At 48.1% G+C, this 72,089-nt stretch overlaps 2 long non-coding RNA genes across 2 annotated transcripts; one reads left to right on the forward strand and one right to left on the reverse strand.

Annotated features, from left to right (window-relative positions):
* Window positions 1-16,212: 16,212 nt before the first annotated feature.
* On the forward strand, window positions 16,213-49,102 carry LOC148147212 (uncharacterized). Its single transcript, XR_015760082.1, has 3 exons — window positions 16,213-16,605; window positions 42,181-42,277; window positions 48,858-49,102. It is a non-coding gene; the product is annotated as an uncharacterized LOC148147212 (long non-coding RNA).
* On the reverse strand, window positions 33,962-42,811 carry LOC148147213 (uncharacterized). Its single transcript, XR_015760083.1, has 3 exons — window positions 42,318-42,811; window positions 40,139-40,297; window positions 33,962-34,106 (listed from the first exon to the last, which is right to left on the reverse strand). It is a non-coding gene; the product is annotated as an uncharacterized LOC148147213 (long non-coding RNA).
* Window positions 49,103-72,089: the final 22,987 nt, after the last annotated feature.

Genomic DNA, 72,089 nt, shown 5'->3' on the forward strand with positions numbered 1-72,089 from the left:
AGGGCATTGACTGTGCTGGCTGGTTAAATACAGAAACATAAACAGGAGATTAAGAGTGTGCTCATTCTATGGCACTGACTCTGCTGCGTATTCAAATATACATAACCAGGAGATTTAGAGTCTCTTCAGTTTGGGGCACTGACTGTGCTGGCTGGTTAATTGTATATAACCAGGACGTTTTGGGTCTCCTCAGTTTAGGGCACTGACTGTGTGGTGTCTGGTTCAAATTTGTATAACCAGGATATTTCGACTCTCCTCAGTTTGTGGCACTGACTCTGGGATGGCTGGTTAAAACAATAGATATAACTAGGTGATTTAGAGTCTCCTTAGTTCAGGGCACTGATTTTCTACTGTCTAGTTAAATAAATATATAAAACCACGGGATTCTGATTCTCCTCAGTCAAGAGCACTGACTCTGTGCTGGATGGTTAAATAAACATGTATGTCCAGGAGATTTTAATTCTCCACAATTTAGGGCACTGACATTGTGCTGGTGATTTAAATAAATATATATAACCAGGAGATTTAGAGTCTCCTCAGGTGAGGGCACTGACTGCAGGCTGGCGGATTTAAAAAAAATATATGACCAGGATATTTATAGTCTCCTCTGTTTGGAGCACTGACTCTGGGTTGGCTTGTTAAAAAAATACGTATAACCATGAGATTTAGAGTCTCCAAAGTTTTGCGCACTGACTCTGCGTCGGCTGGTTAAATATATATAACCAGGAGATTTAGAGTCTTCTCACTTTTGGGCACTGACTTTTTACTGGTTAGTTAAATAAATATATATAACCAGGACATTTAGCATCTCCTCAGTCAAGGGCACTGACTTGGTGCTGTTTGTTTAAATAAAAATAACCACGAAATTCAGATTCTCCTCCGTCTATGGCACAAAATCTGTGCTGGATGGTTATATAAACATGCATATCCAAGAGATTTAAATTCTCCATAGTTTAGGGCACTGACTCTGTGCTGCCTTGTTTAATACACATAACCAGGAGATTTAGAGTCTGCTCATTTTCGGGCACTGACTCTGTGCTGTGCCTCGTTAATACATATATATATTATCACATTTAGTATCTCCTCAGGTTAGGGCACTGACTGTGTTGGCTGATTAAATATATACAACCAGGAGATTTAGAGTCTCCTCATTTTGGGGCACCAACTCTGTTCTGGCTCAGTTATGGGCACAGCAGGCACATTGACTGAACCCTAAAATGAGCAGACTCTATATCTCCTGGTTATATATCGATTTACCCAGCCAGTCCAGAGTCAGTGCCCCAAACTGAGGAGACTCTAAATGTCCTGGTTACATACATTTATTTAACCAGCCAACACAGAGTCAGCATTGACTTTATGCTGGCTGACTAATTTCAAAACAACAGGAGATTTAGAGTGTCCTCAGTCAGGGGCACTGTCTGTGTGCTGTCTGTTTAAATATATATAACCAGGAGATTTAGAGTCTCCTCAGTTTCTGGTACTGATATATATATATATATATATATATATCTTATATATATTCATCCATCACATAGTCTGAACCCTAAACTGAGGCGACTCTAAATCTCCTGATTATATATATTTATTTAACCCGCCAGCCTCAGTCAGTGCCCGAAACTAAGGAGACTCTAAATATCCTGGTTATATGTTTTTACTTAACCAGCCAGTCCAGAGTCAGTGCCCGACAATAAGCAGCCTCTAAATCTCCTGGTTATGTATATTTATTTAGTCAGCCAGAACAGAGTCGGTGCCCCAAAATGAGGAGACTCTAAATCTCCTGGTTGTATATATTTAATCAGCCAACACAGTCAGTGCCCTAAACTGAGGAGATACTAAATGTGATAATATATATATGTATTAACGAGGAAGCATAGAGTCTGTGCCCTAAACTGAGGAGACTCAGAATCTCCTGGTTGGATATATTTAAACAGCAGAACAGAGTCAATGCCCTTAACTGAGGTGATTCTAAATCGCCATGCATTTATCTATACAGCACATAGTCTGAGCACTAAAGTGAGGAAACTGTAAATCACCTAGTTATATAAATGTATTTAACCCGCAAGCCCATAGTCAGTGCCCTAAGTTTAGGAGACTTTAAACCTCCTGGTTATATTTAATTAACCAGCTCATTATATATATTAAACAGACAGAACAAAGTCAGTGCCCATAACTGAGTAGAGTCTAAATCTCCTGATTACGTATACTTAAATACACAGCACAGAGTCAGTGCCCTAGAATAGGCAGACTCGAAATCTTCTGGTTATATATATTAGACCAACCAGCACAGAGTCATTGCCCTAAACTGTGGAGAATTTAAATCTCCTGGATATACATGTATATTTAGCCATACAGCACAGAGTTTGTGCCATAGACTGAGGAGAATCTGAATCTAATGGTTTATTTATTAGACTAGCCAGCACAGAGTCAGTGCCCTAAACAGTGGAGACTTTAAATTTCTTCGATATACATGTTTATTTAGCCATGCAGCACAGAGTCCGTGCCCTAGACTGAGGAGATTCTGAATCTCCTGGTTATATATATTTATTTAACTAGACAGCAAAAATTCAGTGCCTCAAACAGAGGAGAATCTAAATCTCCTGGTTATGTATATTTATTTTACCAGCCAGCAGGGAGTCAGTGCCCAAGAATGAGCAGGCTTTACATCTCCTGGTAATGTATATTTATTTAATCAGCCAGCATAGAACCAGTGCCCTAACATGAGCAGACTCCATATCCCCTGGTTATATATCTTTAACCAGCCAGCACAGAGTCAATGGCCTAAGTTGAAGTGACCCCAAATCTCCTGGATGTATCCATTTATTTAACCAGCCACCACACAGTCAGTGTGCTAAACTGAGGAGACTCTTCTTTCGACTGTGACGTCTAGGAATGGACAACGGAGAACTACAAACTTGCATATACAGAAAACTGACAAACACAGACTAAATACTTGACGACACTAGCAACTATCCCAAAACACACAAACAAAGCTATATCAGAACACTATTCCAATGAGCCACCACACACTGCAGCACAGACAAACTTCGGAAAACAGAGGAGAACCACCGATACAACGTATTCAAGAAGAATGGATACCCAAAGAAATAGTGCGCAGATTCCTCAAGAAGAAGCCACGACAAGCAGACCAAACACAGCCAGAAACCCTAACCCCCTGACCATACATCAAAGAAGTTTCAGAAATGACAGCCAGACTACAAAGACCCCTCGGAATCCTAGTAGCATACAAACCCAACAATACTCTCAAACTAAAACTAACAAAATGAAAAGACTCAGTACATCACATGGACAAAACAAATGTCTTCTATAAAATTCCATGCAAGGACTGCCACAAACACTTTGTAGGACAAACTGGAAGAAAGTTAGCCACCAGGATACTCGAACACCAGCTAGCCACAAAAAGACACGATCCTCTCTGCCTCATAACCCTACACATGGATGTTAAAAATCACAATTTCGACTGGAACAACACAGCTATCCCGGGACAGGGTAAGCAAAGACATGACAGATAAATCCTAGAAGCCTGGCACTCCAACCTCAACGCCATAAACAAACACATAGATCTCGATGACATCTATCAACCCCTCAGAAAACTAACAGGAAATGATATCACCACAAACCCCAGAAACCCCATCCAGGAGAAAGATATAAATAGAAAGCAGGAGACAACAGCTTCGCTTCACTTGGAGATCGCCACTGATGATGTTACCTAGCCAGGTAATGAAACATCTGAATATCAAACCTACACTTCAGCGAGCAAATCTACACCCTTGTTAAATTGATAGATGTAACCAGGACTTTTAGTGTCTCCTCAGTCAAGGGCACTGACACTGTGCTGGAGAGTTAAACAAACATGTATATCCAGGAGATTTAAATTCTCCACAGTTTAGCGCACTGACTCTGTGCTGGCTAGTTAAAAAAATATATAATCAGGAGATATAGAGTCTGCTCATTCTGGGGCACTGACTCTAAGCTGTGTATTTCAAAATATATAACCAGGAGATTTAGACTCTACTCAGTTATGGGCACTGACTCTGTTATGTCTGTTTAATATATATAATGAGCTGGTTAATTAAATATAACCAGGAGATTTAGAGTCTCCTCATTTTTGGGAACTGACTGTGTGGTGGCTGGTTAAAACTTTTATAACCAGGATATTTAGAGTCTCCTCAGTTTGGGGCACTGACTCTGTATTGGCAGGTTAATTGTATATAAACAGGACGTTTTGAGTCTCCTCAGTTTAGGGCACTGCCTGTGTGGTGGCTGGTTCAAATTTGTATAACCAAGATATTTAGAGTCTCCTCAGTTTGGGTCACTGACTCTGTGCTGGCTGGTTAAATAAATAGATACCACCAGGTGATTTAGAGTCTCTAGTGTAGGGCACTGACTGTGTATTGGCTGGTTTAATATATATAACCAGGAGATTTAGAGTCTCTTCAGTTTAGGGCACAGACTATGTGCTGAATTTATAAATACATATAAACTACCAGGAGATTTATAGTCTCCTCAGTTTAGGGCACTGAATTTCTACGGGCTAGTTAAATAAATATGTAAAACAATGAGATTCCGATTCTCCTCAGTTTAGAGCACTGACTCTGTGCTGGATGGTTAAATAAACAAGTACAAGGAGGTTTAAATTCTCCACAATTTAGGGCACTGACTCTGTGAGAGCTGGTTAAATAAATAAATACAACCAGGAGATTTAGAGTCTCCTCAGTTTCGGGGACTGACTGTGTGTTGGATCGTTTAATATATATAACCAGAAGATTTAGAGTTTTCTCCGTTTAGGGCACTGACTTTCTGCTGGTGAGTTTAATAAATATATACAACCAGGACATTTCGAGTCTGCTCATTTTAGGGCACTGATTCTGTGATGTCTGGTTAAATATATGTAACCAGAATATCTTTAGACTCCTCAGATTAGGACACTGACTGTGGGCTGGCGGGTTAACTAAATTTATATATCTAGTAGATTTACAGTCTCCTCAGTTTAGGGCACTGACTCTGTGCTGCCTGGTTAAATAAATGACAGCCAGACTACTAAGACCCCTCGGAATCCTAGTAGCACAAAAACCCAACAACACTCTCAAACAAAAACTAACAAACCTAAAAGACCCAGTACATCCCATGGACAAAACCAACGTTGTCTACAAAAATCCCATGCCAGGACTGCCACAAACACTACGTAGGAAAAACAGGAATGAAGTTAGCCACTAGGATACACGAACACCAGCTAGCCACAAAAAGACACGACCCTCTCTCCCTCGTAGCCCGACACACAGATGAACAAAAATACCATTTCGACTGGGACAACACATCTAATCTGGGACAGACTAAGCACAGACATGTCAGATAATTCCTAGAGGCCTGGCACTCCAACCACAATGCCATAAACAAACACATAGACCTATTTCCGCCAACTCCAAACATACCCCACCACCAAGGATATATTTCCCTCCCCACCCCTTTCAGCGTTCCAGAAAGACCACTTCCTCCGCGACTCCCTCGTCAGATTCACACCCGACACCAACCCAATCTCCACTCCCGGCACCTTCCCCTGCAACCGCAAGAAGTGCAAAACCTGCGCCCACACCACCCCCCTCACTTCCTTTCAAGGCCCCAAGGGATCCTTCCATATCCATCAGAAATTCACATGCACCTCCACACACATCACTTAATGCACACAATGTGGCCTCCTGTACGTTGGGGAGACAGGCCGTCTACTTACGGAACGTTTCAGGGAACAGCTCTGGAACACCTGCACCAACCAACCCAACCGCCCCTTGGCTGAACCCTTTAACTCCCACTCCCACTCCGTCAAGGACATGCAGGTCCTTGGCCAACTCCCTCGCCAGACCATGGCAACATGACACCTGCAGAAGACCGCCTCATCTTCTGCCTAGGAACCCTCCAACCACAAGGGATGAATGCAGATTTCTGCAGCTTTCTCATTTCCCCTCCCCCTGCTTTTCTCAGTCCCAACACTCAGACTCATCATCACTTTCTTGACCTGCAATTTTCTTCCCAACTTCCCCCCCCCCCCCCCTCTCCGGCCTATTACCCTCACTTTAACCTCCTTCCACCTATCGTATTCCCAGCCCCCCTCCCCCAACTCACTCCCGCCTACCTTTCATCTTAGCCTGCTTGGCACACCCTGCTCATTCCTAAAGAGGGGCTTATAACCAAAACGTCGATTCTCCTGTTCCTTTGATGCTGCCTGACCTGCTGCGCTTATTCAGCAACACATTTTTAAGCTCTGATCTCCAGCATCTGCAGTCCTCACTTTTTCCACATAGATCTAGATACCTTCTATCAATCCCTCAGAAAATGAACAGGAATGACACCACCACAAACCCCAGAAACCCCATCCAGGAGAAAGATATAAATTGAAAGCTGGAGACAACAGCTTCGCTTCACTTGGAGGTCGCCACTGATGATGTTAACGAGCCAGTAATGAAACATCCGGATATCAAACTCAGCGAGCAAATCTACACCTTGCTTAAATAAATATATGTAACCAGGACTTTTAGTGTTTCCTCAGTCTATGGCACGGACTCTGTGATGGATGGTTAAATAAACATGCACATCCAGGATATTTACATTTTCCTCAGTTTGGGACACAGACTGTGTTGGCTAGTTAAATAAATGGATACAACCAGGAGATGTAGAGTCTCTAGTTTAGGACACTGAATGCGTGTTGGCTGGTTTAATATATACATAACCAGGAGATTGAGTCTTCTCAGTTTAGGGTACTGACTTTCTTTTGGTGAGTTAAATTAATATATACAACCAGGACATTTAGAGTCTACTCAGTTAAGGACACGGATTCTGTGATGTCTGGTTAAATATATATAACAAGGATATGTATAGACTCCTCAGATTAGGGCACTGACTCTGTGCTGCCTGGTTATTTAGGATTGCGAGGATGAATCAAGAGAAGAGTGAAAGTAATAGGGTGGTTGTTATGGGGGACATTAACTTTCCTGATATTGATTGGGAAAGCTATAGCTCAAGTTCGTTAGATGGGTCAGTGTTTGTCCAATGTGTGCAGGAGGGTTTCCTGACACAATATGTAGATAGGCCAACAAGAGGTGAGGCCATACTGGATTTGGTTCTGGGTAATGGACCAGGCCACGTGCTAGAATTAGAGGTAGGTGAGCACTTTGGGGACAGTGACCACAATTCGGTGACTTTTACTCTAGTGATGGAGAGGGATACGAGTGCAGTACAGGGCAAGAGTTATAGTTGGGGGCAGGGAAATTATGATGCGGTGAGGCATGACTTAGGATGTGTGGCCTGGAAAAGTAAGCTTCAAGGCAAGGGTGTAATTGATATGTGGAGCTTGTTCAAGGAGCAACTATTGAGTGTCCTTGATTAGTATGTACCCGTCAGGCAGGGAGGAAAGGGTCGTGTGAGGGAGCCGTGGTTTAATAAGGAATTGGAATCCCTTGTTAAATGGAAGAGGGCGGCCTATGTAAAGATGAGGCGTGAAGGTTCAATTGGGGCGATTGAGGGTTATAAGGTAGCCAGGAAGGACCTGAAGAGAGAGCTAAGAGCAGCAAGGAGTGGATATGAAAGGTCCTTAGTTGGTAGGATTAGGGAAAACCCTAAGGCTTTCTATAGGTATAACAGGAATAAAAGAATGATTAGGGTAGGAATAGGTCCAGTCAAGGATAGTAGTGGGAAGTTGCGTGTGGAGGCTGAAGAGATTGCGGAGACACTGAATGAATACTTTTCGTCAGTATTCATTCAGAAACAGGACATTGTTGTCAATGTGAATACTGAGTCACAGTTAAGTAGAATGGATGGCTTTGAGGTATGTAGAGAAGAGGTGTTGGAAATTCTGGAAAGGGTGAAAATAGATAAGTCCCCTGGGCCTGATGGCATTTATCCTAGGATTCTCTGGGAAGCAAGGGAGGAGATTGCAGAGCCATTGACCTTGATTTTTATGTCCTCGTTGTCTACAGGAGTAGTGCCTAAAGTTTGGAGGCTAGCAAATGTGGTTCCCTTGTTTAAGAAGGGGAGTAGGTATAACCCTCGTAACTATAGGCCTGTGAGTCTCACTTCTGTTGTGGGTAAAATCTTAGAGAGAGTTTTAATGGATAGGATTTATGAACATCTGGATAGGAATAATGTGATCCGGGATAGTCAGCATGGTTTTGTGAAGGGCAGGTCGTGCCTCACAAACCTTATTGAATTCTTTGAGAAGGTGACTAAGGAGGTGGACGAGGAGAAAGCAGTAGATGTGGTGTATATGGATTTTAGTAAGGCGTTTGATAAGGTTCCCCATGGTAGGCTACTGGAAAAAATACGGAGGTATGGCATTGAGGGTGAGTTGGAGGTTTGGATTAGGAGTTGGCTGGCTGGAAGAAGACAGAGAGTAGTAGTTGATGGCAAAGGTTCATCTTGGAGTGCTGTCACTAGCGGTGTTCCGCAAGGACCTGTTTTGGGACCATTGCTGTTTGTCATTTTTATAAATGACCTGGAGGAGGGGTTAGAAGGTTGGGTGAGCAAGTTTGCGGATGATACGAAAGTCGGAGGAGTGGTAGACAGTGAGGAAGGATGTGGCAGGTTACAGCGGGATATTAGATTAGATTTTTTTTTTAGATTACATTACAGTGTGGAAACAGGCCCTTCGGGCCAACAAGTCCACACCGACCCGCCGAAGCGAAACCCACCCATACCCCTACATTTACCCCTTACCTAACACTACAGGCAATTTAGCATGGCCAATTCACCTGACCCTGCACATCTTTGGACTGTGGGAGGAAACCGGAGCACCCGGAGGAAACCCACGCAGACACGGGGAGAACGTGCAAACCCCACACAGTCAGTCGCCTGAGTCGGGAATTGAACCCGGGTCTCTGGCGCTGTGAGGCAGCAGTGCTAACCACTGTGCCACCGTGCCGCCCACGACAGCCTATGCTCCCAACTTATGCTCCTCAGATCCTGTCTTACAGCATCGCAATTACCCTTCCCCCAATTGTAAAACCTACCCTGTTGCACGCACCAATCTCTCTCCATAACCAAGGGGAAAGTCACAGAATTGTGGTCACCTTCACCAAAGGTGAAGCTGCAGAACTGGGCAGAAAGGTGGCAAATGGAGTTCAATGTAGCTAAGTGTGTGGTGATTCACTTTGTTAAGAGTAATAAAAATATGGGGTACTGGGCTAATGGTCGGATACTTGGTAGTGTGGATGAGCAGAAAGATCTTGGTGTCCATGTACACAAATCTTTGAAAGTTGCCACCCAGGTAAATAGTGCGGTGAAGAAGGCATATGGCGTACTGGCTTTTATTGGTAGAGGAATTGAGTTCCGGAGTCCTGAGGTAATGTTGCAGTTGTATAAGACTCTGGTGCGGCCGCATCTGGAGTATTGTGTGCAGTTTTGGTCCCCATACTATAGGAAGGATGTGGAGGCACTGGAACGGGTGCAGAGGAGGTTTACCAGGATGTTGCCTGGTATGGTAGGAAGATCGTATGAGGAAAGGCTGAGGCACTTGTCCGACCAGAGGGGAGGCCATTTTGGATTTGGTACTCGGTAATGAACCGGGACAACTGATGGGCTTGTTAGTGGGTGAACATTTTGGTGAAGGTGACCACAATTCGGTGAGTTTCACCTTGGTTATGGAGAGAGATTGGTGCGTGCAACAGGGTAGGTTTTACAATTGGGGGAAGGGTAATTACGATGCTGTAAGACAGGATCTGAGGAGCATAAGTTGGGAGCATAGGCTGTCGGGGAAGGATGTCGTGGTAATGTGGAACTTTTTCAAGGAACAGATACGACGTGTCCTTGATATGTATGTACCGGTCAGGCAGGAACGAAATGGTCCTGTGAGTGAACCTTGGTTGACGAGGGATGTTGAATGCCTTGTAAAGAGGAAGAAGGAGGCTTACATAAGGTTGAGGAAACAGGGTTCAGACAGAGCAGTGGAGGTTTACAGGACAGCCAGAAGTGACCTGAAGAAAGGGATTAGGAGAGCCAAGAGAGGGCATGAAAAATCTTTGGCGGATAAGATCAAGGATAACCCCAAGGCATTTTATGCGTATGTGAGAAACATGAGAATAACGAGAACGAGGGTAGGGCCAATCAAGGACAATAGTGGGAGACTGTGTATTGAGTCGGAAGAGATAGGAGAGGTCTTGAATGAGTACTTTTCTTCAGTATTTAGGAATGAGAGGAACCGTATTGTTGAAGAGGAGAGTGTGAAACGGACTGGTAAGCTAGAGGAGATACATGTTAGGAAGGAAGATGTGTTGGACATTTTGAACAACTTGAGGATAGACAAGTCCCCCGGGTCTGATGGGATATATCCTAGGATTATGTGTGAAGCAAGAGAGGAAATTGCAGTACCGTTGGCAATGATCTTTTCGTCTTCACTGTCAACGGGAGTGGAACCAGGGGACTGGAGAGTGGCGAATGTTGTGCCCTGTTCAAAAAAGGGAATAGGGATAACCCCGGGAATTACAGGCCAGTTAGTTTTACTTCTGTGGTAGGTAAAGTAATGGAAAGGGTACTGAGGGATAGGATTTATGAATATCTGGAAAGGCACTGTTTGATTAGGGACAGCCAGCACGGATTTGTGAAGGGTAGGTCTTGCCTTACAAGTCTGATTGAATTCTTTGAGGAGGTGACCAAGCATGTGGATGAGGGTAGAGCAGTGGATGTAGTGTACATGGATTTTAGTAAGGCATTTGATAAGGTTCCCCATGGTAGGCTTACGCAGAAAGTCAGGAGGCATGGGATAGAGGGAAATTTGGCCAATTGGATAGAAAACTGGCTAACCGGTCGAAGGCAGAGAGTGGTGGTAGATGGTAAATATTCAGCCTAGAACCCAGTTACAAGTGGAGTTCCGCAGGGATCAGTTCTGGGTCCTCTGCTGTTTGTAATTTTCATTAATGACTTAGATGAGGGAGTCGAAGGGTGGGTCAGTAAATTTGCAGATGATACGAAGATAGGTGGAGTTGTGGACAGTGAGGACGGCTGTTGTCGGCTGCAGAGGGACTTAGATATGATGCAGAGCTGGGCTGAGGAGTGGCAGATGGAGTTCAACCCTGCCAAGTGTGAGGTTGTCCATTTTGGAAGAACAAATAAGAATGCGGAATACAGGGTTAATGGTAGTGTTCTTAGTCAGGTGGAGGAACAGAGGGATCTTGGGGTCTATGTACATAGATCTTTGAAGGTTGCCACTCAGGTGGATAGAGTTTGTAAGAAGGCCTATGGAGTATTATCGTTCATTAGCAGAGGGATTGAATTCAAGAGTCGTGAAGTGATGTTGCAGCTGTACAGGACTTTGGTTAGGCCACAGTTGGAGTACTGTGTGCAGTTCTGGTCGCCTCACTTTAGGAAAGATGTGGAAGCTTTGGAGAGGGTGCAGAGAAGATTTACCAGGATGTTGCCTGGAATGGAGAGGAAGTCGTACGAGGATAGGTTGAGAGTTCTCGGCCTTTTCTCGTTGGAACGGCAAAGGATGAGGGGTGACTTGATAGAGGTTTATAAGATGATCAGAGGAATAGATAGAGTAGACAGTCAGAAACTTTTCCCCGGGTACAACAGTGTTACAAGGGGACATAAATTTGAGGTGAAGGGTGGAAGGTATAGGGGAGATGTCAGGGGTGGGTTCTTTACCCAGAGAGTGGTGGGGGCATGGAATTTGCTGCCCCTGGGAGTGGTAGAGTCAGAATCATTGGCGACCTTTAAGCGGCATTTGGATAGGTACATGCATGGGTACTTAATCTAGGTTAGAAGTTCGGCACAACATCGTGGGCCGAAGGGCCTGTTCTGTGCTGTATTGTTCTATGTTCTATGTTCTATATATATTTAAACAGCAGGCACAGGGTCATTGCCCTAAACTGAACAGACACTAAATCTCCTGGTTATAGCTATTTGTTTAACCAGCCAGCCCAGAGTCAGTATCGCAAACTGAGGAGACTCTAACCCTCCTGGCTATATACATTTAACCAGCCAGCACAGAGTCAGTGACCTAAAGTGGGGATTCTCTACATCTCCTGGTCATGTATACTGACTCAGCCAGCCCAGAGTCAGTGCTCCAAATTGAGGAGACTCTATATATCCAGGATACATGTATTTAAACAGACAGCAAAGAGGCAGTGCCCTAAACTGAGGAGACTCGAAATCTCCCGGCTGTATATATGTATTAATCCATTCAGCACACAGTCTGAACCCTAAACTGAGGAGACTGTAAATCTCCTAGTTATGTATATTTATTTAAGCCACCAGCCCACAGTCAGTGCCATAAACTAAAGGAGACTCTTAGTCTCCTGGTTTTTTATATATATATATACAGCCAGCACTGAGTGTGTGCCCTAAACGGAGGAGACGCTAAATATGCTAGTTTTATATATTTAACCAGAAGGCACAGAGTCAGTGCCCTAAACTGAACAGGTTCTATATCTCCTGGTTATATCTATTCATTTAACCAGCCAGCCCAGAGTCAGTTCCCCAAACGGAGGAGACACTAAAAGTTTTAACCAGCCACCACACAGTCAGTGCCTTAAAATGAGGAGTCTCTAAATCTCCAGGTTATATTTAATTAACCATCTCGCACAGAGTCGGGACCTTAAAATGAGGAGACTCTAAATCTCCTGGTTATATATAATTACCTGCGAGCACAGAGTCAGTGCCCCAAACTTAGGAGACTCTAAATATCCTGGTTATATTTCAGTATTTAACCAGCCAGCACAGGTTCAATGCCCTATAATGAGCAGAGTTTAAATGTGCTGCTTATATTTATTTATTTAACCAGCAAGCACAGAGACAGTGCGCTAAACTGAGGAGACCCTAAATCTTCTGGTTATATATATTTATTTAACCAGCCAGCAGAAAGTCAGTACCACAAACTGAGGTGAGTATAATTCTCCTGGCTCTATATATTTACCCAGACAACACCGAGTCAGTGCCCTAAACGGAGAGAATCTGAATCTAATGGTTATATATATTTATTTAATCAGCCAGCAGAATGTCAATGGCCTAACCTGAGGAGACTCTAAATCTCCTGTTTATATATTTATTTAACTAGCCAGCACAGTCTCAGTGCCCTATAATGAGCAGACTCTAAATCTTTGATATATATTTAACCAGCCAGCACAGTCAGTACCTCGATTGAGGAGACTCTAAATATCCTGGTTATATATATATATTTAAACGATCAGCATAGAGTCAGTGCACTAAACTGAGGAGACACTGAATCCCCTGGTTGTAAACATGTACTTAACCAGCCAACACAGAGGTAGTGCCCTATAATGAGCAGACTCTACATCTCCTGGTTACATATATTCATTTAACCAGCCAGCACAGAGTCAGTCACCTAAACATGAGGAGACCCTAAATCGTCTGGGTATATGTTTATTTAACCACCCAGCACAGAGTCCATGCCCTAAACAGAGGAGAATCTAAATCAGCTGGTTATATATTTATTTATTCCACCAGCCAGCAGACACTCAGTCCCATTCAATGACGAGGCTCTGAATCTCCAGGTCATATATATTTAACCAGCCAACAGAATGAGTGCCCCAAACTGAGGAGACTCTAAAATTCCTCGTTATATATATTTATTAAAATGTAGAGTTGCGAGTCAGTGCCCAAAACTGGGGAAACCCTAAATATCCTGGTTTTATATATATTAAAACAGCAGGCACAGAGTCAGTGCCCTTAACTGAGGAGATACTAAATCTCCTGGATATATCTATTTATTTAACCAGCTAACCCAGGATCAGTGCCCTTAAATGAGGAGACTCTAAATCTCCTGGTTATATATATTTAAACAGACAGCACAGAGTTAATGCCCTTAACTGAGGAGACTCAAAATTTCCAGGTTTTATATATATATATATATATATATATATATATATATACTGGCGCACTGACCTCTACACCGCTGAAGCTAAACACCAACTCGAGGACACCTCTTCCTACTGTCCCCTCGACCATGACCCAACCCCGCCCCTTCACCAAACCATCATCTCCCAGACCATACAGAACCTCATCACCTCAGGAGATCTCCCACCCACAGCTTCCAACCTAATTGTCCGTGAACCCCGCACTGCCTGGTCCTACCTCCTTCCCAAGATCCACAAGCCTGAACACCCAGGCCGACCCATTGTCTCAGCATGCTCCTGCCCCACTGAACTCATATCTACCTACCACGACACTGTCCGATCCCCCCTAGTCCAGGAACTCCCCACATACGTTCGAGACAACACCACGCCCTCCACCTCCTCCAAGACTTCCGTTTCCCCGGTCCCCAACGCCTCATCTTCACCATGGATATCCAATCCCTCTACACCTCCATCCGCCATGACTAGGGCCTCCAAGCCCTCCGTTTTTTCCTCTCCAGACGTACCCAACAGTACCCTTCCACCGACACTCTTCATTTGGCCGAACTGGTCCTCACCCTTAATAATTTCTCCTTTGAATCCTCCCACTTCCTCCAGACCAAAGAGGTAGCCATGGGCACACGTATGGGTCCCAGCTATGCCTGTCTCTTTGTTGGCTACGTAGAGCAGATGATCTTCCGTAATTACACCGGCACCACTCCCCATCTCTTCCTCCGTTACATTGATTACTGCATTGGTGCCACCTCGTGCTCCCGCGAGGAGGTTGAGCAATTCATCAACTTCACCAACACATTCCACCCTGACCTTAAATTTACCTGGACCATCTCTGACACCTCCCTCCCCTTCCTGGACTTCTCTATCTCCATTAATGACGACCGACTTGACACTGACATTTTTTACAAACCCACCGACTCCCACAGCTACCTGGATTACACCTCTTCCCACCCTACCTCTTGCAAAAATTCCATCCCATATTCCCAATTCCTCTGCCTCCGCCGTATCTGCTCCCAGGAGGACCAGTTCCACCACAGAACACACCAGATGACCTCCTTCTTTATAGACCACAATTTCCCATCCCATGTCGTTAAAGATGCCCTTCATCGCATCTCGTCCACATCCTGCACCTCCGCCCTCAGACCCCACCCCTCCAACCGTAACAAAGACAGAACGCCCCTGGTGCTCACCTTCCACCCTACCAACCTTCGTATAAAACAAATCATCTGCCGACATTTCTGCCACCTCCTAACGGACCCCACCACCAGGGATATATTTCCCTCCCCACCCATTTCGGCCTTACGCAAAGACCGTTCTCTCCGTGACTACCTGTTGACATCCACGCCCCGCTACAACCCACCCTCCCAAACTGGCACCGTTCCTTGCCACTGCAGGAATTGCAATACTTGCGCCCACACCTCCACTCTCAACTCTATCCAAAGGCCTAAAGGAGCCTTGGACATGCGGTCTCCTCTACATTGGGGAGACTGGACGCCTCCTAGCAGAGCACCTTAGGGAACATCTCCGGGACACCCTCACCGATCTACCACACCGCCCTGTGACCCAACATTTCAACTCCCCCTCCCACTCTGCCGAGGACATGGAGGTCCTGGGCCTCCTTAACCGCCGCTCCCTCACCACCAGACGCCAGGAGGAAGAGCGCCTCATCTTTCGCCTCGGAACACTTCAACCACAGGGCATCAATGTGGACTTGAACAATTCCACATTTCCCCTTCCCCCACCTCAGCTCAGCACTGTCCCCATTACTTGTCCTACCTGCCTATCTTATTTTCCACCTATCCACTCCACCCTCCCCCTGACCTATCACCTTCATCCCCTCCCCTACTCACCCATTGTACTCTATGCTACGTTCTCCACACTCCCATTCTCCTCTCACTTATCTCTCCACCCTTCAGTCTCTCTGCCTGTATTCCTGATGAAAGACTTTTGCCCGAAATGTAGGGGGTAGTTTAATTTTAAACCGTTAGCTGCATTTTAGTCTTTTCTACCCTATAGTAAACACAAGCAGATACTTGAAACTGGTGCCGGACCTCCCCCATGTTTTTATGAATGAAACAATTGGAACAGCTTTCCTCGATAGCTGAGAAACCGCCCTTAACCACAGTTGTACAACATCATCCATATAAGGAAAGAACGGGGAACTCGAACACTGATTGGCCAAGTGAGTAACAAAATAATCGCAGGCACCAGAACCCAAATAAGGAAAACGGTGGGGAACCCTAGCACTCATTGGTCAAGACAGCAGTAGGAGACCCAGCCCACATATACGTGTATGTAATGTGTGGAGATTATTATTCATGTGTGTACCACGAGGCACTGCACCCGACTTTGCAAAGTTGAATGAAAAGTTTTGGACAGACTCCTCCGTGTCTTTGTTCCTGGGAAGGGAAATAAAAGTGCCGGAGATGGGGCCAGAGAGCCGCTTATCTCGCACAATTGGTGGCTCTTCTGGGATGAAATAATTATTGCCGGGGGGAAGTCTCTTCGGCTCACGGATCAAGCCTGATCACAACAAAGACGCGTCTAGTATATATTTATACTTCTCACTGATCAGCTTGGTCCGTCGGCCAAGAGAGGATGTGACCCGGCTCATTTAAAAATAATTTTGAATCCTGGAAAAAGGAACACACGGACGAGTGCTGGGACGACCGGTTAGTGACTATACACGGGGGTACACACATTTAAAAAGGCCAGACAACTCCGTGCACGGATCAAGGTAAGAGAGTTTCTTTTGTTCGTCCTTGTTGGCCGCGTGGTTTTGACGGTCATCTGTGAAAACACTTTGGGCGTTTAAGACCAGGACCGAAGATAAACCACGGGAAATTATGGTTTTGACGGTCATCTGTGAAAACATTTTAGGCGTTTAAGACCAGGACCGAAGATACACCATGGGAAATTAGACTTCTAGATTTACTCAGGAGAAGTCAGGGAAGACTGCAAATGGGAAAGAAATACCCCCCGATAGTCCACTAGGTCGGAAGTTAAGTCTATGGACGGACAGTAGTAGAACGAAGGACTTAAAGAAGATTAGATTAGATTACATTACATTACATTACAGTGTGGAAACAGGCCCGAAGCGCAACCCACCCATACGTATTACCCCTTACCTAACACTACGGGCAATTTATCATGGCCAATTCACCTGACCTGCACATCTTTGGACTGTGGGAGGAAACCGGACCACCCAGAGGAAACCCACACAGACACGGGGAGAATGTGCAAACTCCACACAGTCAGTCGCCTGAGGCAGGAATTAAACCCAGGTCTCTGGCGCTGTGAGGCAGCAGTGCTAACCACTGTGCCACCATGCCGCCCAGAAAGAGACCATGATAAAATATTGTTGTTTTATATGGACCAAAGAACCTATCCGCACCCCCTCGGTAGTTTGGCCTGAGTATGGGTCTGATGAAGACTGGGTGTGTCAAATCCTAAATGTATATGTTAACAGAAAATAACCGTTTGACCCAGAAGAGAGCAAATACGCCGCCTGGTTGGCGGGGGACGGCGAGAGTCCCATGCGTCTCTATCCTCTGATTCCCCGAACAGACCCGAGGAAGTCCCAGAAATCTTGGGACATCCTCACCGATGGTTTGCCACCGTCCGCCCCGCCCCCGTATATACCACCCGCGCACGACCAGGCGTCCAGCGCGGACCTCCCTCCTGCGACGGATAAATCCGATTCCCAGCAGGCTACGACCAGTGAGGCAGGGAGGGGGCACAGGAGGGGGCACAGAACCCACCCCAGGCACTAGGAAATCAGTCCGACTCGAGATGCGGAGAGACCGAGAAGAGGGATTGAGGGCTGGGAGAAGTGACAATATTGAACAGCTGAACCCCTTACGAGAGGTGCCATTTGGGAACGAACGGACCGGGTTCGTAGTACAACCTTTAAATTCTGGGGATATCTGGCAACTCCGTAACGAACTATCCCGTCTACTGGACGACCCCATCAGTGTGGGAATACAACTGGACCAATTTCTGGGGCCCAATATATACACATGGGCTGAACTGCAGGCCATGATGAGAATACTATGTAATTACGATGAAATTGTTATGATCCGGAATAGTGCAATGGCCATTTGGGATAGGGAGCATCAGGACGGCCCTCAGCGTGGAGAGCAAAAGTACCCCTTAGAGGACCCCCGGTGGGATCATATCGACGCGGGGGGGGGGGGGGGCGGGCCAATATGACAGATCTCAGAAGCCTTATAATCAGGGGTATCCAAACCTGCGTGCCCAAACAGTGGAATTTAGCGAAAGCATTCGAAGTTGGACAGAAAAAGGATGAATCCCCGCGTGAGTTTTTAGACCATTTGCGGGAGTCCATGCGAAACTATTTAGGTTTGGACCCCGATGGGGAAATAGGCAAGGGCATGCTTAAGGTGCACTTTGTGACTAAGTCATGGCCTGACATTCAGAAGAAATTACATAAAGTGGAGGATTGGGCTGGAAAAGATGTTGCAGAATTATTCCGGGAAGCACAGAAGGTGTACGTTCAGAGGAATGTAATAAGGGAGAAACATAAGACTAAAATGATGGTGGCAGCCGTATGGGAAGTTTGTAAGTCCACCGGAATGGGGGAGGGAGGTTATGGGGTCGAAGGAGGAATGTCGAAGGAAAGTTGGAGAGGGAGAGAAGCGAGACGGGGCAGAAGTGAGAGAGGAGGATCTTATGGAATTGAGCGGCCTCAGGTGGCCGGATGTTACCATTGCGGGAAACTGGGACACTTCAAAAGGGATTGTCCCGAGTTTAAAAGGGAAAGAGAAGGGATGTATGAAATGGAGCGTGAACAAATGGATTAGGGAAGTCAGGGGAGGATCGGACAAACGTGCGAATTGTACGCCTTGCACCGGGCTCTGAGGAATTTAAAGGGAATAGCCGGGACAACCTACACTGACTCTAAGTATGCCTTTGGGGTAGTACATACCTTTGGGAAGATCTGGAAGGAAAGGGGAATGATAAATAGTAGAGGAAAGGAGTTGGTCCACGAGAAACTAGTAGCCATGATCTTGGAGGATTTGTTGCTGCCACAAGAGATTGCTGTAGTACATGTGAAAGGGCACCAGAAAGACGATAAAATAGAGACCTTGGGGAATCAATTGGCAGATGAAGATGAATAAAAAAGGGAATGTAAGTCCTTTTATAGATCTAGGTCGTTCAATCAATCCTTTATCAAACAGCAGGCTGCCTTTCTATGTTTACTTCCAATGTATACAATGTCACATCTATCCACATTGCTCTTGATCTCCCGCATATTTACCCATCCACTCCACTTGTCTCAATCACCTTGGAGTTATTTTACATCTGCCTCACCCACTCACAATCCTACATTGTTTAGAGCCATCATCAGGCTTGGAAATATTACATGTGAGTCCCTCAAACCCGTGTTTGATCAGTATTGTGAACAGCTGGGGCCAAGCACCCAACCCTGTGACAGCCTATGAGTCTAATCCTCCAAAAATATTATTTTATTCCGATTCACTATTTCCTATCAGTTCTCTAATTCTAAAATCATGTCCATATACTAGCCCCAATCCCATAGAATGATTTTACAAACTAGAATTGGAACTTTATCAAAAGCCATTCTGAAAATCCGAATGCATCACATCCATTACTTCTCCATAATTTAAGTACCAATCATTTTCTCGAATATAATTCCCATTTCATAAATCTATGTTAACTTTGTCTCTGTCCATTACTTCACTCCCAATCATTTCTCCAAAACCATTTATTTCCTAATTCCATTCTGTTCATTGTTTTTCTCACCAGACTGAGGTTTCCTTCTCTTGTTAGTAAGTTTTTTTTGTTTTGTTTTCTCCTGTGAAGACAGAACTGAAGTAGTTGCTTCCTCATTCTGCCATTTCCCTGTTCTGCATTCTCGGGTTTCAGACTGGAAAGGAAGCTGCACTTGTTTTCGTTAACCTTTCCCATTGACATTCTTTTAGAAGATGTTCCAGTTCATTCTTATAACCCTTGTTCATATACTCTTCAGAAATACATCAATTCCTGTCATAAGGTTAATTGATCTTCCACAGCCACAGAAGCACAGACTCTGTACCATCTGAAATCCAGCTCAATCTGCATTAGTCCCACTTTCCTTCACGAGGCCCATAGCTGTGAATGTTATGGCACTTCCAGTCCTCCTCCAAGTCCTGTTTAACGATTGTGAGTTTACCCGTGACAACAGGAAGTGCATTGCAGTTCCCAACATCCTCTGGGTGAAAAACAATCCTCAAAACCTCTTTAACCCTCAAATTCTTTACTTTAAAAATGTATTCCTTTGTTCTTGACCCTTGGACTAAAAGGAACAAGTGCTGTCTATCCTCCCTGTCCATGCCTCTCGTAATGTTATCCTTCTGAATCACATCCCCATGAGCCTTCTCTGCTTCAGAGCAAACAACCCAAGCTTACCCAGTTGCTCTTGATAGCTGATACGTTCCATCCCAGGGAACATCCTAGTAAATCTCCTCTTCCTGTGCAATCCTGAAATGCACACAGTATTCCTCTGTGGTCTAACCAAAGTCCCAAATATCTCGTATAATCTATGGCTCAATGAAGAATGGTTATGTCTATGGTCCCATATGCCTTCTTGAGTAACCTCATAACCTTTCAAATCAGGGATCTCTGGAGAAGCAACCTTTGAGCTTCCTCACATGCTGCCATTCATTGTGTATGCCCCTGTCTGCTTCCTTCTTCCAAAGTACATTCCCTCATATTTATCAGGATTATAGCCCATCTGTCAATGATCTGCCATCTGACCATTCCATCTATATCTTTCTGTAACATAAGACCTTCCTCTTAACTGTCAACCACCAGCTAATTTTGGTGTCAAATGCAAACTTATTCATCACAGTCCGCACAAACTAACACCACCCCCCCCCCCCCCCCCCCCCACACCCCCTCCACATTCACATCTACATCATGAGTACCACAAATAATATGGGACACAGCACTGATTGCTGTGGTACACCCACTGGACACTGGTCTCCAGTCACACAGACGGCCTTCTACCACCACCCTCTGTCTCCTGCCACGATGATAATTTTGGATGTAACTTGCCAAGACACCATGAGACTTTACTTTGTTTATCAATTTCCCATGTGGAGTTTTCTCATGATCTTGCTAAGAATCAAGATGAACAGCTTTCTCAAAAATAAGTCACTCAAATCCGTTAGGCAAGACTACCCTCTGATAAAATTCATGCTGTCTCTCTCTGATCAAACCTTGCCTCTCCAAATGAAGATCGATTTTCTCCTTCCCAGCTTTTTCCAATGGTTTCTCTGACACTGATCTGATATTCGCTGGTTGAAAGTTGCCTGGTCTATCTCCAGCACCCTTCCTGTGATGTGGAACCACACCAGCTGTTCTCTATCCCTCTGGCACCACATCTGTGACAAAAGTTGACTTAAAACTTTTGGTCAGGCCTTTTCCTCTGTTGGCTCTCCCACAGTGTCCTGAGACACAAGTCATTCAGACTAGGGGATTTGACCAATTGCATACCAACTAAAACCATCAACCCCTGCCTGCATTTTATACCAATCTGCTGAAGAGCTTCATAGTCCACATTCTTGAAATCTGTACTTGCATCCTCTTTCTCCCAAGTAAAACAGATATGAAGCGCTCATGTAAGTATCTGCCAATGTTCATCAGCTTCACACACAGATTGCCTTGTTTGGTTTTAATGGGCCCTAATTGCTCCCTGGTTCTCTGTTCTGTTTGATGTGCATGTGGAATATTTTGGGATTCTTCCTCATCTTGCCTGCCAGCACTTCTCCATGTCTCTGTGTTAGTTGGGCTTCTCTGCCTGGATCATGCCTCATTCTTTTGAATCTCTCAATAGCACAGGCCATGTTTCCTCATCAGACAACTTTCCCTCCTGAGGAATTAATCTGGAGAATCTCCATTGTAGTTCATCTGTACTCAGCACGTTCTTCCTCAGATCAGGAGACCAGAACATAACACTCCAGATACAGTCTCGCCAACACTCTCTGCAACTGGTGCAGGATGTCTTCCTTCAATATTCCAAATCCCTTTCAATGAAGGCAAACCTAACTTTTACTTTTCCATTTGCACATGTTCTTGCCAATGCTCTCACCTTTAACTTTATTTGCCAACTCACTGTGTGAGGTCTTCAAAAATCATCCGGAATACACTTCAAATACTTTGAAAAACATTTCTCAGTAATGATTTCCCTTTCATTAATGCATAATCTTTCTCCCCAATTTTCCTGTTACATTCTAAATATCTAAGATCATATTCTTTATCATAGAATCTAACAGATTCCTGACTGTGGATAACAAGTTACCAGATCTGTAGGTCGCCAATCTCCCTCTTCTTCCCTTCACAAGTAGTCAGATTAAGTTCATAACATTCCGGTTATCCAAGGGTTTTGGTCTGAAGCATTGATTTTCCTGTTCCTTGGAGGCTGTCTGACCTGTTCTGCTGTTCCAGCTTCACATTTGTTGACTCTGACTTCCAACATCTGCAGTGCATACTGTCTCCCACATTAATCACCTTCCACTTACCCAGAATGGACTCCTGCCTTTGCAAATGACCAGAGCAAAACCCAATGCTGTCCAATGCAATCAATGCTTCTATTGCTGCTTCCTCCGGAATTCTGATATGAAGTACATTTCATCTATCAGACTTATCAATGCTCAATCCAGCTTTATTTCCAAATCCTACCTCCTCCCTGATACGAAGGGTTTTATTTTCTTTATTTGCACAAGACCCACGGTCACTTGGTGTTTCTGGGGGATTTTCTGGATCTTCCTCCATGAAAACAGACACAAAGTAGTTGTTTATTTTCCCAGTAATTTCCCTGTTCTCTACAATAATTTATCCTGTCCACACATTCACTGCTCCACATTGGACTTTGCTTTCACTTCCCTTTCTAATATCGATTGAAGCTTTTTGTCCATTTGTTTGTTCCTTGTTTGCATTCACGTTCTCCTTTTGATTTCCCGAGCAGTTTCTTGGTCCTCCTTTGCTGGGTTCTAAATTGCTCTGAATTCACTGTCATAAAATGACACCTGATATTTTAATTAGCCTCTTCCTTTAATGTAATAATAAATATTAATGTTTTAAAAACAGTTCACATCACAGAAGATGATGTTCTGGAGGTTTTAGGGAATATAAAGATGGATTAATCTCTGGCACCTGGTCTAATGCATCCCACTCAGATATACACAGTAAGGGAGGGAATTACAGGGCCCCTTGCAAAATGTTTTCATCATCTATAACTACAAGTGAGGTGCCTGGTGACTGGACAGTGTCTAATATTGTGCCTTTATTTCAGAAGGGTTGTAAGGAGAACTAGTGACCTGTGAGACTGACATCTGTTGTTGTTAAATTGTTGAAGGTGAGCTCAAAAGCTAAGATTTTTGGATATTTATGGAGGCAGAATTTGATTCAGGATAGTTAGCATCCATTTGTATGAGGAAAATCGTGTCTTGCAAATGTAATTGAGCTTTTTGAAGAAGTTACCTAAAAGATGGATGAGGGCAGAGCAGTAGATGTTGTATACTTGGACTTTAGTAAAGTCTTTGAACAGGTTCCACAAAGTAGACTAATTAATCGAGTTAGATCGCAAGGGATTCAGAGTGATCTTGCCACTTGGATACAAAACTGGCTTAATGTCAGGGGACAGAGTGACGGCAGAGGTTTGTTCTCCCATAGAGGGCAGTGTGTAGGGAGTCTGCACTCTGCTGCTGCTGTCCTTGGAAAATAGATGCTGAGTTGTTGCAACTGAGAGCAGCTGAGTAGGTTGAGGCCTAGAACATGAAGTCTCTAGCACTGCAGCCTGCCTGCCTGGAAGCACTTGAACCTGGGATTCTTTGATCCTTTTACTGCCTTTGTAAGCCTGGTGGCCTGTATTTTTCCTCAGTGAGTTGAAGACTGCTGTAATTGCACCTCCTATGCAGGGGAGAAAATGCTGAGGATTGGGGCCTACAGCCTGGGCCTTAGGTACTGCAGCTTGGAGGGAACCAAACTTGGGACTTGCTGTCACTGCTGCTGCTGCCCTGAGAAGCCTGAGGGTCTGCAATTCTATTCACCGGTGCCTGGAAGATTTGTTTCTGGAGCCTGGATGACTTCTTCAGTTTGGGGATTCTGGCATGGTCACTAATTTCTTGGAGGGGGGAGAGGGAGCTGAACACTTACAGTGAGTGGCTGTATGTTGGAGTCCTGGAACTATTTGGAGCCTGGACCATCTCCTTTTGGCTGCTGCTTTGTGACTGTAACCTATTTGCTGCCAGGGACTAGTGCTCTGGGCACTGGGGAGCAATTGCTTTGCACCTGTGGTTTGGGTAGCAGGTCAGGGCATGGTTGCCAGGGTGACTGGACTGACAGGTCAAGCCTGACAGGACTCTCTCAGTTTCCTTTACTGTCTATTTGTGTGTGGGGAGGTGTTGGTCTAGGTTGGGAGGGGCGATGGTAATCACAGGACTCTGTAAAACAACACCGAGGGTGGGGCCCAGTCATTCCTACATGGGGGTGGATGCATCTTTCACCTCCCCCACCAGCCCCTCCCGGGGCATCGTCACCCTTTCCTTATTTAACAAACCAGCTCGGGATGAAATGTTACATTCACCCCAACCTGACCATTAAGACCTGTCAGCGGCCTTGATGGGGCTAGTCTGGTTCCCCACCATTGTCGCTGCATCAAAGATTTATGGGAAGGCAGTGTTCTTCCTGAAGACTGAGCAGGTGGTGCAACCCACCCTGGAGAAGGGCCTTACTGTCACTACGATGGTATTGCCTGTTGACCCTCTGGAGGTAATTTCCCAGAGGGTCATTTTGTTGAACATCCTGCCCTTTTTTCCATTTGATTTACTTTCATCACACCTTTGCCAGCTCGGGGAGATGTTTTCGGGGATGGGGTCAGTACTGCTTGGTCTAAAGGAGGTCTTTGCTTACCTGGCATTCTGGTCAGTGAAGGCTATGCGGTGTCATGCCTGCAAGGAGGTGGGACTGCTCTGGAGGAATTGGCCTGCCTTGAGGACCGCTGCCAAGTTGGAGAATGGAATACAGTCTTTGCAGGATGCAGGATGTGTGGATGTATAGGCAAGGTGTTTATGATAGACATTGGCGTCCAGTCTATCCCATGAAATATAAACAGAAATGTCAATAAAGGGAAATGAGAAGTCAGAGAATCGGGGTATTTGTGTGTCTGTGTGCCTGTTTGTCTGTGTGAGACTGTGTATGTGTGTTTGTGAGAGTCTGTGTGTGTGTGTGACCGTGTATCTCCGTCTATGTGTGTGAGTCTTTGTGGTGTATCTGTCTCTGTCTGTCTCTGTCTGTCAGTGTGTATCTGTGTTTGTCAGTGTGTCTGAGTGTGTGCCTGTGTGTGTGTGTGTCTGTCTGTGTGTGTGTGTCTCTGTCTGTGTGTGTGTGTCTCTGTGTTTATGTATGTCTATCTGTGTCTGTGTTTATGCATGTCTATCTGTGTCTGTGTTTGCATATGTCTATCTGTGTCTGTATGTGTGTATGTCTATCTGTGTCTGTATGTGTGTATGTCTGTCTGTGTCTGTGTGTGTGCATGTCTGTGTGTGTGCGTATCTGTGTGTGTGCGTGTCTGCGTGTCTATCTGTGTATGTGTGTTTATCTGCCTGTGTAAGTGTGTGTGTCTGTGTGTGTGTTTGTGTGTCTCTGTGTGTGTGTCCACACACACACACTTACACAGACACACACACTCTCAGACACACACACTCTCAGACACACACGCACACACACACACACACATTCACACACTGGGACTCGATTCCCCTCACTGACCTCTGCACTGGGACTCGAGTCCCAGTGCGGAGGCCAGTGAGTTAAATGGGCAGTTAAGAAGGCAGATAGGAAACATGTATTTACCCTTTGAGGCAGAGATTATCAGAGCAGGGAGGGTCCTGTTGGCGCTCTACAGCCATTTGGATAGGCCACAGTTGGAGTGTTGTGTGCAGTTCTGGTCACTGCACCATGGGATGGATGTGATTGCACTGGAGGGAGGGTAAAGGACATTCACCAGAACAGGCTTGGGCTGCAGCAGTTTCGCTGTGAAGGGGGAGGCTGGATAAGCTCAGGCTGCTTTCTTTAGAGCAGAGATCGAGGTATATAAGACCAAAGGAGATGTGGACAGGGTGAATGGAAAGCAGTTTTCCCCCTTAGTCAGAAGGCAATTAACAAGATGGTGTAATTTTAAGCTGAATGGCAAATGGTTTAGAGAGGACATGCCACCCAGAGGATAGGGGCCTGCGCTTCATTGTCCAGGAGGGGAGTTGAGGTAGAAATCCTCAAAACCATCACAAAGTACTTGGATATGCACTGAAATGTCAAAACATTCAAGACCATGGACGAAGTGCTGGGGACTGAGACTTGTGCTGCTTTTTGTGTAATTTTGGAGGTACAAACTCGATGGAATGAAGGGGACATTTATCCCGAATGATGCCATCATGGTATTAATTTGAATGTAAGGTTCTGATTATTGTTTTGAGAAAATGCGACCGAGTGGAAGTTCCAGCTGTCGGTGTGGTCGGTATCAGCTTCAGGTTCTGTATGAGAGTGCTCATTCACAGAGAGAATTTCCCAAAGCAGTCGTGTAACTGAATTAACAAGGAAAGCTGTGGGATAACAGGGAGCAGTGGAACAGCTCTCAAGGAGCTCGACAACATGAGGTATTGAATGTCTGAATAACCTCAGCAGAATGAAGGTCATCACTGAAAAGGATATCAAAAGATATTCAGATATTGATGGGATTGATAGTGAGTGAAATATTGCAAGTATTGTTGTTGAAGACAAATTGGAATGAACATTTGAGACCTAACAGGATCAGATTAATCTAGTCTTTGGAGTATTCAAATACAGACTTAAATCTCAATGATATCATATCATTAAAATAAATGTGTTGTAATTAATTGTTTGTTCAAAATGATATAAAAATTTGAAGATGTAATCACGGTTTCCCAGTGGAGATACCACACAGTATAAAATAAAGTCTCTGGAAGTGTGTCAGCTCCATCTCCGAGAGAATTCTCTGATTCCAACAGATTGCCAGCAGCAGGAAGGGAAAGAAACAACAAAATGCATCTTCTCAGAGAAAGGGTGGATCAGGTGTTTGACACCATCCTCGCTGTGGTTGGTGTTCCTGGTAAGTCTTGTAACAACTTAGCTCATACAAAACTCTGCATTGAATCATCCTTATTCCTGTGGCCATTCCCCTCAACAATAAGTAGACCATTTTGGATACTGTTGGGAGGGGTGACTTACCAGGGGAAAGCTGAGGCGCACCTGCTGCTCAGAAAGGAAGGGGGAAGAGGAGCAGAGCAGTAGTCATTGGGGACTCGATATATAGGGGGACAGATAGGAGGTTCTGTGGTTCTCTGAGCGACTCATGGTTGGTGTGTTGCCTCCCGATTGCCAGGGTCCGCGATGTCACTGATCGTGTTTTTGGGATCTTTCGGGTGGAGGGAGAGCAGCCCCAAGTCATGGACCACATTGGCACCAATGACATAGGTCGGAAGAGAGATGGGGACTTGAGGCAGAAATTCAGGGAGCTAGAATGGAAGCTTAGAGCTAGGACAAACAGAGTTGTTTTCTCTGGTTTGCTGCCCGTGCCACGTGCTAGTGAGGTGAGGAACAGGGAGAGAAAGGAGTTGAACACGTGGCTACAGGAATAGTGCAGGAGGGAGAGTTTCGGGTTTTTCGATAATTGGAGCTCTTTCTGGGGTTGGTGGGACCTCTACAAGCAGGATGGTCTTCATCTAAACCAGAGGGGTACCAATGTCCTGGGTGGGAAATTCGCTAAAGTGATTAAGGTGGATGTAAGCTAATACAGCAGGGGGATGGGAACCAAAATTGTAGGAGAGGTACAGAAGAGGATGAGAGTAGGGAGTTCCCAAATCAAGTACCTGACACTGGCGAGCGAGAACCTGGATTGAAGTGTGCGTACTTCAACGAGAGGAGCATCCGAAATAAAGTGGCAGCGTGGGCTGGTACCTGGGACTTCGATGTTGTGGCCATTACGGAGACATGGATAGAGCAGGGACAGGAAAGGCTGTTGCAGGTTCCGGGATTCAGATGTTTCAGTAAGAACAGAGAAGATGGTAAAAGAGGGAGAGGTGTGGCTTGTTGATCAGGGACAATATTACATTTGTAGAAAGTATATTTGGGGACTCATTAACTGATGTAGTATGGGCTGAGGTTAGAAACAGGAAAGGAGAAGTCACCAAGCTGAGAGTTTTCTATAGGCCTCCGAATACTCCTAGAGATGTAGAGGAAATGATAGCAAAGATGATTCTCGACTGGAGTGAGAGAGGCAGGGTAGTTGTCATGGGGGACTTCGACTATCCAAATATTGACTGGGATCACTACAGTACGAGTATTATAGATGGGTCAGTTTTTGTCCAGTGTGTGCAGGAGGGATTCCTGACACGGTATGTAGACAGGCCTACAAGGGGCAAAGCCACTTTAGATTTAGTACAGGGTAACGAGCCTGGCCAGGAGCTAGATTTGGAAGTAAGTGAGCACTTTGGAGACAGCAATCACAATTCTGTCAGGTTTACTTTAGTGATGGAAAGGGATAGGTGTGCTCCACCGAGCAAGAGTTACATCTGGGGGAAGGGAAATTACGATGCAATTAGGGAAGATTTAGGAAGCGTAGAATGGGGAAAGAAACTGCAGGGGATGAGCACATTAAAAATGTGGAGCTTATTCAAGGAAAAGCTCCTGTGTGTCCTAGATAAGTATGTACCTGTCAGGCAGGGAAGAAGATATAGAGCACTTGAGCTGTGGTTTACTGTGGTGAAAGAGTTAAAATTATGTCCCAATACATGTGTGAATCTAAGGTGTTGCTTAGTCCCGTGTGAACCTTCTTATCTATATGTAACCAGTATGGAATGTGTTTTTTAGCCTTGCTCTGCTGTTCACATGAATGTTTATCTGGAAAAGAGTATATCAGCTGGAAAAGTCTCCAGTTCGGTGAGTCTGCTCCGGGGTTACGTTTAACCGCCGAGCGTGGGTTGTTGGCAACCGCTCTACGAGAACTGACGGCTCCCAGTTCCGGTAACATGTAGAGTGAGTATAAGCCAGACCCGGGAGTCTGCTCCGGGGTTACGTTTAACCGCCGAGCGTGGGTTGCTGGCAACCGCTCTACGAGAACTGACGGCTCCCAGTTCCGGTAACATGTAGAGTGAGTATAAGCCAGACCCGGGAGTCTGCTCCGGGGTTACGTTTAACCGCCGAGCGTGGGTTGTTGGCAACCGCTCTACGAGAACTGACGGATCCCAGTTCCGGTTACATGTAGAGTGAGTATAAGCCAGACCCGTTGTAAGTATGAGACCTGGTTGTGGCGACGCTGCGGGGAATAAAATGCTCATATTCTAGCAGACTCGCCTCTTGGCTGTTTGTTCTGTGTCAGACTACTCTCCTACGAACCTGACCTTGAGAATTTTTTAAAACATTTACTAAGGAAGTGGAATCCCTGGTCAAGAAGAAGAAGGCGGCTTATGTTAGGACAAAATGTGAAAACTCAATTAGGGCACTTGAGGGTTACAAGGAAGTCAGGAAAGACCTAAAAAGAGAGCTCAGAAGATCCAGGAGGGGACATGAGAAATTGTTGGTGGATAGGATCAGGATTATCCTTAAGGCTTTCCATAGGTATGTCAGGAATAAAAGAATGACGAGTGTTAAATTAGGGCCAATCAAACATAATAGTGTGAAGTTGTGTGTGGAGTCAGAGGAGATAGGGGCAGCATGAAATAAATATTTTTCGACAGTGTTCACTATAGAAAATGAAAATGTTGGTGAGGAAGATACAGAGATACTTGCATCTAGACTAGAGGAGATTGAGGTTCACAAGGAAGAGGTATTAGAAATACTGCAGAGTGTGAAAATAGACAAGTCTCCTGGGCCGGATGGGATCTATCCTAGGATCCTCCGGGAAGCAAGGGAAGAGATTGCCGAGCCTTTGATATTGATCTTCAAATCACCATTGGGTCTACAGGAATAGTGCCTGAGGACTGGAGGATAGCAAATATGGTTCCCTAGTTCAAAAAGGGTAGTAGAGACAACTCTGGTAATTACTGACCAGTGAGTCTAACTTCAGCTGTTGGTAAAGTGGTGGAAAAGGTTATAAGAGACAGGATTTATAACCATCTAGAAAAGAATAATCTGATCAGGACAGTCAGCACGGTTTTGTGAAGGGTAAGTTGTGCCTAACGAATCTTATTGACTTTTTTGACAAAGTGACCAAAAGATAGATGAGATTAAACTGGTTGATGTGGTGTATATGGATTTCAGCAAGGCATTCGATAAGGTTCTCCACAGTAGGCTATTATACAAAATGCGGAGGAATGGGATTGTGGGAGACATAGCAGTTTGAATCAGTAATTGGCTTGCTGAAAGAAAACAGAGGGTTGTAGTTGATGGAACATGTTCATCTTGGTGTCCAGTTACTAGCAGTGTACTGCAAGGGTCGGTATTGGGTTCACTGCTGTTTGTCATTTTTATAAATGACCTGGATGAGGGCTTAGAAGGGTGGGTTAGTAAATTTGCGGGCGACACTAAGGGCAGTGGAGTTGTGGATAGTGAAGAAGGATGAAGTAGGTTGCAGAGAGACATAGATAGGATGCAGAGCTGGGCTGAGAGGTGGCAATGGAGTTTAATGTGGACAAGTGTGGATGGCGTAATCGGAATGGTACTGGGCTAATGGTAAGATTCTTGGGAGTGCAGATGAGCAGAGAGATCTCGGTGTCCATGTACACAGATCCATGAAAGTTGCCACCCAGATTGATAGGGATGTTAAGAAGGCCTTTATTAATAGAGGGGATGCTTTGGCCTTTATTAATAGAGGGATTGAGCTCCGGAACCAGGACGTTGTGCTGCAGCTGTACAACGCTCTGGTACAGCCACACTTGGAGTATTGTGTACAGTTCTGGTCACCGCATTATAAGAAGGATGTGGAAGCTTTGGAAAGAGTGCAGAGGAGATTTACTGGGATGTTGCCTGGTATGGAAGGAATGTCTTACGAGGAAAGGCTGAGGGCCTTGAGGCTGTTCTCATTAGACAAAAAGGCTGGAAGGTGACTTAATAAGACATACAAGGTAATCAGAGGGTTAAATAGGGTGGACAGAGAGAGCCTTTTTCCAAGTATGGGAACGGCAAACACATGGGGACACAAGTTTAAAGTGAGGGGAGATAGGTATAAGACAGATGTTAGAGGTAGTTTCTTTACTCAGAGGGTAGTAAGGGTCTCGAATGCTTTGCCTGCAATGGTAGTAGATTCGCCAAGTTTAAGTGCATTTAAGTCGTCATTGGACAGGCATATGGACGTACATGGAATAGTGTCGGTGGGTTGGGCTTCAGATGAGCATGACAGGGCGGCGCAACATCGAGGGCCGAAGGGCCTGTACTGCGCTGCAATGTTCTATGCTCTATCAACAACTGATAATAATATATTTTCGTTTAGGAAGGCAAATCCCACTGTCAGATAATAGTGTCCTTACTGACTGAGTTTAAAGTTTGTCAGTTAGGAGGGTCCTCAGCATTGTGTTTTTCTAAAATGTGCAGAATGGGTTTAGACAGAGACCACATTAATGGAGTTTGGCTGATCACCGGCCCCTGGCTAGTTTTGGAAGACCACCCTCTCTCTGTGGTAGTTCACAGTCTGCTATCGGTCAGATGGGTTTTGTAACAACCCACCTCTCAGTGACACCTGGTGTTTCCCATTCCTTGATGGAAAGGGATTGTGTTGGTGGATCTTGCTCAGGCAGCTCGCTCCAAATGGGAGCCCAGATAAAGCAGGGCAATGGGTGGGTTCAGCAGGTCATTAGGAATGAGGAGACTATGGGGGCTGCAGATAGAGCATGGTGCTGGAAAAGGCACAGCAGGTCAGGCAGCATCTCAGGAGGAAGAAAGTAGAGGTCTCAAGCAGGGCTCTTCTTCAGGACAGTTAGAGTGACCAAAGTTGCATGAATTCAGGTTTTATTTGCTGAGGGCTATGTTGTACAAACTTGGACAGGTGGAGGAGTTGGGTCAAATGTTGAAGTCTTCCTGATTGTAGTGTCTATCCAACTTGGTACAATGTGATTGGATTTGCTGCTGAACACCTTCATGGTTCAGATGGTCAGGATGTTCAATCCTGTGCACGAGGGAGAGATTCAATGCCTTATCATTTGTTCGTCCATAATATAGAACCCAGCCTTCCTGGACATTGTGGAGTGATTAAATGCCCTCTCCTGCAGTTCATACAGTGTGGATATAGAATTCTGGAGGCAAACTGAACTATGGAGACTCCAAAACCGAATACAGAAATTTTGCGATCAATATCCATGTTAGGTGTCTGATGTTCTTTGTTTTCCTAATACCAGGTGTCTTTGTGTGAATGCTGGGGACTTAGGGGAAATGTCAGCCAGTTAGACTAACCTGTAAAGCAGCTGCTGACCCAAAACCACCTTGAGTATATGACCGTGTTTCTGTGAGTAATCTGCTGCTCATGTTCTCCTATATCCTTTAAAAGTGCAAATGATTAATTTAGAGAGATGTGGTTCAGATTCTTTAAGCTTCATATGACATGGAACAACAATTATCTTTGTGTCATTACTTACAGTCTGGGCTCAGGCACAAAAAAACTTTGATTAATAACTTAAAACCTTTTTTTTCTCTTACAGTAAGTCTAGTGGTGATTGTAAACTTAGCTTGGGGCAAATGTGGCCTTTCTACATGCAGCACTCACTATCTGGTGGCTATGACAGTGTCAGATCTACTGTTCATTGTTTTTTGTATCATCCTTCACCGATTTCAACGTTATTATTATCCACCGTGTTTCCTGCAAATCACTCCTGTTTGTACCATTCTCTATGTCCTCAACCGCTTGACCATTGATTGTTCTGTGTGGTTCACCATTGCTTTTTCCTTTGATCGATTTGTTGCCATTTGTTTACATGAGATGAAAACTAAGTATTGCACAGGGAAAACTGCAACCAGGGTTCTAGCAACAATCTGCATCTTCTTTTGTTTAAAGAACATTCCAAATGCCTTTGTATATAGACCTGGAAAGATGATCAACAATGTTCCATGGTACTGTTATACCTGGTCTGGTTATTATAATGATCCTCGGTGGATAGGTTTTAGATATTTTGAGACTTTTTTAACACCATTGTTCCCATTCACTTTTATTCTCTTTATCAACATTCTGACTGTCAGACATATCTTCGAGGCCATTAAGGTGCGGAAGGAACTGAGAGGTCAGAGAAAAACACAGAATGATCCAGAGGTGGAGAGCAGGAAGAATTCTGTGATTGTACTCTTTGCCATATCTGCCAGCTTCATACTTCTCTGGTTGTTGCATATTTTATATTTCTTTAATGCTGGTTATTCCTTGGATAAAGTTTCTTTTCGTCTCTTTGGTCAGATTGGATACATGCTGAGGAACTTCAGTTGCTGCACAAATGCCCTTATTTATGTGGTGACACAGAAACATTTCAGAGACCAGTTAAAGTACGCCGTGACATATCCAGTTATAAAAATAATTCAATTGGTGAATCAATCAAAGTAACTCAGAGCCAACATTAGGTGCAGCAGAGAACGGAACGAGGAGTCCACGTGAGGAATGGACCGAAAGGAGAAGGAGGAGCAGCAACATGATAACACTCCTTTCCTCATGGGCAAGGAATGACTCCATCTGAGGGGCAAAATGACAGAGACTGGAGGTGTAAAGCCAGTGTAAAGTGCTGTTAGTAATCAGCAACAATTAGTAGGAAGTGGAACAACACAAGCAAAACCAAGAGATGAATTACATACACACAAAAGTAACATTCATATCAAGTAATCTGTTCTCAGTGAATGAAGTGGGTAGAAAAATAAATGATATGGAGGTAGGTGAGTATTAGATGAGATGAGATTAGATTGCTCAGAGTATGGAAGCAGGCCATTTGGCCCAACAAGTCCACACTGACCCTCTGAAGAGTAACCCACCCAGACCCATTCCCCTATATTTGCTGCTGACGAATGCACCTAACACTGTGGGCAATTTAGCATTACCAATTCACCTGACCTGCACATCTTTGGATTGTGGGAGGAAACTGATGAAACCCACGCAGGCACAGGGAGAATGTGCAAACCCCACACAGACAGTTACCTGAGGCAGGAATGTAATCTTTCACTGCAGGCCAGAGAGGGAAATGCAACGACAGGCTCCTGTTCACTCTTCCTCACTGAATACTCTGACACACACGTCTGGGCAAATTAACACAAAAACATGAGAAGTTTAAAAGAGGAAATAACATAGTGTCAGGTCTCTGTGTCTTTGAATTGCACATTTATATTCAACAATAGCAAACTTAGTTTCCATTCAATTCCTCACGGTGAAAATAGAACACAGAACAATACAGCGCAGGAGAGGTCATTCAGCCCTCGATGGTGGTGAGTATACTATTGTTGCAGGCAGGGTTTTCCATGCCCCTCCTACTCTCTGAGTAAAGAAACTACCTCGGACATCTGTCCCATATCTATCACCCCTCAATTTAAAGTTATGTCCCCTCGTATGAGCCATTGCCATCTCAGGAAAAAGGCTCTCACTGTCTACCTTATCTAACTCTCTGATTATCTTATACGTCTCAATTAGGTCGCCTCTCAACCTTCTTGTCTCGAATGAAAACAAGTCCCCCAGCCTTTCCTCATAAGACCTTCCCTCCATACCAGGCAATCCTAGTAAATCTTGTCTGAAACCTTTCCAAAGGTTTCACGTCCTTCATATAATGCAGTGACCAAAACTGTACACAGTACTCCAAGTGCAGTTGCACCAGAGTTTTGTACAGCTGCAACATGACCTCGTGGCTCCAAAACCCAATCCCTCTACCAATAAAACCTCACACACTGTATGCCTTCTTTAAACCTAAACGTGGGTGGCAACTTTCAGGGGTCTTTGTATGGACACTGAGATCTTTGCCCATCTACGCTCCCAATGATCTTATCATTAGGCCAGTACTCTTTATTCCTGTTACTCCTTCCAAAGTAAATCACCTCACACATTCCCACAGTAAACTCCATTTGCCACCTCTCAGCCCAGTTCTGCAGTTTATCTATGTCCCTCTGTAACCTGTAACATTGTTCGGCATTGTCCACTACTCCATCGCCGTTAGTGGTATCCGCAAATTTATTAATGCATCCTTCTGTGCCCTGTTCCAGGTCATTTATAAAATGACAAACAGCAATGGACCCAACACAGATCCTTGCAGTACACCAGGATGAACATTTACCATCAACCACCACCCTCTGTCTTCTTTCAGCTCACCAATTTCTGATCCAACCCACTAAATTACCTTCAATCCCATGCTTCCATAGTTTTTTGAACTAGCCTACCCTGGGGAACCTTATCAAACGCCTGACTGAAATTCATATACACCACATCAACAGTTTTACCCTCCTCCATCAGTTTGGTCACCTTCTCAGTTTGGGCGGCACGATGGCTCAGTGGTTAGTGCTGCTGCCTCACAGCACCAGGGTCCTAGGTTTGATTCCAGCCTTGGGTGACTGTGTGGAGTTTGCACATTCTCCCCGTGTCTGCGTGGGTTTCCTCCATGTGCTCCGGTTTCCTCCCACAGGTCCAAAGATGTGAAGGTCAGGTGAATTGGCCATGCTAAAATACCCATAATGTTAGGTGCATTAGCCAGACGGAAATGGGACTGAGTGGGTTACTCTTTGGAGGGTCGGTGTGGACTTGTTGGGCCAAAGGGTCTATTTGCACACTGTAGGGAATCTAATCAATAACTCTCCAAAGTTCCATAACAATACAACAGCAAATAAAACAGTAATTGCTACTCCTGAAATTCGAGGAAATCACCTCAAACACCTAAAACAACCTCAAAAATGGAGCAACTGTCACAGCCAGAAATCTTAGCAGCACTTATACACTTAATAGTAAGGTCCGAGGGAGTGTTGCTGAACAAAAAGACCTTGGAGTGCAGGTTCATAGCTCTTTGAATGTGGAGTCACAGGTAGATAGGATAGTGAAGGCGACGTTTGTTATGCCTCCCTTTATTGGTCAAGAGTATTCAGTACAGGGGTTGGGAGGCCATGTTGCAGCTGTACAGGACATTGGTTAGGCCACTTTAGGAATATTGGGTGCAATTCTGGTCTCCTTCCTTTTGGAAAGATATTGTACTGGAAAAGGTTCAGAGAAGATTTACAAGGATATTGCCAGGTTTGGAGGATTTTTTAGATTAGATTACATTACAGTGTGGAAACAGGCCCTTCGGCCCAACAAGTCCACACCGACCCGCCGAAGCGCAACCCACCCATACCCCTACATTTACCCCTTAAATAACACTACGGGCAATTTAGCATGGCCAATTCACCTGACCGGCACATCTTTGGACTGTGGGAGGAAACCGGAGCACCCGGAGGAAACCCACGCAGACACGGGGAGAAAGTGCAAACTCCACACAGTCGCCTGAGGAGGGAATTGAACCCGGGTCTCAGGCGCTGTGAGGCAGCAGTGCTAATCAATGGATACAGCAGGTTATTATGGAGTAAAAAGTGAGGGTCAGCCGAGATGGCTTTGACCATCTTGTGGGTTTTTATCAGTCAGTGGATGTGTGGGGTCATGACATTGGTGAGGACAGATCACTGGGTTAATGCGAGTTTCCATTGTGTGAGATTAATGTCTGCAGTTAACATTTTCAAACTTACTCTATGGTGTAATTCCTCAACTGAGGAAAGAAACTCTGTCTGTAGCTCACAGACACTCTGCATTATCCAGAGATTGATTGTAATGTTGTGTACTGTTGATCCAGATCTCCAGGAATCACTCTGATCATGGAATTGTACTGAATGGGGATCATAAACCTCAGGCTGGAACCTCATGTTGCTAAGAGGATGTGTCATTGTGGAATTGTACAGAGTGTGGGTAACTGCTCAGATATGAACTTCTGAGCCAGTATTCTTGTTTTTCTGTGGGTATCTGTAAATATAGTATTGGAGTAAATGTGGAGCACTAATAGCAGAATACCCGTGAGGTATATCTCAGACTATAAATTGTAATTGTTTGTGAGGAACTGAATGCAATGGAATGTCTGACTGCAGTGGGAAATAGAATGATAACTTATTTGAAACCATGTGATGCTTTATTTTTATTATATTTATCATTTCTGATCTGTTCACAAATGGAGCCATGAATGTAGCTTGGAAATGTGATGGATTGCATGTGGGAAAATATTCTCAGTTGGGTGGATATGTTTGGTCCAAAGTTTCCAAAGTTAAATGATCCGCTGGAGATAAACAAATATAAGTCAACAATGTGGAGCTGGAGAAGCACAGCAGGTCAGTCTGCATTGGAGGAGCAGGGAAGTCGATGATGTTTTGGGCTGGGATCCTTCATTGGGACGAGGGAGGGAAGGGGACGGGAGCTCAGAAATAAATGGGGAGTAGGGCTGGGGGAAAGGCAGGTGAGATGGTGATAGGTGGATGCAGGTGGGGGTAATTGTGATTGGTTCATGGAAGGGGGTGGAGTGGACACGTGAATAGGAGGATGGACATACAGGAATAAAAAAATATTAATAGGAATAAAAATATCTGTTTCAACAAATAACTGAGTTTAGTATCTGCAATATTGTGACTATGATTAATAATTGAGTTTGAGAGCATGTCAGAGAATTAACAGTACAGAATGCAGAATGTGGGCCATTAAATAGAGAAAATCTTGAATGAGACATTTGACTTAAGACATTACGACTCGATTTTGCCCAGCATATTTAATGTCACTAACAGAACTCACAAATCCAATTTCTCGAGTTGCGGGCATTTCTCTTCTTTTCGTATGATAATGACAAATATTCTGACTTTGTCGGTTGTCCCGACTATGTCACACATTGCCCATTTTTTATTCCCAGCCGCTTCCAAAGAAGCAAGTGTTAACTCTAAAGTGTGACAAACTCAGGACTGTTTGAATTGCATTTACAGAATATCTGTTCCTTAATCAGATCTTAATCAGATCATACGACACCAACTTATAGTTCAACAGCCAAAAGAGAAAATGCTGGAAAATCTCAGCAGGTCTGGCAGCATCTGTAAGGAGAGAAATGAGCTGACATTTCAAGTCTAACTGGCCCTTTGTCAAAGCTTTGATGCTGCCAGACCTGCTGAGATTTTCTAGCATTTTCTCTTTTGGTTTCAGATTCCAGCATCCGCAGTAATTTGCTTTTATAGTTCAACAGGTTTATTTAGAAGCACAGGTAGTCAATCCTTTATTCAAAATCCTGAAATCCGAAAAGCTCCCAAATCCAAAGTTCCTTTTGTGAAGATTTTTCTCATTCACAAAGTTGTTTGGCGTGCAAACAGTTAACCCAACTCCATAACCACTCAACCCACATCACTCAGATGTAATGTGGGGGCATGACCCAGCACTGGCTGGCATCAATTCTGTCTCAGGGCCTGTAATACTCACCAATGAGACTGCTGTTCAGTACAATTTTTAAAAATTTCACAATTAAACAGTCACTTCTGAATTCCGAAAACCAACTGGTCCTGAGGGTTCAGATAAAGGATTGTGTACCTGTAGTAGCTTTCGGAACACCTCTCCTTCATTAGGTAGCTCATGGGGCAGGTTCATAAGACACAGAATTTAGAGCACAAGATCATAGTGTCATGCAACTGATACAATATATTGAAGAAATCTAGATTGCTGTTAAGTCTTTCTTTTAGAAAGGATTGCGGGTTTTAGTTCATTAATATGTAAATTCCAGAATTTCTTTCAAGTCATATTCCCGAGATAACTTAAGGTTTTACAAAAAAATTGACAATACTGCTCAGACAATGCATTAAATGTGTGAGGTTAGAGACGATCTGTATTCCATCCTTGAGTCAGACTGGTTCTAGTTCCAACGTAGGAACTTATAAAATGTTACATGGATTAACTGCCTGCATTCACTGCCTGCAAGTTATGTGCTTTTTGAGCAAAATAAATTGTATCTGCAAATACAATTCAGCCCATTGACTTAAATGTCTGTGTGTGTACATGTGAGGGAGAGAGGAGCGTGTGTGTATGTGCATGCATGTGTCTGCATGTGTGTGTGTAAGGGAGAGTGTGTGTGTGTGTGTGTGCGCGCGCGCGAGTGTGTGTGTATGCTTGATAGACTGTGAGTGTGACGGAGTATAACCTATGAGAGGGTGTGCAAGTGGGGATTATATGTGTGTGTGGCTGAGAGATAGAATATGTATGTGAGTGGGTCAATGTGAGTGTATGTGCATATAAGAATGTGTGTGTATGTGTGCGTATATTGTAGTGGAGTCAACTGTAGTGGAACATGAACCCCAGATCCCGTTGAGGCCATCCTCATGGGTATCAAATGTGGCTATCGACCACTCCACCTCTAAACACTCCACTCAATATTTTTTGGGGGAAGCAGAAGTTGTTTCTTCTCTTTCACAGGTTACTGTGACTGGCAGGAGTTTCCTATAAGACCACAACATCCACAAGAAGACATCTGGGATCAATAAAGTAGAGAATGGGAGACACCTGACATGGACATTAACTGCAAAATGTTTGCATTCAGTTTTGGAGTCTCCACAGCTCAGATTGCCTCCAGAATTTTATATCCACACTTTATGAAGGACAGTACAAGATATGGAATCACTCCACAGTAACCAGAAATGGATGCCCTCAACATTATGGACAGGTGAATGATTGGACATTGAGTCACTCCCTCATGCACAGGACTGAACATACTGACAATCAGAACTTTGAAGGTATTCAGCAGTGAATCCAACCACCATGTCCCAGGTTAGATTGCACCAAAATTAAAAGAAGTGCTTTTTTAAAAAAATCTGCACAGTGTAGAAACAAGTCCTTCAGCCCAACAAGTCCACACCAACTCTCTGAAGAGCGTCCCACTCAAACACCTGCCTCTCAATCCCAGTAATGCTGTGTTTCCCATGGCCAATCCACCGACCCTGCACATTTTTGGACTGTGTAAGGAGACCAGAGCACCCAGATGAAACTGATACAGACCCAGGAAGAATGTGTAATCAGCACACAGTCACCAGAAGCTGGGATTGAACCTGTCTTCTTGGTGCTGCAAGACAGCAGTGCTAACCACTGAGCCACCATGCCACCCAACTTCCAATATTTGTGATGGAATTCCTCCACATGTTCAAGCCTTTAAACCACAGTCTTCACACCCAATAAAATCTGACTCCATGTAACATAGTTCATTGCATCTTTCCAGTTTAGAAATCAGATACTTTATCTGGGATTCAGTAAAGCTTCTTACCTGATGTCCAGGTTCATGCACCCAACCTTCTCTCCTAGTCCCTCTCCCTGTGAATGGAAATCCCCCTCCCAGATTTGGAGCACACACTAGGGCTAGGAGTCTTCATGGTTTAACTAGCACTCTCCATGGAGATCACCAGAATTACACCACAATTTTGTTCTAGGAGAGCAAACATAGAATAGCCTTTATTGTCACATATACACGGTGAGTACAGTGAGGAGTTTATACCTCACCAATTACAGTACCGACTGAGATACAAAAGTAAAAGTTCAGGACAGCAGACCACGCTGGCAGCTAGTTTTCAGTTCGCACCAGTGACACACAATGCCGGGAAGCCGCTATGCAAGGAGGCTGCTACGCCAGACTAGACCGTTGCCATATTACCCCGGGAGGCTGTTGCACCAGGCAGGGAGGTCACTGTGCTGTAAGGCTACTGTACCAGGTCAGGAGGATGCCACACTGAGAGGCCACTGCGCTAGGATGGGAGGATGGCACGCCATGCTGAAAGGCTGCTGCGCTAGGCTGGGAGGCCCTTGCAACAGGCCAGGAGGATGTCACGCCTCACCGGAATGCTGCTATGGGAACCATAAGGCTGCCCACAACATGCCAGGAAGCTGTTGGGCCAGGCCAAGAGACCGTGAGAGGAGGCTTCTGTGCCAGGCCAAGAGTCATCACCAAAGGGTGCACATCATCTCTGCTGGCAAGGACTTTTGCTCCCCAGAGGACGGGAGTGGTTTCCAGAGGCTGGGAATCATCTCTACAGGCAAGGAATCATTGCTCACCAGCGGCCAGGAAGAAAAGGACAGGAAAAGAGAAAGAAGAACACGTGGCGCAGATGAGTTCTGGCTGGAACATCCTACTCCACTGCCTTCTTGGAGCATGGTATCAGGGACTGCTGCTGTGGATCCAGTCCAATGTCAAAGATTAGGGGAGATGATGATGTTTTGGTCTTGTGAGACAATGAGTTCAGAGAACAAGGGGAGCTGGGTTCGATATCCCCAATGGCAGATGGTGAATTCAATACAAATCTAGACTTAACAGTCTAATGGTGACCACTAAACTGTTATCAGTTGTCAGGAAAAAAGAATCCCATCTCCTTCACAAATGTCTTTCAGAGAAGGAAAGCTTTCATTCTAACACAGTCTGGTCTACATGGGACTACAGTGTGTCGGAAATATGCCTTTAAGAGAGATTTATTTTGTCCTGTTTCTCTTGAAGAGAGCTATTGTCAACTAATGGTGAGGTGTCTGCTCCTTGGAAAGCAGAGTAAATAGCTTTGATATTTTTAAAATTTACACAACATCCTGAGTGGATGGAGTCAGGCTCACAAACTCCCAAAGTTTTAGATTCTGCTATCTGTTGTTGAACTTGGTGTTTTGGAATTAAAACTGTCAATAGAGCTCTCTCTCTGCTGCTACAAAAAAATCTTGAGGGTTCTTTCAGTATTTCATTTTGCTGCGTTAGAATGAGAAGACCGCAATGAGAATCACACTGTTTTGCTGAATTTGCTTTTGCCAAGGGTGTGTTTATGGATGAGTTAAAACACAAATTACTTTGTCTCTGGTCAATAATATAAAATAGAATGCATCTGCAAATACAATTCTGCAAATGCAAATTCACTCATTGACTTCTGTGTGTGTGTGTGTGTGTGTGAGAGAGAAAGAGAGTGTGTGTGTGTTGGGGGAGAGGAACAGAGAGTTAGTGTGTGGGGGAGAGGAACAGATGTTGTGGTCTTATAGGAAACTCCTGCCAGTCACAGTAACCTGTGAAAGAGAAGAAACAACTTCTACTTTCCCCCAAAAATATTGAGTATATTAATATTGTTAATATTGAGTATATTAACATGTTTCTGGGAGTGATTTGCTCCTGATGCATTTCCCTATGTGTCTCTAGAAGGGCAATTGTTTGATTTGAGAGGTGTTACTATAATGGTTCAGATGATAAGACACAGAGCAACAATTATCTTTGTGCTAAAATACATCATGCATAGAGAATATTTGACCAGTAACTTTGTCTCTTTTTTTCCTTTCTCTCTCTCACAGTTAGTCCAGCAGCAATTCTAATCTTGTCTGTGGGAAAGTGTGGTCTTTCGACATGCACCACTCGCTATCTGGTAACCATGGCAGTGTCTGATCTACTGTACGTTACTTTTGATATCATGCTTCATAAGTTTACTTACTATTATTATCCATGGTGCCTTCTGGACATGACTCTTGTTTGTAGCGCCATCTATGCCCTGAGCCGCTTGACAGTTGATTGTTCTGTTTGGTTCACTGTCACTTTTTCTTTTGATCGATTTGTTGCTATTTGTATTCATCAGATGACATCTCAGTATTGCACAGAGAAAACTGTAATGAGGGTTCTAGCAATAATCTGAATTTTCCTTTCTTTAAAGAATATTCCCAACTATTTTTTATTTGAAGCCGAAATGATCATTAACAATGTTCCGTGGTACTGTTACACCACCTACAGATATTATAATGATGCTCATTCGCTGAGTTATCGATGTATTGAAACATTTTTAACACCACTTCTCCCATTCACTTTTATTCTCTTTCTGAACATCCTGAATACATGAGTGAGAATTTAAAATATCGACTGAGACTAGATTATAAACTCCATACCTTTACTTTGTCCAAATGTCTTCCTCCCTCCTGCTTTGCGTATCCCAGCATATCCCAATTTTCCCTGATCATCCTGTGATTGCAAGAACCAACACAGGCATATTGTCCTCCAAATTCTTATTTTAAATTCTCACTCGTGTATCCAAAATGTTCCATGTTCTTCCACTGATTTCATTTGTTTTTTTCGGATTCTGTGAGTCTTGTTGCATAAACTCAATATGAAAGTGTTCGATGTTCTGCTATGAATGCAGCCTTCCCTTGAAGCCAAGATGCCACTTACATTCCCAAGCCATTTCTAATCTTGATTATCACCTCCCCAACAGCACTCACAAACCTATTTGGGGGAATTGTATGGATGTACATTCCAGTCCTACCAAGACGTAAACTGTCCATCTTGTTGAGTTCTAACCTGCTCCAGAGCTGGTCCTAATGCCTTGAAACATGCTGCCTGACCTTCTGAACCCGTTTTCCAGACACATGTTCGACCATCCAATTATTCTGCTCGTTTCTGATCAACACATGGGACTGGCAGTGATTCTGAGAATACTGTGTTCCACATCCTGCTTTTCAATCTCATTCCTTGCTGCCTCAAATCTGTTTCATGGACCACATCCCTGCATTCCCACCTCGGTCTTTGTCACCAACATGGAGCAATACCTCTGTCGTTTGATCTTCATGCAGCAGAATTTCCTGCAGCTGTTCTGTGATTTCCTTGACCCTGGTAGCAAGGAGGTTATCATCGCATGCTGAAGGTATGTTTATAACTGTAGAAACTCCACTCTGTTTCCCTAACTAACGAACCCATTATCAGTATTGTGTACCCACTCTTCCTACCACCCTGTCCAGCTGACGTGACTCTGTCTGCATTCCTCTGATGAATTCTTTCCATTACAAGCTTCCAAAGCAGGAAACTGATGTCTGATCTCGATCATCTCAGGGGACTGCTGAGATACCTGGCTGTCACGTATTCCTTATTTGCCCATACACACTAACTGTGATGTAGCCACCTCCATAAATGTGTTATTCCCCTCATCCTCAGTCCCGTGGATGGCCTACAGTTACTCCCATTCTCGAAAACAGAACTCCAGTTGATGCACACTGTCACATTTCCAGGAGATAGGAAACCTCCCAGAATCCCACATTCCACAGGCTGACCATTTCCTTGCTCAGAGACAAAACAAAACTGCAGATGTTGAATTCCAAGGGAGACAAGCAGGAGGTTGGAAGAACACAGCAAGCCAGGCAGCATCAGGAGGTGGAGAAGGCAATATTTTGGGGGTAACTCTTCTTCAGGACTGGGGGTGGGTTTGTGGGGAGCTGCAGATAAAGGGGTTGGCAGGGGCAAGGTGATGGGGATCGGTGAAGACAGGTAGAGGGGATGACCTGGTTGGTGAATGGGAGGAGTGAATCCGGTTGGTGGCTTGGAGGAAGGGTCGATGAGAGGAATGGAAGGGAGAGAGAGGGAGGGGCTAGGAAGGGAATCAGGGGATGGGAAAGGGGGTTATCTGAAATTGTCTCACCTGTAAGGACTGTTTGGGGCACTGGATGGAGGTGATGGGGGTGGTGTGCTGGTAGGTTTTGCATCATTGGTGAGACAGAGGTTCACCTGCCTCTCCTCCAACCTAGTTTACTGTGTCCAGTGCTTCTGGTGTGGATTTCTCTACATCTGGGAGACCAAAGGTAAACTTAGTGAATGGTTTTCCAAGCATCTCAGCCAGGCTCACAGAGGCCGACGAGACCTCCCAGTCACAGGCCATTTTAATTCCCCTTCCCACTTCCTTTCTGACATGACAATCCTTGGCTTCCTCTACTGCCACAACAAATTAAACTACAAATTGGAGGAACAACACCTCATCTTCCATCTGGGCAGCCTGCAACACGGAGTACTCAACACTGAGTTTTCCAATTTCAAGTAACCCCCTTTCCTATCCCCGACTCCCTTCCCAGCCCTCATCTCTCCTTCTAGCCACAAACTGGATTCATTCCTCCCATCGATCAAGCAGCTTGTCTTGTCTTCCCCTATCTCCACCAAAACCTCAAGACAAAGATTTTTTTCAGGGACCTTTCAAACCTCACCACCTTCTGCCTGATCACCTCGCTAATGGGATTTACACAATATAATGTGGTGTCTGTGAAATGAAACTGTTTTGATCTTCTTGCTGATCACATTCACTCTCAGACAGATCAGACAGAGGCACAGTCAGTGTTTCCTTCCCTGTGTTTCCTGGAGCAGCCTCGTGTCTCCGATGAAGCCAGTTTATAAACCAATTGTGATGTCTGAGCTCTCTCTGTGATGTACACGGTGAGGTCACACTTTGACCTGTCCAGTTCAAGAGGCCTCACTGCGATCAAACAGGGAGTTACTGAAACCCTCACTATAACGTCCCTCAGCCCCAGCACCCATCCCTATCTCTGTAACCTCCTAAAGCACCTAGAATCCTTCCAAACCTACAAACCTCACTATCTCTTTCAATTCCACCATCCAACCAAACTCATCCCTATCTTTGTAACATTCCCCAGACACTGCATCTGTCCCTATCCCCGACATCCCTTCCTCTTTCTGTGTCACCATCCAGCAGTTACATCCCTCCCTGTGTGAGAAGCCATCTTGACCATCAACATTATTCCATATCTCTCCAACAGCCTCCAACCCATACCTCTGTAAATTCCTCCAGCTCCAACACCCCTCGTTATCTCTATAATTTCCTTCCAGCACCTACACCCTCCTTATCCTGTTCCAGCCCCTTCATTATCTCTCCAGGATATAGACGCTTCAGATAGGACAGGCAGGGAATCAAAGGTGGGAGAGGAGTTTCATTGCTGGTCAGGGATGATAGCACGGCTGTGCGAAAGGACACGATGGAGGGCTTGAGTAGCGAGGCATTATGGGTGGAGCTGAGAAATAAGGGTGCAGTTACATTGTTAGGGCTGTATTACAGGCCTCCTAACAGTGAGCGTGAGTAGAAGAATGAATAGGTAAACATTCTTTTTGGAAAGATGTAGAGGCAGCAGGGTAGTACTGATGGGAGATTTTAATTTTCCCAACATTGACTGGGATACACGTAGTGTCAGAGGTCTGAATGGGGCATAACTTATAAGAAGCGTCCAGGAGAATGTTTTTAGAGCAGTATGTCAATATTCCGATGAGGAAAGGGGCCATATTGCACTTGGTGTTGGAGAAAGAGCAAGGTCAGGTGGTAAAAGTTGTAGAGGGGGATTTCTTTAGGAACAGTGACCACAATTCTATAAGTTTTAGAATACTTGTAGACAAAGATGAGAGTGGTCCTAAAGGAAGAGTATTAAACTGGGTCAAGGCCAGTTATATCAAAATTAGGCAGGAGCTGGGAAATGTGGATTTGACATAGCTATTCGAAAGGAAGTCCACATTTGATATTTGGGAGGCTTTCAAAGATAGCTTAAAGTTAGTGCAGGGTAGGTAGGCATGTCCCATTGAAAGCAAAGGATAGGAAAGGCAAAATTCGTGAACTGTGGATGACAGGAGAAATTATACAACTAACCAAGAGGAAAGGGGAAGCGTACATCAGGTCAAGGCAGCTAAGAACAGAACGGGCCCTGGAAGAATATTGGAAGAGTAGGACCAGTTTTAAATGATGAATCAAGCGGGCTAAAAGGAGTCATGAAATAACTTTAGCAAGCAGAATTAAGGACAATCCCAAAGCCTTTTATTCTTATATAAGAAGCAAGCGGGTAACTAAAGGATAATGAAGGAAGGCTGTGTGTTGAACCTGAGAGAATGGGTTAGATTCTGAATGATTACTTTGCATCAATATTCACAGAAGAGAGGGACATGATGAATGTCGAGATTAGAGATACATATTTGATTAGCGTGGATCACGTTAACATCAGTCAGGAAGTTGTTTTGGGTAGGCTAGAGGTTATTAAGATGGACAAATCCCCAGAACCAGATGGGATCTATCCCAGATTGCTGAGGGAGGCGAGACTGGAAATAGCTGGGGCCCTGACAGATATCTTTGTAGCATCCCTAAAAACAGGTGAGGTGCAGAAGGACTGGAGGGTTGCTCATGTTGTGCCCCTGTACAATAAAGGTAGAAGGAATATTCCAGGTAACTACTGACCAGTGAACCTGATGTCAATGGTGGGAAATATGTAGGAGAAGGTACTGAGGGATAGGATCTATATATACTTAGAACAGAATGGGCTTATCAATGATTGGCAGCATGGTTTTGTGCGGGCGAGATTGTGCGTTTGCCAACTTAATAGAGTTCTTTGAGGAAGTGACCAAGTTGATAGATGAAGGAAGGGTTGTAGATGTCAAACACATGAACTTTAGTAAGGCATTTGATTAGGTTCACCATGGTAAACCAATAGAGAAAGTGAAGCCACATGGTGTGTGGAGTGTCCTAGCTAGGTGGATAAAGAACTGGTTGAGCAACAGGAGACAGAGAGTAGTAGTTGAAGGGAGTTTCTCGAAATGGAGAAAGGTTCTGCAGGGACACTGTTGTTTGTACTGGGGCCTCTATTGTTTGTGATATACATAAATGATCTGGAAGAGGGCACTGTTGGTATGATCCGCAAGTTTGCAGATGACACGAAGATTGGTGAACTATCAGAAAGCATAGGGGATTGTCAAAGAATACAGGAGAATATAGATAGACTGGAGAGTTGGGGAGAGAAGTGGCAGGTGGAGTTCAATCCAGGTAAACGTGAGGTGATGCATTTTGGGAAGTCTATTTCTAGAGCGAATTGTACTGTAAACGGAAGAGCCTCAGGGAAAGTTGATGAGCAGAGAGATCTGGGAGTGCAGGTCCATTGTACCCTCAAGGTTGCGGCACAGGTGGATAGAGTGGTCAAGAAGGCCTTCATCGGACAGGGTATTGACTATAAGAGCTGGCAGATCATGTTACACTCGTATAGGACTTTGGTTTGGTCACATTTGGAATACTGCATATAGTTCTGGTCAGGTTGAGTAGGTTAGGTTTATTTTCATTAGAAAAAAGGAGATTGAGGGGGACATGATTGAGGTCTACAAAATCATGAAGTGGAGAGACAGGGTAGATAGAGATGAGCTGAAAATGTGTCACTGGAAAAGCACAGCAGGTCAGGCAGCATCCAGGGAACAGGAGAATCGACGTTTCGGGCATAAGCTTTTCTTCAGGAATGAGGAATCCTCATTCCTGAAGAAGGGCTTATGCCCGAAATGTCGATTCCCCTGTTCCCTGGATGCTGCCTGACCTGCTGCGCTTTTCCAGTGACACATTTTCAGCTCTGATCTCCAGCATCTGCAGTCCTCACTTTTTCCTAGGTAGAGATGAGCTTTTTCCCAGGGTGAAGGATTCAATAATGAGAGGTCATACTTTCAAGGTGAGAGGTGAAAAAATTAAGGGGGATACACACGGCAAGTACTTTACACAGAGGGTGGTAGGTGCCTGGAATGGCTTCCCAGCAGAGGTAGTAGAGGCAGCTATGGCAGATTAATTTGAGATGTATCTGGACAGATGCATGAGTAGGTGGGGAGCAGAGGGATACTTAGGTATTGGGCGACAGGTTTAGACAGTTGATTTGGATCGGATCAGGTTTGGAGGGCTGAAGGGCCTGTTCCTGGGCTGTAAATTTTCTTTGTCATGTCAACAAAGATTGCTCATCAGTGACAGACAGAGTGGGTTTTTGGTTAGTACAGAATTCTTGGGATATGACAGTGCCCTGAGAAGACAGGCCCATTGCACCAACAGCCTGAGGACATTTGCCTGTGTCCTCCCACTGAAACTGGGTTGGAACAGAATTTCTGTAAAACCAATGAATTGGTCACTTGACTCCAGGTCCATTTCCTGAAAACTGAGAGTAAATGGGCATATTTGAGTTAACAATGAGAAACAGAAAGAATTGATTCAGAATCTGACAGTCATCATGCATCCTGTAAACAGTGAAGGGGACATGACAGAGTATCTCTCTTTGTTATCGCTGTCAGTTTTCTTTTGTTTCGATCCCTTTCAGATGACAGTTGATAAGGATCCTGTAATTTACAACCCCATCTTCTGTTTCTTCTCTTTTCCCACTGCACCCTCCACCCCGTTCCTTGCATCATTTTGGTTAATATTGTTACTCTGTCATTTCAGCCTCTCCTGCCCTTCAGATTGCCAACAGATTGGAAACCTCCGCGAGTATGGGGAAAAACTCTGTCTCCGTGGTCGCCGCAGCTACTTCCGCCTCCAGTGACGTCGCGACCTGCATTCGGACATCGCCGCATGTGTCTCCGCCCCCCCGCCGCGTTCCGTCACCACGCCTAACCCCGCCTCCCGGCCGAGTTCCGTCACAGCTCCTAACCCCGCCCCCCGGCCCAGTTCCGTCACCGCGCCTAACCCCGCCCCCCGGCCCAGTTCCGTCACCGCGCCTAACCCCGCCCCCCGGCCGAGATCCGTCACCGCGCCTAACCCCGCCCCCCGCCCCCCGGCCGAGTTCCGTCACCGCGCCTAACCACGCCCCCCACGCCGACCTCTGTCCCCGCCCCCAGGCCTAACCCCGCCCCCACATCCAGCTCCAGTCCCACACCAGGTCCTAGCTCCCTGTACAGCGCATCATCCGCCGTCACTTCCGCCACCTCCAAACAGACCCCAGCACCAAGGATATATTTCCCTCCCCTCCCCTATCAGCTTTCCGTAGAGACCACTCCCTCCGCGACTCCCTTGTCAGATCCACACCCCCCACCGACCCAACCACCACTCCCGGCACCTTCCCTTGCAACCGCAGGAGGTGCAACACTTGCGCCCACACCTCCCCCCTCACTTCTCTCCAAGGCCCCAAGGGAAACTTCCATATCCGCCACAGATTCACCTGCACCTCCACCCACATCATCTACTGCATCCGCTGCAGCCGGTGTGGCCTCCTCTATATTGGGGAGACAGGCCGCCTACTTGCGGAGCGATTCAGGGAGCACCTCTGGGCCACCCGGACGAACCAACCCAACCAACCTGTGGCACAGCATTTCAACTCCCCCTCCCACTCCACCGAGGATATGCAGGTCATTGGACTCATCCACCGCCAAACCACAACAACCCGACGGTCGGAGGAGGAGCGTCTTATCTTCCGACTGGGAACCCTCCAACCGCAGGGGATGAACTTGGACTTCACCAGTCTCTTCATCCCCCCTCCCCCCACCTTGTCTCAGCCGGATCCTTCCAGCCCGGCACCGCCTTCCTGACCTGCAGTCTTCTTCTTGACCTCTCCGCCTCCACCCTACTCCGACCTATCACCCTCACCTTGACCTCTTTCCACCTATCACATTTCCAACTCCCCTCCTCCAAGTCCCTCCTCCCTACCTTTTATCTTCTCCTGCTGCATTCCTGAAGAAGGGCCTGTGCCCGAAACGTCGAATCTCCTGTTCCCTGGATGCTGCCTGACCTGCTGTGCTGTTCCAGCAATAAAGTTTCAACTTTGATCTCCAGCATCTGCAGACTCACTTTCTCCTCCTAGCTCCCTGCCCTGCCGTGTGTTCACCATCCCTGCGGACCTGCCGCTCTCTGAGGATGAGAGATCAGTCCTCAGCAGGGGTCTCACCTTCGTTCCCACACGTTCTCGGGTCAATGAATTCAATACACGGAGTGACATTGAACGATTCTTCTGCCGCCTTCGCCTCCGTGCCTTCTTTTTCAATCAAGACCCTCACCCACCCTCTGACGACCCCTTCTTCAACCTCCAACACACCCCGTCCACCTGGACACCCCGTGCTGGCCTCTTTATTGCAAACTGCCGCCGCGATATTAACCGCTACCTGAACTCCCACACCCCTCCCACCCACTCCAAACTCTCACCCTCGGAACGCACAGCCCTCCACTCCCTCCGTTCCAACCCCAACCTCACCATGAAACCAGCTGACAAAGGAGGCGCAGTAGTAGTTTGGCGCACCGACCTCTACACCACTGAGGCCAAACGCCAGCTCGCAGATACCTCCTCCTACTGCCCCCTTGACCATGACCCCACCCCCCACCACCAAACCATCATCTCCCAGACCATCCATAACCTCATCACCTCAGGGGACCTCACATCCACCGCCTCCAACCTCATAGTACCACAACCCCGAACCGCCCGTTTCTACCTCCTGCCCAAAATCCACAAACCTGACTGCCCCGGACGACCCATTGTCTCAGCCTGCTCCTGCCCCACCGAACTCATCTCCGCCTACCTCGACACGGTCCTGTCCCCATTAGTCCAAGAACTCCCCACCTACGTCTGTGACATCACCCACGCCCTCCACCTCCTCCAGGATTTCCGCTTCCCCGGTCCCCAACGCCTCATCTTCACCATGGACATCCAGTCCCAGTACACCTCCATCCCCCATCACGAAGGACTCAAAGCACTCCGCTTCTTCCTTTCCCGCCGTACCACCCAGTACCCTTCCACCCACACCCTCCTTCGACTGACTGAACTGGTCCTCACCCTGAACAACTTTTCTTTCCAATCCTCCCACTTTCTCCAAACAAAAGGAGTAGCCATGGGCACCCGCATGGGCCCCAGCTATGCCTGCCTCTTCGTAGGGTATGTGGAACAATCCATCTTCCGCAAATACACTGGCCCCACCCCCCATCTCTTCCTCCGCTACATTGATGACTGTATCGGCGCTGCCTTGTGCTCCCATGAGGAGGTCGAACAGTTCATCCACTACACTAACACATTCCACCCCGACCTCAAATTCACCTGGACAGTCTCGGACTCCTCCCTCCCCTTCCTAGACCTTTCTGTTTATATCTCAGACGACCGAATCAACACAGACATCTACTACAAACCGACCGACTCCCACAGCTACCTGGACTACACCTCCTCCAACCCCGCCCCCTGTAAAAACGCCATCCCATTCTCCCAATTCCTTCGTCTCCGCCGCATCTGCTCCCAGGAGGACCAGTTCAAAATACGCACAACACAAATGGCCTCCTTCTTCAAGGACCGCAATTTCGCCCCCGACGTGTACGACGATGCCCTCCACCGCATCTCCTCCACTTCCCGCTCCTCCGCCCTTGAGCCCCGCCCCTCCAACCGCCACCAGGACAGAACCCCACTGGTTCTCACCTACCACCCCACCAATCTCCATGTACAGTGCATCATCCGCCGTCACTTCCGCCACCTCCAAACGGACCCCACCACCAAGGATATATTTCCCTCCCCTCCTCTATCAGATTTCCGTAGAGACCACTCCCTCCGCGGCTCCCTTGTGAGATCCATACCCCCCACCAACCCAACCTCCACTCCCGGCACCTTCCCTTGAAACCGCAGGAGGTGCAACACTTGCGCCCACACCTCCCCTCTCACTTCTCTCCAAGGCCCCAAAGGAAACTTCCATATCCGCCACAGATTCACCTGCACCTCCACCCACATTATCTACTGCATCCGCTGCAGCCGGTGTGGCCTCCTCTATATTGGGGAGACAGGCCGCCTACTTGCGGAGCGATTCAGAGAGCACCTCTGGGCCACCCGGACGAACCAACCCAATCACCCTGTAGCATAGCATTTCAACTCCCCCTCCCACTCCACCGAGGATATGCAGGTCATTGGACTCATCCACCGCCAAACCACAACAACGCGACGGTCGGAGGAGGAGCGTCTTATCTTCAGACTGGGAAACCTCCAACCACAGGGGATGAACTTGGACTTCACCAGTTTCTTCATCCCCCCTCCCCCCACCTTGTCTCCGCCGAATCCCTCCAGCCCGGCACCGCCTTCCTGACCTGCAGTCTTCTTCTTGACCTCTCCGCCTCCACCCTACTCCAACCTATCACACTCACCTTGACCTCTTTCCACCTATCACATTTCCAACGCCCCTCCTCCAAGTCCCTCCTTCCTACCTTTTATCTTCTCCTGCTGAACACTCTCTGCTCATTCCTGAAGAAGGGCATGTGCCGGAAACGTCGAATCTCCTGTTCCCTAGATGCTGCCTGACCTGCTGTGCTGTTCCAGCAATAAAGTTTCAGCTTTGATCTCCAGCGTCTGCAGACCTCACCTTCTCCTCTGTCACACTCACCCCATCACTGTCGCACTGACGTACTCACACTCACTCCAACACCGTCACACTCACCCCGTCAGACTCTCCCCATCACCGTCACCCTGCCCCTTCAGACTCACTCCATCACTGCCACACACTCACTCCATCATCATCTTCCTGATGCTCTCACACTTTCTCCATCACCCTCACCTTGTCCCCCTCACACTCACTCCATCACTGTCACCCTGACTCACTCACACTTCATCACCCTCAAACTGACAGCCTCACACTCACTCCATCACCGCCACGCTGACCCACTCATATTCGCTCCATCACCCGCAGCCTGACCCCCTCACACTCACTCTATCAATGTCACCCTTACCCCCTCACACTCACTCCATCACCCTCACGCTGACCCCTCACATACACTCCATCACCGTCACGCTGACCCCCTCACACCCACTGCATCTCTGTCACAATGACCCCCTCACACTCAAACCAACACCGCCACGCTGATCCAGTCACACTCACTTCATCACAGTCACCCTGACCCTCTCACACTCAGTCCATCACCGTCATACTGATCCCCTCACACTCACTACATCACTCTCAACCTGACCGCCTCACACGCACTCCATCACTGTCACCGTGACCCCATCACACTCACTCCCAACACCATCACCCTGATCCACTCACACTTACCCCAACACTGTCACCCTGGCCCTCTCACACTTTCCATCACCGTCACCCTGACCCTCTGACACTCACTCCATCACCGTCGCACTGAACCCCTGACACACATTTCATCACCGTCACACTGAACCCCTCACACTCACTCCATCGTCGTCACCCTCACACGCTCACATTCACACCATCAATGTCACCCTGCCCACCACACACTGACTCCATCACTGTCACACTGACGCTCTCACACTCTCTACATCACGTAATCCTGACCCTCTCTCTTTCAGCCTCATCACCGTTACACTGACCTGTTCACAGTCACTCAGTCACCATCACTCTGACCCCCTCACACTCACTCCATCACCATCAGCCTGACCCCCTCACACTCACTCCATCACGGTCATCCTGATTCTGTCACACTCACTCCATAACTGGCACACTGACGCACTCACACTCACTCCATAACTGTCACCCTGACCCACTCTCACTCACTCCATCATCGTCACCCTGGCCCCCTCACGCTCACTCCATGAAACTCACCCTGAACCCCTCACACTCTCCCCATCACCGTCACCCTGAATCCCTCACACTCACTCCGTCACCGTCACGCTGCCCCCTCAGACTCACTCCATCACCACCACCCTGACTCCCACACACTCACTCCATCATCCTCTTCCTGACGCTCTCACACTCTCTCCATCACCCTCACCTTGTCCCACTCACACTCACTCCATCACTGTCACTCTGACCCACTCACACTGCATCACACTCAACCTGACAGCCTCACACTCACTCCATCACCGCCACGCTGATCCCCTCACATTCGGTCCATCACCCGCAATCTGAACCCGTCACACTCACACTATCACTGTCACCCTTACCCCCTCACACTCACTCCATCACCCTCACGCTGACCCCTCACATACACTCCATCACCGTCACGCTGACCCCCTCACACCCACTGCATCTCCGTCACAATGACCCCCTCACACTCAAACCAACACCGCCATGCTGATCCAGTCACACTCACTTCATCACAGTCACCCTGACCCTCTCACACTCAGTCCATAACTGTCATACTGACCCCCTCACACTCACGACATCACCCTCAACCTGACCGCCTCACACGCACTACATCACTGTCACACTGAAACCCTCACACTCACTCCATCACTGTGATGGAGTGAGTGTGAGGGGGTCAGGGTGACGGTGTTGGAGTGAGTGTGACGGGGTCAGTTTGACGGTGATGGAGTGAGTGTCAGGGGGTGAGGATTTCGGTGATGGATTGATGTGTGAGGGTTTCAGTGTGTTGGTGATGGTGACCATCTCACACTGACTCAATCACTGTCACCCTGACCCCCGCACACTCACTCCATCAATGTCACCCTGACCCTCTCAAACTCACACTATTCCCGACACCCTGACACCCTCACACTCACTCCATCACTGCCACCTTTATCCCCTCACAATCACTCCATTTCCATCACTCTGACCCCTCACACTCCCTCCATCTCCGTCACTCTGACCAATTCACAGTCACTCCATCTCCGTCACCCAGATCCCCTCACACCGACTCAATTGCCCTTTCACTGACCTGTTCACACTCACTCAGTCACCATCACTCTGACCCCCTCACACTCACTACATCACAATCAGCATGACCCACTCACACTCACTCCATCACGGTCATCCTGATTCTGTCACACTCACTCCATCACTGCCACACTCACTCCATCACTGTCACGCTGACCCATTCACACTTCATTACCCTCACCCTGACAGCCTCACACTTACTCCATCACCGCCACGCTGACTCCCTCACATTCTCTCCATCACCCTGAACCACTCACACTTACTTCAACACCGTCACCATGGCCCCCTCACACTCACTTCATCACTGTCGTCCTGACCCCCTGACACTCACTCCATCACCGTTGTCCTGATCCCCTGACACGCACTCCATCACCGTCACCCTGAATCCCTCACACTCACTCCATCACCGTTACACTGAACCCCTCACACGCACTCCATCGCCGTCACCACGACACACTCACACTCACACCATCAATGTCACCCTGACCCCCTCACACTCACTTCATCACTGTCACCCTGACACTCTCACACTTAAGCCATCACCGTCCCCCTGACCACCTCACACTCATTCCATGATACTGTCCCTGAACCCCTCTCACTCCATCAATGTCGCCCTGATCCACTCACACTCACTCCATCACCGACACACTGAAACCCTCACACCTCAATCCATCACCGAAATCCTCACCCCCTGACACACACTCCATCACGGTCACACTGATCCCCTCACACACACTCCATCAACGTCACCGTGAACCCCTCACACTCACTCGATCACCGTCACTCTGACCCCTGACACTAACTCGATCACAGTTACACTGAAACACTCACACGCACTCCATCGTCGTCACCCTGACACCGTCACACTCACTCCATCAAGGTCGCCCTGACCCGCTCACACTCACTCCTCACTGCCAACTTCACCCCCTCACTCTCAAACCATCTCCGTCAAACTGACCCCGTCACACTCACTCCAACACCGTCACCCTGACCCCCTCACACTCACTCCATCACTGTCACGCTGACGCCCTCACACTCACTCCATCACTGTCAACCTGACCCACTTTCACTCACTCCATCACCGTCACTCTGACCATCTCACACTGACTCAATCACTGTCACCCTGACCCCCGCACACTCACTCCATCAATGTCACCCTGACCCTCTCAAACTCACACTATTCCCGACACCCTGACACCCTCACACTCACTCCATCACTGCCACCTTTATCCCCTCACAATCACTCCATTTCCATCACTCTGATCCCTCACACTCCCTCCATCTCCGTCACTCTGACCAATTCACAGTCACTCCATCTCCGTCACCCAGATCCCCTCACACCGACTCAATTGCCCTTTCACTGACCTGTTCACACTCACTCAGTCACCATCACTCTGACCCCCTCACACTCACTACATCACAATCAGCATGACCCACTCACACTCACTCCATCACGGTCATCCTGATTCTGTCACACTCACTCCATCACTGCCACACTCACTCCATCACTTCACGCTGACCCATTCACACTTCATTACCCTCACCCTGACAGCCTCACACTTACTCCATCACCGCCACGCTGACTCTCTCACATTCTCTCCATCACCCGCACACTGACCCCTTCACACTCACTCTATCAATATCACCATTACCCCCTCACACTCACTCCATCACCACCACCCTGACTCCCACACACTCACTCCTTCATCCTCTTCCTGACGCTCTCACACTCTCTCCATCACCCTCACCTTGTCCCCCCACACTCACTCCAACACTGTCACCCTGACCCACTCACACTGCATCACCCTCAAACTGACAGACTCACACTCACTCCATCACCGCAACGCTGACCCCCTCACATTCGCTCCATCACCCGCAACCTGACCCCATCACACTCACTCTATCAATGTCCCCCGTTACACCCTCACACTCACTCCGTCACACTCATGCTGACGCCTCACATACAATCCATCACCGTCACAATGACCCCCTCACACTCAAACCAACACCGCCACGCTGATCAAGTCACACTCACTTCATCACAGTCACCCTGACCCTCTCACACTCAGTCCATCACCATCATACTGACCCCTCACACTCACTACATCACCCTCAACCTGACCGCCTCACACGCACTACATCACTGTCACCCTGACCCCATCACACTCACTCCGAACACCATCACCCTGAACCACTCACACTTACTCCAACACTGTCACCCTGGCCCCCTCACACTCACTCCATCACCGTCACTCTGACCACCTGACGCTCACTCCATCACCGTCGCACTGAACCCCTGACACACATTCCACCACCGTTACCCTGAATCCCTCACACTTTCACCCTGACCTCCTCCCTCTCACTCCATTATTGCCACCCTGACCCCCCTACATGTCACTCCATCAATGTCACCCTGAGCCTCTCAAACTCATACTATCTCCGACACACTGACATCCTAAAATTCACTCCATCACTGCCACCCTGTTCCCCTCACAATCACTCCATCTCTATTACACTGACAGTCTCACACTCACTCCATCTCAATCACCCATCCCGTCACACTCACTTCATCTCCGTCACACTGACCCCTTTACACTGAGTTCATCTCCGTCACCCTGACCCCCTCACACCTACTCCATCACCGTTACACTGACCTGTTCACACTCACTCAGTCACCATCACTCTGTCCCACTCACTCACTCCATCACAATCAGCCTGACCTTCTCAAACTCACTCCATCATGGACACCCTGATTCCATCACACTCACTCAATCACTGTCACACTGACGCCCTCACACTCATTCCATCACCGTCACCCTGACCCCCTCACACTCTCTGCATCACGTAAACCTGACCCACTCTCTCTCACCTTCATCACCGTTACACTGACCTGTTCACACTCACTCAGTCACCATCACTCTGACCCCCTCACACTCACTCCATCACAATCAACGTGACCCCCTCACACTCACTCCATCACGGTCATCCTGATTCTGTCACACTCACTCCATAACTGTCACATTGACTCACTCACACTCACTCCATCACTGTCACCCTGACCCCTTCTCACTCACTCCATCATCGTCACCCTGACCCCCTCACGCTCACTCCATGAAACTCACCCTGAACCCTTCACACTCTCCCCATCACCGTCACCCTGAACCCCTCACACTCACTCCGTCACCGTCACCCTGCCCCCTCAGACTCACTCCATCACTGCCACACTGACTCCCACACACTCACTCCATCATCCTCTTCCTGACGCTCTCACACTCTCTCCACCACGCTCACCTTGTCCCCCTCACACTCACTCCATCACTGTCACCCTGACCCACTCACACTGCGTCACCCTCAAACTGACAGCCTCACACTCACTCCATCACCGCCACGCTGACCCCCTCACATTCGCTCCATCACCCGCAACCTGAACCCGTCACACTCACACTATCACTGTCAACCTTACACCCTCACACTCACTCCGTCACACTGACGCTGACCCCTCACATACACTCCATCAGCGTCACGCTGACCCCCTCACACCCACTGCATCTCCGTCACAATGACTGCCTCACAGTCAAACCAACACCGCCACGCTGATCCAGTCACACTCAGTTCATCACAGTCACCCTGACCCTCTCACACTCAGTCCATAACCGTCATACTGACCCCCTCACACTCACGACATCACCCTCAACCTGACCGCCTCACACGCACTACATCACTGTCACACTGAACCACCAACACTCACTTCCAACACCATCACCCTGAACCACTCACGCTTACTCCAACACCGTCACCCTGATCCCCTGACACTCACTCCATCACCGTCGCACTGAACGCCTGACACACATTCCATCACCGTCACCCTGAATCCCTCACACTCATTCCATCACCGTCACACTGAACCCCTCACACTCACTCTATCGCCGTCACCATGAAACACTCAAACTCACACCATCAATGTCATCCTGATCCCCTCACACTCACTTCATCACTGTCACCCTGACACTCTCACACTTAAACCATCACCGTCACCCTGACGACCTCACACCCATTCCATGACACTGTCCCTGAACCCCTCACACTACTCTGTCACCACCACCTTGACCCAGTCGCACTCACTCCATCACCGTCGACCTGACCCACTCACACTCACTCTATCACACACACACTGAAACCCTCACACTCACTCCATCACCGTTATCCTGACCCACTCACACTCACTCCATCACGGCGACCCTCACCCCCTCAATCTCACATCATCTCCGTCACATTGACCCCCTCACACTCGCTCCAACACCATCAACCTGACCCCCCTCACACTCACTCCATCTCCGTCTCCATGACAATCTCACACTCACTCATCACCATCACTCTGACCCAATCACACTCACTCCAACACCGTCTCCCTGAGTCACTCACACTTACTCCAACGCCGTCACCCTGGCCCCCTCACACTCACTCCATCACCGTCACTATGACCCCCTGACAATCACTCAATCACAGTCACCCTGAACCTCTCACATTCACTCCATCACCATCACTCTGACCCCCGACACTGACTCCATCACCGTCACCCTGACCCACTGATACTCACTCGATCACCGTCACACTGAATCCCTCACATGCATTCCATCGTCGTCACCCTGACAACCTCACACTCACTCCATCAATGTCGCCCTGATCCACTCACACTCACTCCATCACCGACACACTGAAACCCTCACACCTCAATCCATCATCGAAATCCTTACTCCCTGACACTCACGCCATCACCGTCACACGGATCCCCTCACACACACTCCATCAACGTCACCCTGAACCCCTCACACTCACTCGATCACCATCACCCTGACCCCTGACATTCACTCGATCACCGTCACACTGAAACCCTCACACGCACTCCATCGTCATCACCCTGACACGGTCACACTCACTCCATCAATGTCGTACTGACCCGCTCACACTCACTCCACACTGCCACCTCCACCCCCTCACTCTCAAACCATCTCCGTCACACTGACCCCGTCACACTCACTCCAACACCGTCACCCTGACCCCTACAAACTCATTCCATCACCGTCACGCTGACCCCCTCACACTCACTCCATCATTCTCAACCTGACCCACTTTCACTCACTCCATCACTGTCATGCTGACCCCCTCACACTCACTCCATCACTGTCAACCTGACCCACTTTCACTCACTCCATCACCGTCACTCTGACCCTTCACACTGACTCAATCACTGTCACCCTGACCCCCGTACACTCACTCCATCAATGTCTCCCTGACCCTCTCACACTCACACTATTCCCGACACCCTGACACCCTCACACTCACTCCATCACTGCCACACAGACGCCCTCACACTCACTCCATCATCGTCATCCTGACCTCCTCACGCTCACTCCATGTCACTCACCCTGACCCCCTCACACTCTCCCCATCACCGTCATCCTGAACCACTCACACTCACTCCATCACCGTCACCCTGCCCCCTCAGACTCACTCCATCACTGCCACACTGACTCCCACACACTCACTCCATCATCCTCTTCCTGACGCTCTCACATTCTCTCCATCACCCTCACCTAGTCTCCCTCACACTCACTCCATCACTGTCAGGCTGACCCATTCATACTTCATTACCCTCACCCTGACACCCTCAAACCCACTCCATCAACGCCACGCTGACCCCCTCACATTCTCTCCATCACCTGCTCACTGACCCCCTCACACTCACTCTATCAATATCACCCATACCCCCTCACACTCACTCCATCGATACCACCCTGACTCCCACACACTCACTCCATCATCCTCTTCCTGACGCTCTCACACTCTCTCCATCACCCTCACCTTGTCCCTCTCACACTCACACCATCACTGTCACCCTGATCCACTCACACTGCATCAACCTCAAACTGACAGCCTCACACTCACTCCATCACCGCCACGCTGATCCCCTCACATTCGCTCCATCGCCCGCAACCTGACCCCGTCACACTCACTCTATCAATGTCATCCTTACACCCTCACACTCACTCCGTCACACTCACGCTGACCCCTCACATACACTCCATCAGCGTCACGCTGACCCCCTCACACCCACTGCGTCTCCGTCACAATGACCCACTCACGCTCAAATCAACACCGCCACGGTGATCCAGTCACACTCACTTCATCACCGTCACTATGACCCCCTCACAATCACTCCATCACCGTCACGCTGACCCCCTCACACTCACTCCATCATTGTCAACCTGACTCACTTTCACTCACTCCGTCACACTCACGCTGACCCCTCACATACACTCCATCAGCGTCACGCTGACCCCCTCACACCCACTGCATCTCCGTCACAATGACCCACTCACGCTCAAATCAACACCGCCACGGTGATCCAGTCACACTCACTTCATCACAGTCACCCTGACCCCCTGACACTCACTCCATTACCGTCACACTGATCCCCTCACACACACTCCATCAACGTCACCCTGAATCCCTCACACTCACTCGATCACCGTCACCCTGACCCCTGACACTCACTCGATCACCGTCACACTGAAACCCTCACACGCACTCCATCGTCCTCACCCTGACACCGTCACACTCACTCCATCAATGTCGCACTGACCCGCTCACACTCACTCCACACTGCCACCTTCACCCCCTCACTCTAAAACCATCTCCGTCACACTGACCCTGTCACACTCACTCCAACACCGTCACCCTGACCCCCTCACAATCACTCCGTCACCGTCAAGCTGACCCCTTCACACTCATTCCATCATTGTCAACCTGACCGACTTTCACTCACTCCATCACTGTCACGCTGACCCCCTCACACTCACTCCATCACTGTCAACCTGACCCACTTTCACTCACTCCATCACCGTTACTCTGACCCTTCACACTGACTCAATCACTGTCACCCTGACCCCCGCACATTCACTCCATCAATGTCACCCTGACCCTCTCAAACTCACACTATTCCCGACACCCTGACACCCTCACACTCACTCCGTCACTGCCACACAGACGCAATCACACTCACTCCATCATCGTCATCCTAACCTCCAAATGCTCACTCCATGTCACTCACCCTGAACCCCTCACACTCTCCCCATCACCGTCACCCTGAACCACTCACACTCACTCCATCACCGTCACCCTGTCCCCTCAGACTCACTCCATCACTGCCACACTGACTCCCACACACTCACTCCATCATCCTCTTCCTGACGCTTTCACACTCTCTCCATCACCCTCACCTTGTCTCCCTCACACTCACTCCATCACCGTCACCCTTACACCCTCACACACACTCCATCACCCTCACGCTGACCCCTCACATACACTCCATCACCGTCACGCTGGCCCCCTCACACCCACTGCATCTCCGTCACAATGACCCCCTCACACTCAAACCAACACCGCCATGCTGATCCAGTCACACTCACTTCATCACAGTCACCCTGACCCCCTCACACTTACTACATCACTCTCAACCTGACCGCCTCACACGCACTCCATCACTGTCACCCTGACCCCATCACACTCACTCCCATTACCATCACCCTGAACTACTCACACTTACTCCAACACTGTCACCCTGGCCCCCTCACACTCACTCCATCACCGTCACCCTGATCCCCTGACACTCACTCCATCACCGTCGCACTGAACCCCTGACACACATTCCATCACCGTTACACTGAATCCCTCACACTCACTCCATCACCGTCACACTGAACCCCTCACACTCACTCCATCGTCGTCGCCCTCACATGCTCACACTCATACCTTCAATGTCACCCTGCCCCCTCACACTCACTTCATCACTGTCACCCTGACACTCTCACACTTACACCATCACCGTCACCCTGACCACCTCACACTCTTTCTATGACACTGTCCCTAAACCCCTCACACTCACTCCATCACTGCCACCTTGATCCCCTGATAATCACTCTATCTCTGTCACCCTGACAGACTCACACTCACTCTATCTCCATCACACTGACCCCCTCACACTCATTCCATCTCCCTCACGCAGACCCATTCAAATTCACTCCATCTCTGTCACACTGACCCCCTCCCAGCTACTCCATCAACGTTACACTGACCTGTTCACACTCACTCAGTAACCATCACTCTGACCCCCTCTCACTCACTCTATCACAATCAGCCTGACCCCCTCACACTCACTCCATCACGGTCATCCTGATTCTGTCACACTCACTCCATCACTGTCACACAGACGCACTCACACTCACTCCATCAATGTCACCCTGACCCCGTCTCACTCACTCCATCATCGTCACCCTGTCCCCCTCACGCTCACTCAATGAAACTCACCCTGAACCCCTCACACTCTCCCCATCACCGTCACCCTGAACTCCTCACACTCACTCCGTCACCGTCACCCTGCCCCCTCAGACTCACTCCATCACTGCCACCCTGACTCCCACACACTCACTCCATCATCATCTTCCTGACGCTCTCACACTCACTCCATCACCCTCACGCTGACCCCTCACATACACTCCATCACCGTCACGCTGACCCCCTCACACCCACTACATCTCCGTCACAATGACCCCCTCACACTCAAACCAACACCGCCACGCTGATCCAGTCACACTCACTTCATCACATCCACCCTGACCCTCTCCCACTCAGTCCATCACCTTCATACTGAATCCCTCACACTCACTACATCACCCTCAACCTGACCGCCTCACTCGCACTCCATCACTGTCACCCTGACCCCATCACCATCACCCTGAACCACTCACACTTACTCCAACACCGTCACCCTGACCCCCTCATATTCACTCCATCACCGTCACCCTGACCCCCTGACACTCACTCCATCACCGTCGCACTGAACCCCTGACACACATTCCATCACCGTCAACTGAACCCCTCACACTCACTCCATCACCGTCACACTGAACCTCTCACACTCACTCCATCGCCGTCACCCTGACACTCTCACACTTAAACCATCACCATCACCCTGACCACCTCACACTCATTCCATGACACTGTCGCTGAACCCCTCACACTCACTCTGTCACCACCACCTTGACCCAGTCGCACTCACTCCATCACCGTCGACCTGACCCACTCACACTCACTTTATCACACACACACTGAAACTCTCACACTCACTCCATCACCGTTATCCTGATCCGCTCACACTCACTCCATCACGGCGTCCCTCACCCCCTCAATCTCACTACATCTCCGTCACACTGACCCCCTCACACTCACTCCAACACCATCACCCTGACCCCCCTCATACTCACTCCATTACCATCTCCATGACCATCTCACACTCACTCATCACCATCACTCTGACCCAATCACACTCACTCCAACACCGTCACCCTGAGCCACTCACACTTACTCCAACGCCGTCACCCTGGCCCCCTCACATTCACTCCATCACCATCACTATGACCCCCTGACACTCACTCAATCACTGTCACCCTGAACCTCTCACATTCACTCCATCACCGTCACTCTGACCCCCTGACACTGACTCCATCACCGTCACCCTGACCCCCTGATACTCACTCGATCTCCGTCACACTGAATCCCTCACATGCATTCCATCGTTATCACCCTGAAACCCTCACACTCACTCCATCAATGTCACCCTGATCCACTCACACTCACTCCATCACCGACACACTGATACCCTCACACCTCAATCCATCACCGAAATTCTGACCCACTGACACTCACTCCATCAACGTCACACTGATCCCCTCACACACACTCCATCAACGTCACCCTGAAACCCTCACACTCACACGAACACCATCACCCTGACCCCTGACACTCACTCGATCACCGTCACACTGAAACCCTCACATGCACTCCATCGTCGTCACCATGACACCGTCACAATCACTCCATCAATGTCGCCCTGACCCGTTCACACTCACTCCACACTGCCACCTTCACCCCCTCACTCTCAAACCATCTCCGTCACACTGACCCCGTCACACTCACTCCAACACCGTCACCCTGACCCCCTCACACTCACTCCATCACCGTCACGCTGACCCCCTCACACTCACTCCATCATTGTCAACCAGACCCACTTTCACTCACTCCATCACTGTCACGCTGACCCCCTCACACTCACTCCATCACTATCAACCTGACCCACTTTCACTCACTCCATCACCACCACTCTAACCCACTCACACTGACTCCATCACCGCCACCCTGATCCCCTCACATTCACTCCATCAATGTCACCCCGACCCCTCACAATCAAATCATCACTGTCATCCTGAACTCCTCTCACTCACTCCATCACCATTACCCTGAACCCCTCACACTCACTCCATCAATGTAACCCTGACCCCCTCAGGCTCACTCCATCGCCGTCACCCTGACCCCCTCACAGCTACTCCATCACTGTCACCCTGATCTCCTCCCCCTAACTCCATCAATGCCACCCTGACTCCCTCCCACTCATTCCATCACCGTCACCCTGACCCCCTCCCACTCATTCCATCAAGGTCACCCTGAACACCTCACACTCACGCCATCACCGTCACCCTGACCCCCGCACACTCACACCATCAATGTCACTCTGACCCACTCAAACTCACACTATCCCCGACACCCTGACATCCCAACACTCACTCCATCGCTGCCACCTTGATCCCCTCACAAGCATTTCATCTCTCTCAACCTGAGACTCTCTCACTCTCCATCTTCCGTCAAACTGATCCACTAACACCTACTCCATCACCGTTACACTGACCTGTTCACACTCACTCAGTCACCATCACTCTGACCCCCTCACACTCACTCCATCACAATCATCCTGACCCCATCACACTCACTCCATCATGGTCACCCTGATTCCGTCACACTCACTCCATCACTGTCACACTGACTCCCACACAGGCATTCCATCACCGTCAACCTGACCTCCTCCCTCTCACTCCATTATTGTCACCCAGACCCGCTACCTGTAAGTCCTTCATTGCCATCCTGACTCCCTCCCACTCACTCCATCACCGTGACACTGACCCCCTCACACTCTCTCCATCTCCGTCATCCTGACCCACTCTCACTCACTTCATCATCGTCACGCTGAACACCTCACGCTCACTCCGGCACCCTCACTTTGGACTCTTCACACATGCTAAACACCATCTCCCTGAACCTCTCACACTCACTCCATCACCGTCACCCTGACCCTCTCACACTGACTCAATCACTGTCACCCTGACCCCCACACACTCACTCCAACAATGTCACCCTGACCCTATCAAACTCACACTATTCCCGACACCCAGACAGACTCACACTCACTCCATCTCCGTCACTCTGACCCATTCACACTCACTCCATCTCCGTCACCCTGATCCCCTCACACCGTTACACTGACCTGTTCACTCTCACTCAGTCACAATCACTCTGACCCCCTCACACTCACTCCATCACTATAAGCCTGTCCCCCTCACACTCACTCCATCACGGTCATCCTGATTCTGTCACACTCACTCCATCACTGCCACACTGACGCCCTCACACTCACTCCATCACCGTCAACCTGACCCCGTCTCACTCACTCCATCATCGTCATCCTGACCCCATCACGCTCACTCCATGACACTCACCCTGAACCCCTTACACTCTCCCCTTCACCGTCACCCTGAACCCCTCACATTCACTCCGTCACCGTCACCCTTCCCCCTCAGACTCACTCCATCACTGTCACCCTGACTCCCACACACTCACTCCATCATCCTGTTCCTGATGCTCTCACACTCTCTCCATCACCCTCACCGTGTCCCCCTCACACTCACTCCATCACTGTCACCCTGACCCACTCACATTTCATCACCCTCAACGTGACAGCGTCACACTCACTCCATCACCGCCACGCTGACCCCTTCACATTCTCTACATCACCTGCACCCTGACCCCCTCATACTCACTCTATCAATGCCTCCCTTACCCCCTCACACTCACTCCATCACCATCACCCTGACCCCTCACACTCACTCTATCAATGTCACCCTTATCCCTCACACTCACTCCATCACCATCACCCTGACCCCCTCACACTCACTCTATCAGTCACCCTTAACCCCTCACACTCACTCCATCACCCTCACGCTGACGCTTACATACTCTCCATCACCTTCACGCTGACCACCTCACACCCACTGCATCTCCGTCACAATGACCCCCTCACACTCAAACCAACACCACCACGCTGATCCAGTCATACTCACTTCATCACAGTCACGCTGACCCTCTCACACTCAGTCCATCACCTTCATACTGACTCCCTCACACTCTCTCCATCACCGTCACCCTGGCCCCCTCACACTCACACCATCAATGTCACCCTGACCCCCTTACACTCACTTCATCACTGTCACCCTGACACTCTCACACTTACACCATCAACGTCACCCTGACCACCTCACACTCATTCCATGACACTGTCCCTGAAACTCTCACACTCACACTGTCACCACCACCTTGACTCAGGCGCACTCACTCCATCACCGTCGACCTGACCCACTCAGACTCACTTTATCACCCACACACTGAAACCCTCACACTCACTCCATGACCGTTATCCTTACCCGCTCACACTCACTCCATCACGACGGCCCTCACCCCCTCACTCTCACTTCATCTCCATCACACTGACCCCTCACACTCACTCCACTCCATCACTGCCACCTTGATCCCCCCACAATCACTCCTTCTCTGTCACCCTGACAGTCTCACACTCACTCCATCTCCATCACACTGATCCCCTCACACTCACTCCATCTCCGTCACACTGACCCCTTTACACTCATTTCATCTCCGTCACCCTGATCCCCTCACACCTTCTCCATCACCGTTACACTGACCTGTTCACACTCACTCATTCACCATCACTCTGACCCCCTCACACTCACTCCATCACAATCAGCCTGACACCCTCGCACTCACTCCATCACAATCAGCCTGATCCTCGCACTCACTCCATCACGGACACCCTGATAGCGTCACACTCACTCCATCACTGTCACTCTGACGCCCTCACACTCAGTCCATCACCGTCATCCTGACCCCCTCAGGCTCACTCCATCGCCGTCACCCTGACCCCCTCACAGTCACTCCATCACCGTCACCCTGAGCTTCTCCCTCTCACTCCATTATTGCCACCATGAACACCCTACCTGTCACTCCATCATTGCCACCCTGAGCCCTTCTCACTCATTCCATCACCGTCAATCTGACCCCCTCACACTGACTCAATCACTGTCACCCTGACTCCCTCACACTCACTCCTTCAATGTCACCCTGACCCTCTCAAACTCTATCCCCGACCCCTGACACTCTAACATTCACTCCATCACTGTCACCTTTATCCCCTCACAATCACTCCATCTCTGACACCCTGACAGTCTCACACTCACTCCATCTCCGTCACCTTGACCCCGTCACACTTACGCCATCATAATTACACTGACCAGTTCACACTCACTCAGTCACCATCGCTCTGACGCCCTCACACTCACTCCATCACAATCAGCATAACCCCCTCACACTCACTCCATCACGGTCACCCTGATTCCATCACACTCACTCCATCACCGTCACACTGACGCCCTCACACACATTCCATCACCGTCACCCTGACCCCCTCACACTCTCACCATCACGTCATCCTGACCCACTCTCACTCACGTCATCACCGTCACGCTGAACCCATCACGCTCACTCCATCACCCTCACCTTGGACTCTTCATACATACTCGCTCACCTGAACCTCTCACACTCTCTCCATCACCGTCACCCTGACATTCTCACAGTCACTACATCTATGTCACCCTGACCCCCTCACACTCACTCCATCAATGTCACCCTGACCTTCTCAAACTCACACTATCCCCGACACCCTGACACCCTAACATTAACTCCATCACTGCCACCGTGATCCCCTCACAATCACTCCATTTCTGTCACCCGGACAGTCTCACACTCACTCCATCTCCATCACACAGACCCCCTCACACTCACTCCATCTCCGTCACACTGACGTGTTCACATTCACTCAGTCACCATCACTCTGACCCCCTCACATTCGCTCCATCACAATCAGCCTGACCCCCGCACACTCACTCCAGCACGGTCACCCTGATTCCGTCACACTCACTCCATCACGGTCACCCTGATTCCGTCACACTCACTCATTCACTGTTACACTGACCCCCTCACACTCAGTCCATCACCGTCACCCTGACCCCCTCAGGCTCACTCCATCGCCGTCACCCTGATCCCCTCACAGTCACTCCATCACCGTCACCCCGATCTTCTCCCTCTCACTCCATTACTGCTACCCTGAACCCCTACCTGTGACTCCATCATTGCCACCCTGACCCCCTCTCACACATTCCATCACCGTCACTCTAACCCCTCACACTCTCTCCATCACCGTCACCCTGACCCAACCTCACTCACTTCATCACCGTCACGCTGAACCCCTCACACTCACTCCATCACCCTCACCTTGGATTCTTCACACATACTCGCTCACCTGAACCTCTTACACTCTCTCAATCACCGTCACCCTGACATCCTCACACTCACTCCATCAAGGTCACCCTGACCCTCTCAAAGTCACATAATCCCCGACACCTTGACACTCTCACATTCACTCCATCACTGCCACCTTGATCCCCTCACAATCACTCCATCTCTGAAACCCTGACACCCTCACACTCACTCCATCTCCGACACCCTGACTCCCTCACATCTACTTCATCACCGTTGTATTGACCTGTTCACACTCACTCAGTCACCATCGCTCTGAGCCCCTCACACTCACTCCATCACAATCAGACTGACCCCCCTCACACTCACTCCATCACGGTCACCCTGATTCTGTCACACTCACACCATCACTGTCACACTGACGCCCTCACATTCACTCCATCACGCTCACCCTGAACCCCTCACACTCACTCCATCACCATCACCCTGACCCCCTCACAATCACTCCATCACTGTCACACTGACCTCCCCCGTCTCACTCCATTATTGCCACCCTGGCCCCCCCAACCTGTCACTCCATCATTGCAACACTGACCCCCTTCTATCACCGTCAGCCTGAGCCACTCACACTCACTCCATCACCATCACCTTGGACTCTTCACACAAACTCGCTCACCATATCCCTGACCCCCTCAAACTCACTCCATCACCGTCACCCTGACATCATCACACTCACTCCATCAATGTCACCCTGACCCCCGCACACTCACTCCATCACTGTCAGCCTGACCCCGTACACTCACTCCATCAATGTCACCCTGACCCTCTCAAACTCAAACTGTCCCCGATACCCTGAGACCCTCACACTCACTCCATCTCCATCACACTGACGTGTTCACATTCATTCAGTCGCCATCACTCTGACCCCCTCACACTCACTCCATCACAATCAGCCTAACCCCCTCACACTCAATCCATCATGGTCACCCTGACTCCGTCACACAACCCTCCATCACTGTCACACTGACGCCCTCACACTCAGTCCTTCACCGTCACCCTGAGCCTCTCAGGGTCGCTCCAGCGCCGTCACCCTGACCCCCTCACAGTCACTCCATCACCTTCACCCTGACCTTCTCCCTCTCACTCCATTATTGCCACCCTGACCCACTCTCACTCACTTCATCACCGTCACGCTGAACCCCTCACACTCACTCCATCACCCTCACCTTGGAATCTTCACACACACTCGCTCACCTGACCCCCTCACACTCACTCCATCACAGTCACCCTGACATCCTCACACTCACACCATCAATGTCACCCTGACCCTCTCAAACTCACACTATCCCCGACACCCTGACACTCTCAAACTCACTCCATCATTACCACCTTGATCCCCTCACAATCACTCCATCTCTGTCACCCTGACAGTCTCACACTCACTCCATCTCCGTCACCCTGACCCCCTCACACCTACGCAATCACCGTTACACTGACCTGTTCACACTCACTCAGTTACCATCTCTATGACCCCCTCACACTCACTCCATCACAATCAGCCTGACCCCCTCACACTCATTCCATCACGCTCACCCTGATTCCGTCACACTCACTCCATCACTGTCACACTGACGCCCTCACACTCAGTCGATCACCGTCACCCTGGCCCCCTCAGTCTCACTCCATCGCCGTTACCCTGACCCCCTCACAGTCACTCCATCACCGTCACCCTGACCGTCTCCCTCTCACTCCATTATTGCCACCCTGACCCTCAACCTGTGACTACATCATTGCCACCCTGACCCCCTCTCACTCATTCCATCACCGTCACCCTGACCTCCTCACTCTCTCTCCATCACCGTCATCCTGACCCACTCACATTGACCTGTTTAAACTGACCTGTTCACACTCACTCAGTCACATCGCTCTGACCCCCTCACACTCACTCCATCGCGGTCACCCTGATTCTGTCACACTCACTCCATCACTGTCACACGGACGCCCTCACACTCAATCCATCACCGTCAACCTGACCCCTTCTCACTCACTCCGTCATCGTCATTCTGACCCCCTCACGCTCACTCCATGACACTCACCCTGTACCCCTCACACTCTCCCCATCACCGTCACCCTGGCCCCCTCACACTCACTCCATCGTCGTCACCCTGACACACTCACACTCACACCATCAATGTCACCCTGACCCCCTTACACTCACTTCATCACTGTCACCCTGACACTCTCACACTTACACCATCACCGTCACCCTGACCACCTCACACTCATTCCTTGACACTGTCCCTGAAACTCTCACACTCACACTGTCACCACCACCTTGACTCAGGCGCACTCACTCCATCACCGTCGACCTGACCCACTCAGACTCACTTTATCACCCACACACTGAAACCCTCACACTCACTCCATGACCGTTATCTTTACCCGCTCACACTCACTCCATCACGACGGCCCTCACCCCCTCACTCTCACTTCATCTCCATCACACTGACCCCTCACACTCACTCCACTCCATCACTGCCACCTTGAT

Source organism: Chiloscyllium plagiosum, unplaced genomic scaffold (genome assembly GCF_037043375.1).
Source record: "Chiloscyllium plagiosum isolate Xiang-an unplaced genomic scaffold, Cpla_swu_hap1 HiC_scaffold_18, whole genome shotgun sequence".
Taxonomy (NCBI): domain Eukaryota; kingdom Metazoa; phylum Chordata; class Chondrichthyes; order Orectolobiformes; family Hemiscylliidae; genus Chiloscyllium; species Chiloscyllium plagiosum.